Genomic DNA, 72,089 nt, shown 5'->3' with positions numbered 1-72,089 from the left:
TTGGTGGAGGAATGTAGGAAGGTTACTGCTTTTGTGATGCATGAAGGTGTTTTTCAATTTAGGAGAATGCCATTCGGGCTGGCGTCCGCTTCATCAGTATTTCAGAAGATCATGGATCGTTTGTTGAAGGGATTAAAGGGGGTGTTCTGTTTTCAGGATGATGTGTTGGTGAGTGGTGTAACAATGGAAGAACATGACAAGAACCTGCGAAAGGTTTTGAGGATATTTGAGGAAAGAGGTATTACTTTGAGGGGTGAAAAATGTGTGTTTGCTGTGACGAAAGTAGATTACCTAGGACATGAAGTGTCGGGCGATGGGGTTAAACCCAAGGAAGGTATGATTGATACCATTAAGAGTGTTGAGAAACCGAGAAGCAAGAAGGAGCTACGCTCTTTTCTAGGAATGACGGAATTTTATCACAAATTTGTGATAAATTATGCTGACAAAGTACAGGAGATGAGAAAGATTCTCAAGAAGGGCGCCGATTTTGTATGGAATAGCCAGTGTGACAGGGAATTTAACAGGATAAAGGAAGAAATAAATATGGCTGGTCCATTAGGCTGTTTTGACACGAGGAAACTGACCATGATCACAGTTGACGCTAGTGAGAGAGGACTAGGAGCTGTGCTTTCACAGAAGCAGGAAGATGGTTCTGAGGAGGTAATCGCCCATGCCTCGAGGGGTCTCAAGGGAGCAGAGTTAAGGTATTCTGTTCTAGAGAAGGAGGCTTTGGCATGTTTTTGGGCTGTGGAACGTTTCAGGAATTTTGTGTGGGGAGTAGAATTTGTGCTGCGAACAGATCATAAACCCTTAAAGGCCATTTTTGAGAATAAGGGATTGGACAAAGTATCTCGGAGAGTGGCAGGGTGGGTTACCAGGATGCAGACACATTGTTTTAGGATGGAGGTCATACCCGGGAGGGAAAATATTTTGGCCGATAGTCTATCAAGGATAAGGGTGGCAGCACCTGAAAGTACGGAAAGTGAGGAAATGGAATTGGTGTTCGTCAACACCGATGGCATAGTATCCAAGCAGGAGTGGTTGGATGAAATGGAGAGAGATGACATCATAAGGAGGGTGATCACATATGTTGAATCGGCAGTATGGCCAAATAAAGCGGAATTGGCGGAGGAAGTGAAACCGTATTGGGAGGTAAAGGATGAATTATCCGTAAATGATAATATTTTGTTCAGATGGGATAGGGCAGTGGTTCCGATAGGATTAAGGAAGAAAGTGGTAGATTTAGCACATAGTGGTCATATTGGGATCACCAAGACTAAAGGAGTGTTAAGAGAAGATTATTGGTGGCCGGGTTTTGACAAGGAGGTGGAAGATCGTTTGGCAAACTGTCAGTTTTGTGTTAAGAGTGGGAAGGGAATAGCGGCCAGAAAGCAACCTTTAGTGGATGTTGGTCTTCCGTCCAGGGTATGGTGTGATATAGCCATGGACATACTTGGTCCCGTGGAACTTGGTTATGCTCGGGGAAAGTATATAGTTGTGGTGGTGGATTTGTTTTCCAGATGGGTGGATTTTAAGGTTGTGAGGGATATCACAAGTGAATGTATGATAAAGGTTCTACAAGAAATTTTTGCAAGTGAGGGTTTGCCTGAGACCATATTGACCGACAATGGGCCCCAGTTTATTGGAGAAAGATTTTCTAACTATTTGAGGAAATGCGGAGTTGGTCACAAAAGAACCTCATTATACCATCCCGAGTCAAATGGTGTGGTTGAGAGAATGAATAGGTGTGTAATGGAGAGTGTACGTATGGGAGAAGAGTGTGGTTTAGACAAACTAGCTCTAATACAAAACAGAATGTGGGCTCTGAGGATGGCGCCGCATTCTACGACCGGTCTATGCCCATTTGAACTCATGAGGGGAAGGAAGCCATATTCCATGGCTTGTCCGCCATGGTTGGGAAGATGTAGGGAGACTGATCTTGTTGTGGATGAAGTGAGAAGGTCATTAGTGAGGAAGAAGTCAGATTGGGTCAAGCTTGAAAATTTGAGGAGAGGAAAAAAGGAGTTGCCTGTGGAGTGTGGTGACTGGATTAGGATAAGGAAAGCGGTGATAAGGAGGAAGGGGGAGTCCATTTATTCGGATCCTGTCAGAGTTGTGGCGGTTATGAAAGGAGCAGTGCGTGTTGCTGGAGGGCAAGTGTGGAATAAAGATAGAGTTGCCTCAGTGAAGAGAGGAAATGTGTGAAAGTCACATGCGGGAAAATGACCAGGAGGGAAAGCAAGGAAACGGCAACTGAGCCGTTCATGGGGAATTGTTTTAGGTCAGTTTTGAATTGTGACTTAGTTAGGGTAATATTTTGTTTTAGATCAATTAAATGTTAAATGTTATCGTAACATGCTGAAAAGAGAAAGGTGATCAGACGATATATTTTAAAAAAAAAAAAAAAAACGAGGGGAGATGTGTTGTAGTGCATCTCCTTTAATCCCTTCGTGGAGGAGACCTCTCTAGTGAAGGGAGCATGTATTATGATGTCATGGAATGTTGGTGTGTGTTTTGCTTGTTTGGTTCTAAGTTGGGCAGTTGGAGGAGAGAACTGAAGGGAAGGGAGCCCATGATAAGTGGGGTCTTCTTTTCTTGTTTATTAACCTAAATAAACCCAATTATATGACTTACCTGCTTCCGCATCATCTTCATAACAGGGCACTATTCGCAGTCACTACTCTCTTACCGGGAATATTCTGCTCTCCAGCTTCAGTGCTCTCCGCGCACTTCAATATGCTTCAAGTGCCCACACCAAAGGGTCGCTTTCACGTGCCTGATGGCCCTCTGCTAAGCCGAAGGATGCCAAACAGTGTGGGTGGATCCGGGCAATACGGGATAAATGCGGGGAAATGCAACGGCAGCCCACTCAGGTCCCCCTCCGAGTTCCAACAAAAGAGATTTACCTCTCACTGACATGTGTGGTCCTACTAAATTCAGTAGAGGGAACATAGGGGCCTGTATGCACTTTATATACAATAGTCCCTTTCGCTGTAGTAAGACATTTATATGATGTATTTGGGGTAGTTCGCTCATGAATTGAATAGAATAAAATCAGAATCTTTTTGGATTACTTGGAAGTTAGCAGGAAATAAATAGTCATAGGAATATGGCCCTTTTTAAAATGTGGTGTAAATTAAATGTATTATTCTAAGTCAATTAAAGTATAGGAAAAAGGGACGTTAGAGTCGAAATGCTTAATTATAGAATGACTTATTGGAGTATGGTAAAGATTCTTTGGCACGCATGTTCCTTCTTTGTTTCTTTTATGGTTATATTTTATTTTGATGAAGGAAAAGGAATGTATGAATTTGTTTTATGAATCCGTTTTATATTTAGAAATACGTGAAAGGAAGAACAGATAATGTAATATATTCATTTGTTTTGTATATTGAAATATGGTAAATGTTCATGGAACTGTGAGACATAATAAAAAAAAAGGTAGTGAATATTTTAGTGTGTTACTTACCTGTGGTTTGACATTGCTAAGAGTTTGTCAAAGGCCTACATAAATAATTGTTGTTTTACACATTCTTCTTGTATTTTTAGGAGTGTTCTGTGTGTGCTTTACTGTGTGCTTTCATCACTCACACACGATGTCTAAGGTGTGCTTCTCAGTCACACTAGAGTTCGGATAGACATTACCAGTTTACCAGAATAGGGTGGCGTCTTAGAATCTGTCCACAGGGTGGATTCTGAAAATCCATCTTAACACCTACATTTAAAGAGAGAGGTACTTTTCTCTAGTGGAGGATGGTAAGCAGGCTGTGTGGCAGCTCCTATAATTAAGCCTGGATACAGCTGAATTGTCAGATCCGTTGGCACAGTTACTGTGGTTTGCAGTTACTCGTGGTTGAGGACGACAGAGTTTGCCCCTGATATGCAGGCCAAATTACTTGACATGCCTTTGATGGTAACAACTTATTTGAATCTTTGGAAAGGTTTGAAACCTCTAAAGCCACAAGGAAATATTTAGGGCTAACCATCCAACAGCCTGTTACCTGTTCCTTTTCCTCACCTTTTAAAGGTTGTTCCTTTTCGTGCTTGTGAGGCAGGGGTCAAGCTCCATGGGAAACACAGACCGGAAAGGCAATTCCCCCACCAAGGCGGCGGCAGAAGGAAGCAGTGAGGACATGTTTCTGCCTCCTCAGAGCGGTACCACTACAAAACCTCTTTAATTGGATATTGGTGCAATCTTCTGCTGTGGGGGTTAACTGTCCCTGCTCAGTGAGTAGTTGGAGTACACTACTTCCAATGGCAGGGCCTTGCAGATTGTGTCACAGGCATATTGTGTTCCCTTCATTCAGTGCCTCCTAGATCATCCCCCCTCAAATCATTCTCCTTTTTCAGATCCACTCCTTTTGGAAGACGTCAAGCAGTTCCCGGCTGATGCTCCCTGTATCTTCTGGTGCAGGAGAAAGGTCGTTCTGTGTATCCCATCTTGGATCTGAGGCTTCTGGATTGGTAGCTGTGTAGGGACAGGTTCAAGATGATCATCCTGTCCCAGATCCTTCAGTTCTTCAAGCTGTAGGACTGTATGGTGTCACTGGTCCTTCTCTATACCTGCATCCTTGTTACAATCCATCTATAGCACAGAAAGTACATTAGGTTTGTGGATTGGAAAAACTATTACCAGTTACTGCTCTTCAACCTCAGCCCACAGTGTTTTCACAATGCTGTTGGCAGTGGTCGCCATGGGAATGGACGAAAAGATCGAATCGAGTGTGCATTCGGCATTGTAGATTAGATCCAAGCCCACAATACTGAACAGGGGAGCAGGGGCGTCCCCCGCTACCCCAGTTCGTTATTATGGGCTGCGTGGTTTGCATGGGTGTCCCCCGCATACATTAAACTCAGTGCACAGGACAAACAGCAAAATCCTGAAAGATCGAATTGCAAAATGCGGGCAACTGGGCTGTGTAATTTTGTAATTCGATATTTTGGGATAGGTTCTTTTATAACGTACATCCGTCGCCATACATTTTCAGATGGGACAAGATTCACATCTTTCCCTTCATGGAAGCTTGCCTCATTCGTGCTCTCGCTTAATATCTGGTCTTGATCTATCTACTCCACAACTGTCATCTTCTACAGAGCTTGGTCTTCTCCCTCAACTTGAAGATGTGAGGACCATGCCACGCAGTCACTCCTGTTCGTGTGGGCAGTCCTGGACACCCAACCAGACAGGGATTTCCATCAGAAAGTCCAGATCTTCCAGAGTGCAGAGTCCAAGCTAAGTCCAGGGTTCAGCCTTTCCTTATGTTATTGCCCGTGTGGCATCATGCATTTCCGTTAGGATCGAGACCGGTTGTGCATCTGGCGACCCAATGGTTGAAACTCTCGCTGTGGAACAATGATAGGTGAGGCAGTAGCAAATCTGCACCCTTGTACTTTAGGATCTAACCATTTCTATCAGTTTATCCCTAAGCATGCTGCTCACATTTCAATGCAAACTTTAATTTAAACAAAACTCATGTGAGTATTTTAATCAACATGCATAAGCGTATTTCTGCCGAATGTTACTTTAGATTGTGATTTTCAACTTAGGGTGAACACACCTTCAGTGTAGAACCTGCCTTTTCATAAAACTCCCCAACAGAGAGAGGTTTTAATTTTTCTTATTTCAAAAGTATAAGGTATGAAGGGGCGTTTTGAAGATTGTGTATAAGAGTATTAGGTGGGATGGGATGATTCAGATATTGGCCCTCATTCCGACCCTAGCGTTAACCAAGGCGCTAGTTGACGCCGTTATCTTTCCGACTCCGCCATGGTGAATGGCGGAATTACCGCCCCATTCCAAGGTTGGCGGGTTCGGTAAATCCCCATTCACCAAGGGCCCTTCCCCATTCCCATTTTTGCCCCATAGGGCTCAATGGGAATGGGGAAGGCGCTAATTACGGCACCGTAAATTACGGTGCCGTAATTAGCTCCTAGGTCCCTTTGCGGATTGGTTTTTTAACGCCTGCAAAAAGCAGGCGTTAAGTACCAACCCGCAAAGGGAACTCGGAATAGGGCGGTAAGGGTTTAACGGCACCGGTCTCGTTAACGGTGACTGTTAACCCTTACCGCCCTACTCGGAATGACCCCCATTGAGTTGTAAGAGTCAGAGAGCAACAGAGAAGTCATGGTGAAGGGGATCCGTGAGTTTCAGTTGATTCTGTGTGTTGAGGTGGGAACATAGAATTCATTATGCACTGGAGTACATACTCTAGAGGTCTGTCTTGTGCTCCTTTCTGAACTTAAGAACGGGGAGGATGAGTTGCGATGACTTGGTATACCTGTGATTAGTGCATTGTAAGTAGGTCTGTGTTGGTTCTGCTCTTTTGCTGCCTCCTTTACCTTTCACTTCTCTTCTCTCTTTCGCTTCATATGCAGTTTTCCTGTGGGTTCAAACACACAGCCGTGGTGACTGCCAGTGGTAAGCTCTTCACCTTCGGAGGAGCGGAATATGGCCGCCTTGGGCTGAGGGGCACTGCCAACAGGTTGCTGCCGGAGAGAGTGACAGCACTGGAAGGACACCACATCGGGCAGGTAAGAATCCCTCCTGCACTGATGTATTCATTGTGTGTTTCCACCCCCCCAACCCCATGTCATTCACCTTCATTGACACAAAGCCAGGTTAAACCATATGCTGAGGCTATCTTCCAGCTTCTGAGAGGTGATCATTTTAGCATTCGTCTGGCCCTTAAGATAGACACTAGAGTGACCCAGCAAGGCTCAGTTCTCTTAAAGATGTTGACACGTGATGCTAATCATTTGCCTCTTGCTGTCAAAGTCTCTGACAGATAAGATTTGCCAGCTGCACAGTAGATAACCCATTGTGAGTGTTATAACTAAATGCAGCTTAAAATAAATAATATCCCTTTGTCTAGACCTGTCAATTAACCCTCAAATAAAATCGTAACCACAACCTGCTTTTTTTACACCTAGGCCCTAAACATGTATGCCATATTCTTCCATGTGCGTTTGTGCAGTACCCTTGCCACCCATGTATTTAAAACCCATATGTTGCACTTATGAGGTCCTCCTATAAACCTCTGCTACACCTTCTTCTCCAGAAAGCCCAGCATGTCGACAAGGGCATCAAACATGAACTGTCGCATTCCACAGCTTTCCTTTGTCCCCCACTACTGTGCCAACACCGTTGCATTAACAGCTCCCCATACACATACAAAATGACTTACAGTTCTGTAAAAGAAAATAAAGAGAATTAAAAAATGAAATGACTTACTTCACCTCATTATATTCTGATACTAAAAGGGCAACACTATGGTAATTCCATACCGGCATTACTCAATAATATTCTAGTACTGGGATCTAGAGCACTCCTGATATACCTCAACCTTCACTCCTTGCAGTTCTAAAACTGGGAACAACAAATCTCCACAAATGCCCATGAATTCTGATGTACAGTACCCTCGGGTATTCATCAACTAGGAGCCCAATGCAGTGCTGTCAATGAACATCCTCTGCTATTCTAGTACAGCCTCCCATCTCCACCTCGACCCTCAGCATCCAATGGTGCTGGTATCTACACAACTGCCTCATCTATATACATACAAGTGAAAAATAAGTGTGTGTGGGTTTGTGGCTTTGCGCATATTCCTTATACAATTGCACACCATTTAACTAATATGCACCAGACTTTGCACGGTCCCCTGTTAGGACCCTCCGGACATTACTGGCTACATGATATCTGGACACCCCACCCCTATCTCTGGATTTCAGCAAAAGTGAAAATGTGGGTGTGGGTGGGAGTTTGTGGCTTTGCGCATATTCCCTTTACAATTCCACACAATTTAACCAATATGCACCAGATTTTGCACAGTCACCTGTTACTACCCTCTGGACATTACTGGCTACCTGATATCTGGAGAACCCCACCCCTATCCCTGGATTTCAGCAAAAGTGAAAATGTGGGTGTTGTTGAGGGTTTTTGGCTTTGCGTATGTTCCATATACAATTCCACACCATTTAAATAATATGCACCAGTCTTCGCACGGTCACCTGTTAGGACCATCTGGACATTACTGGCTACATGACATTTGAACACTCCACCCCTTTCCCTGGATTGCAGCAAAAGTCTCTGGGTTTGTGGCTTTGCGTATGTTCCCTATACAATTCCACACCGTTTCACCAATCTGCACCACATTTTGTACAGACACCTGTTAGGACCCTCCGTACATTACTTCCTACATGACATTTGGAGACCCCACCCCTTTCCCCAGATGTTTGTGGCTTGGCGAAGCGTTGTTCCTTATACAATTCCACACCGTTTCAGGTGTCTGCACCAACTTTGGCACAGTTACCTGTACCTATGAGGGAATGAAAGCCTGGGTAATGCCGGATATCAGCTTGTTAGACATAAAGCTTAAGCCACTGGGTGCCTTGATATTTCTGTAAAGGCTGCTAAACCCATCTGCAGTACCCTTGAACCCCTGTTCTTGTGTGCAGACCACAGAAGTGCCTGTATTTCTGTTCCTGTTAATGTACCTCAGTCCTGACTTGCAGAACCCTGTTATTTTCCCCGAATTCTTATCCTACACAGTCATATCCGTGTGACCCTTCTATCACCTGCAGCACTGTCATTGACATTCTTTACCCAGTAGGTCTGTTTGTGCACTTCCATTCCCAACTGCAAAAGTAAATCCCATTGACCCACAGACTGTGCGAATCCCATAAAGTTCAACTGACCCACCTTTGTTTGACCATGCAAAGTTCATTGACTGCCTTCTGATTGACAATCACTCAGTGCTCTGCTGATGCACGTCCAGCCTTTCCTCTAGTACCTGGCAGAGAAGATGACCAAGCTCCGCTGGTGCACCTCCGTAGTGGCCTTTGAAAGTTCCTCATTGACAGGACTATAGGGTTCTGCTGCCTAGTGTCCATGTTAGGCTTGTTGAAACCCTTGTTGCAATCCCAGCAGTGGGCATTGGACCATCAGTATGCAAATGAAAGGTTGCCCATCTTCTGTGTTCTTCTTTCATATGCCCTAGTAGCACATCCTACAGATCTGGCCAATCCATGTCCTCAAATGCCCACCTCCTTATGATGGGGACATCCTTGTTTTTAGCACAGGGATTTCTGCAATTCCCTTTTGTGGATCTTCATTGGCCAGCCTTGGAATTGACATAACAAAAAATGGAGAGCACACTTGCACTCCTTGATCTAGAATTATGAAGCCCCCATGCTTGTAGATCAGTGTGTGTGTGCTAGAGAGTACATCTGGCAGAGTGATATGCATTTAGTAGTAAACAATACCATGCATAGTCTTATAGTTTCCATATCTTGCACAGGAACATCTGCAAAACAACAATTATCTAACTTTTTGCTGTGTCTTATGTCAGTGTCTTTTTGCAGTGTCTTTTTGCTGTGTCATGTCTCTTTGCTGTCTCATGTCAGTGCTGTTTTGCTGTGTCTTTTGTCAGTGTCTTATTGCTGTGTCATGTCTTTTTGCTGCGTCTCATGTCAGTGTCTTTTTCTGTGTCTTATGGCAGTGTCTTTTTGCTGTGTCATGTCGTTTCAGTGACTTTTTAGACACACTGTGATTCATGAGCTCCTTTTCTCCCTACCCTGTCCTCCACCCACACCTGTGCTGCCTATCCTGCCAGGTTTCCTGTGGAATGAATCACACACTGGTGGTCTCCTCCGATGGCATGACAGTATGGGCTTTTGGGGATGGCGACTATGGAAAACTAGGAGGTGGCAACTGCTTTGGAAAGTCGCAGCCGCAGGTACGTTGATCAGAATTGTCTAATTCTGCTTGGTTTTATTGAAGGGTATATTCATTACTGTACATTCATGAAGACTGCCTTTACTGGAGACAGGTACAAAGCAAAACATATGTCTATGAATGTAATGCACCTCATGTAATGGTTTCATAGATGCTTTTTGTCAGCAATTTGTGCATCAGACCCCACTCCCCTTTCCAACTTCTACCGTCACTTTCATCCACACACGCAAACGCCTAGTCTGCACCGTTCTCCCAAACACAGGTACAGAACCCCATCCTCATCCTTCTCATCATCACTCACACTCCTCCTCCAAACATAAAGCCTGCTGCATGCTCATCAGTGCTCACTCTACAGTACTTGATGCATTAGGCATTGCTGACCTTATCACCACTCTTAAACAAGACCCACTCTCTATCACAAGGACATGGTTTAAACACACCGAAAAAAACATCCTGGATGTCCTTATCCCTGTTGTTTACAGCATCCAACAGAAGGACATCAAAGGGAAGACTGGTGGTGGGCTTGCTCTTAACCACACAACCGTATTGACGTGCACCTTCCAGGAGCACACCACACCTGCTTCCATGGATCGCTTCCCTTGCCACTTCCTGATCAGAGACCTCATCACAGTAGTATCTGTCAGCAACACAAATAGCATCTTCCTTAGAGACGTCACCTTGCCCAGGGCCCTAGCCACCAAGATAACCAAAGAGACAACTCTATCTGCTTGACATCCTGGACATCAAGCATCTTGTCATAAAGCCAATACACAACAAAGGCAACACACGTGGCCTGGTATTCACCATGTCCACAGCCATTGTATGTCTCCCCCACACTTTTGGACTTGACAGACCACGCAGACTCCACCAACCTGCTCCACCACAAACTTCTCCCTCGTTGGGGCCAACGGAATCTAGCCAAGATGCCCCACCGCTCTTTCATGGACTTCTCCAAGGATGCACTGAAAGGAAATAACATCTTCTTGGCCTCCACGTCTGGACACTTGGAGAATGCCAACACCCAGCACAGCTAACTCAACCACACCCTAACTGAGACCAACAACACAGATGCACCTAGGCGTACTTTCTTGTGCGTTTATTTTTCCTTTGAATGGCACTTTGGATTTTTCCTTTCCAGCGTGGGGCACGTTCATTTCAGACGTCGCCTTCGGAACATCGCAGGCTTTTGAGACAAAACATGCCCTCATTCCAGCGCAAACAAACACAGTAAATGTTCCATTATGTGCAGTTTACTTTGGTTTTACAATTACTTTATTTCATTTAACACAGTAATTGTTTTTATTATATTAGTGGTATACATATGTTCTTTCACTATGTGATCGCTGCGTCGCCGTGAATGTAGTCGGCAATTTCAAAGTCGACCTTTTCGGCGGCGCAGTGATCACATAGATCCTCCAAGATCATTATCTCCAAGGTACTTAGTGATCCGGTTGAAGACTGCCCTTTCAAGGACGTTGGAAAAATTGGGAAGGCGGGAAACTTGGTGATGTGATAGTTTATAATAAAGAATTTTGGGTTTGCTTAGGGTTTGTTCAAAAGTGGTAGGACAGCTGCAGATTTGAAGGAGATAGGTAAGAGTCCAGCAGAGAGAGAGAGATTAAAGCGCTCAGAGAGATAAGGGCAGGGGGTTGAGACTGACCATTTGAGGAACAAACAGGTGGATAGGACAACATGAACAACTACAATTTGTTATCTTTTCACACCAGCAAGCTTCTTATCACCTCTCTAATGTTATCTGTGATTGATTACGGTCTGCTCTCCTCCTCGGTCCTCCTGCTTTCCATCTTATTCCTCTTCTTTCTGTCTGTAACTGGGCCATTCATGTCTTATTCTCACGTTCCCCATGCACTTCTATTACTTCCTCTCTACTATCTACTTAGCTTTACCTTTTGATGCACTTATCTTTTTTCACTTTATTTCCATTGTCTACAAATGCATCCATGGCACCCGTCCCACTCTATTTTTCTTCCTGTGTCTCTTTTTATTCTTCCTCTCTCTTTCTCTCTCTCTCTCTTTGTTCCCAAACCCAATTCGTTCTTTACTTACTGTTCCTAGACACCCCATTCATCATCCCTTTTTCTCTCTTCCCTACTTTCTCTAGAACATTGGAATTCCCTTACCCTTTCCTTCGTTCATCATCCTCTCTTGGTATTTTTCAAACCTGGCTCGCACCTTCTCTACCATCTTTTACTGTTTTGTTCAGAGCTTTGGAAAAAGTGCTTATAGAGTTATGTACACATTTTTAGTAATTATGTAATTTGGTAAGAGTAAACGGAAATAAAAGTTGTTAGGCTTTTCTCTTAATAAAGATTAGTACTGTCAATGATGAACAGTTTTGCTTTTTATGTGTTTTATAATTCATTTTATATGTGTAAAGTTTTCTAACTATGAACTGGTCACATTAACAGAAAAACTGAAAAATAAAATAAATAAAAATACAATAATAATAATAATATTTATTGTGTTACAGTTCTAATTAAACTTTACACAAATACAAATAAACATATATCAATAATTAGAAAAATACACAGTCAGCATATCACTCAACAATTAATAATCTCTTAAAATCAGATTTCTGATGAAACATATGAAGTTAGGAGTAAGCAGAGGGGATTTTATATAGGCTTAAATCCCAGTACTTCAATTCACAGTAATCTCTACTTAGCTAAAATCGCTCTTATTTAGTATGCTACAGCTTTATACCCAATCTGGATTCCACACTCAGCCAGATGGTATATAATGCTGTCAATAATCGCATACTATTAGAATTTACACAATGGTGCCAGAATAAATCATCTTTGATGTAATTAATATCATGGGTAAATGGTCCCAATAGGATGGAGATTGTTATAGTCATTTCGGGGCAGCCAGTTAAAAGATGTTTTGCCGTTTCCTGCTGTTCTTTATTTTTACATAATCGACATGTGCGCAGTTCAGCGGCTATCTTATCTTTGCGCCCAGTAATCGAAAACGTTGGTAATTGCTCTAATCTAAGTAATAGAATAAATCGTCTGAGCCTAACAGATGGACAGATGTTCAGATAGCTCTGGGGTTTCTTGAATTCATAAAGTCTATATTGAACACATTTATAGGTTTTTAGATTCCTTAGATGTTCGAAATTTTCAAGCCAATCCCAGAGATCAATACGCTTCTTAAGGGCCCTAAACACTTCTTCTGTATAGGGTCCTTCTCGAATTTGCCAGCCTATTTCGGCATACAATCTGGACATCTCATGTATTGTATCGCAAGACGATTTTTCCTTGATCATTTCTTGGTAGACAGCTGACAGGAGCCCATTCCCTACATCTCGGGTCATCCTTTGATAAATCATGGCCCGCTTCTTTAATACAGTTGCTTTTAGTGAGATCAGGCCAAGTTCCAGTCTAGTAATGGCCATCGGTATACATGGGGGTAGACCTAAAACCGCTCGCCAAAATTTACCTTCAATAACCTGAAGCCAATTTAAATCTATGTTGAGAAGTGCTTCCAGCCCGTAGATTATCGCAGGAGAGAAGGCTTGTAAATATAATTGGCGTGTTCCCCAAAGGGTAAAACCACCCTGCTGGACCGTAAACTTATGAAATAGAGCAGTCAATTGAGCCGCTCTGATGTTACGCGATTGTTTACATAAGGGATAATCTCCAGAGATTTCAAAGTCAATCCCCAGGTATCGATAATGGGGGACATATGAAATATTTTCCAGGCCTACTGTCACAAAGTGGTCAGATAGGAGGTAGTTGAGTTCAAGGCGGGTGGCTGCGGTAAAGTCCCCCAGCATGACAATATGGATGTCGGTAGGAAGTGACTCAATGAGAAGGTTCAGTTAAGGGAAGCAGTTGAGAGTGTATATGGAGCCAACACAGTGGTAGAAATAGAAGGGATGATTTTAATAGTGCCATATTCAAAAGAGGTAGATGCAATGTCAAAAGGGAGAGAGGGGGCAATGGTTGTAGCCTTATTGATAATGCAGGCCAATCCACCACCCTTCCCAAAAAGTCGGTTACAGGAGAGAAGTTAGCAGGGTCTTTGCAGAGAGACGCTAGTTTAGCAGATCCAGGTTTCCGTGATAGCAAAAGTTGAAAGTTGAGGGCGATAATAGTTGAAATGTTCAGTGATGTTAGAGGGCCTTTTGCAGAGGGTTTGTACATTTTAGAGGCTAAGTGAAAGAGTGGAGGGAGGTGTGGGGAAGGAGCAGATGTGTTACGGTAGGTGAGGGTTGAAGATGAGGTTGCACATCCTGGGGGAATGGGATTTTCAGGTTTCAGTGGTGTAGGTGCACAGTGAAATGAAGGCATTGGGGAAGGGGGATTGAGGTAGCAGTTACACCAAGTTGTCACTGAAGGCAAGGGGAGAGGGGGAGAAGAGTGAGTACATGGAGGAATGGAGCAAAGTCAAAGTGAGTGATGACGGGTAGAAATAATCGAGTTCTTGAGCGGAAATGGAATAGGGGAAAGGTAGGCTGGGAGGAGCAAAAACTACGCTATACGTAACCAAAAGATAGTTAAAAGGCCTGAAACAGGGATGTTGCATGGTTCTTAGTGGGAACAGCAACTCTGTAGTGAATGGAGAGTTCTTGTGTTGAAGGATCCCTATGTGTGGATGCAGGAGTCGCTTGAAGGGCGAGTACAGAGAAGTCCTGGCAAAAGAATGGGCTCTGGCTTTAGACCCTAACAGATTAAACAGTGAGTTTCCCTTTGCTGCTTTTGGCCATTTTCTGCAGACACCCTGGCTGGACGCCCAGGGAAGACTCAATAACAAGGGTATCAGGTAATATTATCCACATATATATGGTCGCCGTATATAATATCGCCGGGAAAAGGTTGTGGCGATATTATATGGGTGACCATATATATAGGGATAGGGGCAGCAACAAAACATTTTAAAAAAAAGGGTTTGGGGGTTGCGGGGTGTCCCCCGCATGTTCCATGCAATAATGTCCCCACAAAAAATGGCCATTTTTCGGCGACATTTTTGCATGGCGATATTTTTGAGGGGACATTATTACATGGAACCATAACAAGGGAGGCAGTTTACCACTTCACCTCCTGAGTGCCATTCAGACTGCTCAAGAAGTGCTTCCAGACTTGCGCGTAGGGACCTTGTTGTTGTAGGACCAGGAAGCTTCATTTTTTAACAGGACCCTCAGACGGTGCACAGGATCCTGGACTTTCACTGTTACCAGAACAGAAAGCTAGGAATCTAGCCATGATATCTAACTTGGAGCTATCAATCATGACACAGATGAATGCACTCTCCCATTCGCCACGCTACCAAGTTTGCATCCCAGTAGGCCTCATCCATCTGTTAGAGACATGTCCCACATTGTGGCCTTGCTCAGAGCACTGGTCCTATCACATCTAGATGATTGCAATATCGTCCACATTGTAGAAACAAAAAAAGGCCATTACTGAACTCCATCTGTTGGAAATCAAAGTGGCTTGCATGATACTGGTTCTAAATCTTAGATACCTGGAGACCACAGATCTTCTGGCACTTCATTGGCTCCTGATTGGGCACAGAAAAACAGCTATAGTTTGAAGAATCCCAACTAAAGTCCACAGGAGAATTGAGACTCAGGCCCTAATTACAGGTGTGGCATTCCGTAACCAACGTGCTGGTAATGCCAATTACCAACAGTTATTCTTGACCGCAGCACTAAGAGACGGAATGGCGGTTGTAAAGACCGGTAGGGGGTGTCTGTACTTCTGCTCTCTATATGTTAGAGGAGAGGCACAGAGGACCCCAGCCAAGATTCTCTATTATTGGTAACGTAGTCGAGCAATCAAGGCCTAGCTTCTCAGGAGGTGATGCAGGCTGGTTCTTAAGTACAGTGTAGTCCCCGAAACCCCAAAAAGGAATGTCCACACACTGTATTACTGAAAACACAGTCTTTATATAATTAATATTCAAAGGTATGTACACGATCACAATAACGCACTTTGTACTTGGAAGTCAATAATGATATATATATACACGTCTAGAGTGGTACCACTAATGTTATCAAATCTCATTAAAGTGCATCAAATGTACGGTTAAAATGTCACACAGATCAATAACGAGTAAACCAGCAATAGAGATAGGAAGGAACGCAAGATGGTTGAAACAATAGGCAGAATACTGACCCCTACCGCTAGGCACAGTTCTGTGTGAAGATCCCCCCACCTGGGCAACCTGTAAATAAAGATATATAGCACAAGCCCAGTCCAAATGTTCAATAGTCTTACTTCTTCCTGTTAAGGTTTTACCCCCCCAATGTACCTGGTGGAGTAGAGTTCTCCGACAACGCACCCACCAATCCTTCTTGAGTGCCTCCCTTTCAGGCGGGAGCCACGGATCATCGAGAGGTGTCGGGGAACTTGGCGTTTGGTGTCGGGGAATCGACGGCCCTTTTTGAGTGCCCTCCCTTTCAGGCAGGAGTCACGGGTCGTCAAACGTCCGACGGTGAACAGGGTGAACTATGGCAGGGAAGAGGCAGCTGCGTTCCTAGCGGTGCTCGTCGACGACAGAGCGTTGGCGTCCTGCAAGGAAGAGGCGTGCGGGGCACCTCGGTGACAATAGTTCTGGACCGCAAAGAGATGATGAAGAACGGTGGCCCAGCAAGGGCGTCGAGTCGTCGGCGTATCTGCGGTCTGTAGGTGGCGGGAAACCCACCTGTGGATGTTACTCGGCCCGTCGACGGTCGGGCCTTCTCCAGCGGGAGACAAGCGGTTGACGATGCAGACGAGAGCGTCTGATGATCAATGGAAGTTCTTAGGCAAATGGGAGCATGGCGGCTCCGGTCGGCAATGGCGGTCGTCGACAGTGGCGGACAACAGTCCGAGAGCTTCTCCTTGGAGTTCCACAGCAGTCCCCGTATCGGGTCGGCAGCCTGTCGTAGGTCTGTCTACCATAGAGCGTTGGCAAAGATCAGCTGTGCACGATGGTCCCTCGTAGCTCGGGAAGAGGGCGCCTTACCAGGTCCTCTCTGGGTCAGTCCTTGGAGGCACAACAGCTTTCAGATTGTGAAGGAGAGCAACAGCAATTCTTCTCGTCCAGCAGGGCTTCAAGGTAAAGCGTCAGTTAATCCAGTTACTCGTCGTAGTGGACTTCAGCTTCTGAACACGATTCCTAGCAGTGAGAGGTCCCCAGATATACTGTTCATCTCCCATTCATTCCGCTGGGTCACACTCAAGCATCCAATCACGACTACGGGCATTCATGCAGGCAGGCAGCCAATCAGGCACACAAGGTATTCAGGCCATTCACTTCTCTCCAGACACTCACAACAAGTTATGTGTATTTGGACAAGTACCGAGCCATTCAACACTCCAAGCTGCATTCATACCAGTTTCGGGCAGGGTTGTCTCGGTCATTGTGTCAACCACCAGATACTAGACACCCACAACACAGAATGTATATTCGTCACACACTCTATTCACCCAGGTCCCACCCACAGGAGGTACCCACAACATACATCATCGGGAAGGCTCCAGCTAGTCTGACTGGGCCTTCACAACAACACCATATATGGCACTTCCATCCAACAGCCAGTCAGGGGGAAGGGACAGAGTCAGGGCTTCCCAGGACTTTGGGAAAACAAGGTAATGGGTAATAGAAAGCAAGAGGCCACCGGGGCCATCTTGTTTTCCATCAGGAATCAACTGATCCCAATGGGAGGGCCGGGATAGCCCAAAATGGAGGATACTCCGCGCACCTGTCAAATTCAGCATGGAGCTGCCACCAGCCCATACCATGCTCTGTGGGCCACCCACAGGTGCCCAAAAACATACACTAGGGGCACAGGGTTGTACCCCCACCCATGGGTGCCATAAGGGTATCCCACGGGTCCGTTCACCAAACCAAAAGAAAGAGAGCTGCACCGCCAGGAGTCCCACATGAACTCCTGCGCGGAAAACACGACAGAACACACAATAAAAAGCAGTAAAGGACAAGGATACGGAGGCCCTGTCCCTCCAATGCATTTCCAGCATCACAGCGGTAACAAAGATGCCAGTAACAACGTCCACTGCGCTACCGTTGCTGGTAGCACAGGTAACTGAAATTGCGGGACCCTTGTGAAACAGTGCCACGGAAAGAAGGCAGCATTACAACCGCAGATTTCCCAGAAACACTGGCACAAAAATGCCGGTGCCACTGGGAAAACCGTGCTGGAAACACCGGCACTGCAGAGCAGGCGGGACCCAGGTCCAGGTGTGGAGGAACAGGCCACAGGTTCCCCCCATTGACCCAGTTGCACACAATGAGCAGAGGGATTGCTGAAAAGAACCACACACACCTTCAAACGCAACCATGCAGGCGTGCAGCTCTAGGAGGTGCAACAGTGACAACAGGCCGACAGGCAGTGGAGGATGATGAGTAGGATAATGCAGAGGAACAATGTGCAGCAAGTTGTGCCCCAGAGGCGTACACCGATACCCCGTACAAGGGCCACACCCTGGTCCCTGACTAACTGGCAGATCCACACACTTTACCGCCTGAACAGGGAGACCATCCTTGCAATAGTGGATCTCATGCAGGACGACATCCAGAGCATCATTGGCATTCGGACTGCCATACCCACCCTGTTGAAGGTGGTGTCTGTGCTGCATTTTCTTGCCGCAAGCACATTCCAGCACCCAGTCGGGGAGCTGCATGGCATGTCCCAGCCAGCATTTTCAATTGTGCAGGTCCTAGATGCCCTCCTGAGTAATGTGTCCCAGCACTTCGCCCTATCAACAACACAGCCACAGGCCCGTTTCCATGTTCTTGCAGGCATGCCTAATGTATTGGGAGCAGTGGACTGCACACACATAGGGCCTGATCACAAGTTGGGCGGTATCCCTTATGTGGCGATAACAGTGATACCGCAGCATTTAAGGGCCTGCCCAATCTCAAGCCTGGCGTGTTTACCCCCAGCGCAGAGTTGGGGGTAAACATGCCGGAGAAATGCCCATTTACAGCACAATTACTGCTCAAGAATGGACCCAATGACGAATGGGGACTAACAGCAGTGGTCGAAGTGGGCAGGAGCGGTGCTCCTCTACTTCTTTTGATGAAGTTTTACTGTTCATATACTTTTATTTTAAAAAGAAACCGTGCCAGAATGGTTTTGTTTTAAAATAAAAGTGTAGGAAGCAGTTGAAACTTGCACTTTCAGTTCAGTGCACTGAACAGTCCCTTAAACTGCAGGTGCATGCGCATGCATTTGGGGGTTTATATTGTGCATGGGAGGGGGTGTGGCGATGGGGTTTGCAGGGAGCAGTGCAGACCAGTAGGGAACATACTTCTTTTCATACACTTAGACCATTGACTAACAGTTAGAACCCAACCCATGATCCGTCGGTAATAAACGCTAATAAAGTTGGGCGGTATCCCGGCTGGGATGTTGCTATCTCGTGTAAATGGTTGGACAAATTGATTGCATTTATTTTCGTTATAGATTTTGTGTAGAAAAGGTAAGTACTAGAAGTAACATTATTTTGTTTTGTTGGAAAAGGTCAATGCTTGTAGTAGATTTTAATTAAATTTATTGGGATGATTTGTGCAAAATTCGAATATGCAAAAGTTATAATGTTAAATATATAGGACTAGGGGATGGGTGCCTGGCCACAGAGAAGCCTGCAGGGCTGACTTTTGCAATGCTTTCATCATAAAGTTGTGTGCACGCTGTAGTACTGTCTGATGGCTCGATATAAGAGAGAGTATGCAGTTTACTTACTACGACAAATATGCATTAGTGATGATTAATTGATGGTACTCTGTTTATCTATTCTCCTTCCATCTTTATCTTGCTTTGCCTTCCATTTTGTGGGCACTTGTTCCTTGTCTTTCCTCTTGGTGACCCTTCATGTATGTATCACTTCTGTCCCTTTTCCCTGTTCTATTCCATCTCTACTTTCTTCACCTTTCTTCTTCTTTGTCCTCTTATTTTGGTGATCATCTGTCCCCATATCTCAGCTGAACCCTGTGCACCTCCAACACCGCCATTTTCATCTGCTCTTCGCAGAATATTATTTGCACACGTCCCCCGAGCGCTCCCGCCATGCTCTGCCCTTCATTCTGGCTGTTTGTATAGTGTAAGGGAGGCATGGTATCAAACAGTAAGACAGACACAAGTGATCACTGTTCAATTGGGTTTGAAAAACGCCTTTCTTATCCTAAATCTAAAGATGGGAGCAAGCTACGACCATCAAATAATAATAACGCAGTCAAAGTCGAGTCTGTCAAAATAAAAGGGCCTATCTTTATAAACCTATTTCCAATCCTTACTTCTAAATACAAATAGTGTGGGAAACAATGTTATGCAAAAGAAAAGTGTTCAAGAAATCAGGATATTCAAGTCGTTGGCTGTCCTTCCCCACATTTTCAGCACGGGACAAGGCGGCACACTCGAGCTTAGCACAGTCTCTAGCTTCTCTAGCACGAGAATGCTGTGCAGATCCTAGTATCAGGGCCATCTGGGCCAAAGTCTCTTTATCATTCAAAGTCTCTTACTTCAGAGTGCCTGATGTGACAAATAAACGTTCAACATTTCCTTTCTCCTCACGATTCTCACGTACAACTTCTTGGGTGATTTACTGTTCACCCCGGCTCCCCCTACGTCAGGCTCAGATCCACTTTAACACAAAACCTTCTCGGATGACTCACTGTTCACCCTGGGTCCACCTCTGCTGGGCTCAGACCCACTTTAACACACAGTTTTCAATTGATCTCCACCCGCCGTGCTTGGACTAACTTTCTCTGCTTTTATTTCAGAAATCGAAGACTTTCGATTGGCCGCAGGATTTTGCTCAACCCGTCACAGGACCACTTCGATTCACAATTACTCACCCTCTTCTTGATATGCTTTCTTTCTCACTTTGCCAATTCACAGCTGGATACCTTACAGAGACTTTCGACTGATCACTGACACAGTGCCGGGCCACTCTGTCAAGGGTATTGTATCTTGCTGGAAATGTTCAATCACTCATCAGCAGTTCAACTTTACTGGCGTTCATTTATCACACGCGTCTTAACAATATTCGTTCCAGCACTCGCCATACAATGTTGCTGCTTGCAACCTTGGCTTCAACACAGGCCGGTCTTGTATCGGTCTCCCCAAATCACCTGTGTTGATTTCACTGGTGCTGCTTTGTTGTCGAAGGCAAGGAAAGTACCAAGGCGGCTGGCGATTCTCCCCACCTTCATTATTGATGCGAGAGGGCCCGGGGTACCTCTGACACACAATGCAGGATTCTTCAGCCTGTGTTCCTGGTCTTACGCTTTCCAATCTCGAGAGCTCATGAAACCAACGGTTCTTTGTCAAAAAAGTCGAGGGAAATTCCCTCCTTGCAATCACCTTATGTTTTGCCTATTTCATCTCTTGTTAAACTACCATCTTGGAATTGCTGTTTCCTCTTGTATTTTGCCTCGCTCAGAGTGTGCTGACCTTGCCTGACCATTGTATTGGGACACGTCCCGTATACGGCTCAGGTGTTAGTCCTTTTTCTCTCATAGTGGGCTGTCCGTGAGAAAGTGTTTATGCTATAATGGGGGCTAGGGGGGCGGATTTCCTAAATATCCTACTTGGAAGGATGGGGTGAAGGAGTTATAGGGAAGGGGATACCTCGTCTCACTATCCAGTGTCCCACTCCCACTCCCCGAAGAACCCTCACCCAGGTGCTCCTCCCGCACTGGTCCACCCCCAGGAACTGGATCCAAAAGCGATGGCTTTATCCTGGCCACCTGGATGACAGATCCTTGGGGACTAGTGGGCGAGACACCTTCTGGTTTCTCACAGGAGTCTGTCACTTTTGGTACACAGGTCTCTCCTGACTTCTCTATCTATCTTGTTTGCATTCATTTTTTTCATTCTGATGTGTTCGTCTGCATAACTTCATGTTCCAAATCTTTTGTGCTCTAATTCAAATACCATACTTCATACATCCCCTTGCATCTCTCTGTGTGTGTGCATTCCTTTCTTTGTGACTGTCTATTAGTTTGTCACATCCTCTCTTCTTCCCTCTATCTCTTACATGCTTCTCTATCTCCTTCTATCTTTTTTCTTTCTGCATCCCGTTCCCCTATCTACTACCCACTTCTGTCTCTGCTTCATTCCAGAGGGTGGATCTGCTTTGTGATGTTGGAGTGAAGAAGGTCCTCTGTGGTGCCCAGTTTTCTGTAGCTCTGATGAAGGCCGGGCAAGTGTTCACATTTGGGCAAGGTAAGCATTTCTGGCGTGTAAAGATTGCAGACAAGCCAATGAGGAGCTGGCTGACTCTGGCTTGGCTCTGAGCCCTCTGGAAACAAGTGCCGGGCCAGATATGAAGTGAGCTGTCCTTGCCACAGGTGGGAACTGGGAGGAAGCAAAATGAGAGGCAGACGGGGTGATAATTGAGGGGAAAAACGAGAGTTTTATTTGGTAGGGAAGACTGCGCAAGTTTAGGCAAAGACAAAGTGGGAGAACAGATTGGAAGAGTCAAATAAGGCAAGAGTGCAGAGACTGACTCGAATTAGGACATAGGGGGATATGTATATATTTGTTGAAAAACAAGAAAACAAGATGAGTAGGTGGTGATTGTACAAGGAGTTCCGTTCATGCAGTGTTTGTCAATTTGTCTTGAAATGGCAATAGGGTCACTGGCGCTTTCAGCAGCGATCACCTACTTAGGTAAACAAACAGATGATCACAACAGCCCAAGCACTGTTTGTATTTCTGCAGTGCACAGAAACAAATGTGGGTGACATCCTCCTTTTGTAACATCAGTCCAATACATGTTGTATTGAGTGCAGCCAGCACTGTCCTCTCACAATAATCTAATCTTACTATGAAAAAATCATGTATTTATTTATTTTATTTATTGTGAATTTATTAGGCCCACAGGGCAGCAGGGAGGGAACATGGGACTGAAAAACAACGAATACATGGAAGATAAAGGCGAACCTACTATGCCTTGTGAGTATTCAGAACGTACAAGTGCAGCGAGAAGAGGGGAAGTGGTGCATGGGGGTAAGTGCTGGAATGTCCATGATCGTGGGTGAGCAGCAGATGGAGTGCATAGTAAGAAAAGTGCTATGCGGCGTGGGGCTGCATTGGGTACAAAGTGCAAGCCTACAGGACTGAGGCTGGTGGGTGCCAAGGCAAGTGCTGAGAAGTAGACAGAGGCTGGGACGATTGGATATGGGAGGGCAGGTCCCTGATTGATACATAAGGGCCCTGGCCCTCAATTCAGCGACTGTGAGATTAGCAGAAGAGGAATGAAGGGAAAGAGGAGGTGAAGAGGAAAGTCTTGAGGAGCTTCTGGAATTTGAGGAGGTACTGCTCAAGATGGAGAGGGAGAGGGGCTGTTCCATAAGAAGGAGGCAGCTGAAGAAAGTGATTGGCCTCCGGCCCTCTGTTTAGCGAAACGCATTACACAAAGAGAGTTGGTGCCAGAGGACCGCAGAGGTCTAAAGGTAGAGTATTTAGTAAGATAAAGTTGCAGATAGCGAGGTCCCAGGCCCCAGACAGCCTTGTGGAGGATGCAGAGTGATTTGAATATAATCCGTGCCGCAACCGGGAGCCAGTGAAGAGTTTTTAGGTCTCTGGACTTAAGGCAGAGGGAGGCTCAGGGGTCGCAGGTGCAGAGGTCACTTTTGAACGCAGAATTCAGTTGTGGTCACTCGCAGTGCTTGAATATCGATTGCAGTCAACTTCCAGCTGAACACCCCTTGACAAAAAGATGAAGACCTCTGCGGAGCAAGTGACCTCCAGGGCGTGAAGAAGATTTATTGCAATGGGAGTCACCATGGTCAGGTGGTGATCAGTGATCTTCGGTGGATGAACAAAGGAGCAGGTTCTGCATGACTTCAATTGATGCAAGAAGGCTGTAGATCCAGAAAGTGCAGAACCTCGAGTATGGGTTGTGTTCCCACCAGTCCAGGATCGAAGCACCAACGAGGGTCTTCTTGCTATCAGGCAGAGAAGCAGGACGTCACTGGAGTGAATGCTGGTGAGCTGCAAAGGGTGTCCTCCTGTCTTCAGCGCGCTGCACTCTTCGTAGGGGTCTTGGCTCCAATAATGATCTGTCGAATGACTGCAGAAGTCCTACTCTCATCCAAGATCTGGACTGGAAGTTCGCCAGGTCCACCAATGGAAAGTATCTGTACCATTCAAACTGGTAGTGGCTATCCAATCATGGATAACTACAGGCCACAATATCTGCCCAGCAGCAGACATTTAGGCACCTGGATGTGGACTGGGACCAGACTGTCTCAGCCCCCAAATCCGGGCTCACATACAAACCCCTTCAACTCCCTGTTTACCCTCAAAGCAGCAGATTTCCCTTAGAAAGGCCGTTCCTATAATAGGCAATTCCAAACCCAAGAGGGCAATAATATGGCAAAAGGACACACAATTATTTGGTGGCACAACCCTCTTAGAGTGCTAGCCACTCTTAGTAACTATTTGCAAAGCTACATGAGTATAAAGTTTACAACACGGTAGAAAGATATCCACTGTCACCAGTGCATGCTGGACACTTATAAATGTAACCAAAAAGCCACAAAAGAAAAAGGTATAAAGATACTAAGTATCGTAACTCGACGGCAGAGGGTGTGTGCAGATGTAACCATGTAACAATGATGTAACAATACAAGAAATCCATAATGAGAGACATAGGGCCTCATTACAAGTGTGGTGGTCCGGAAACAAGGGTGCCGTTAAGCTCACCGGAACCCTTGTTTTCAGACCGCCATACTACGCGTCTGCCTGCTGGGGCCTGTGCGCATGACAGGTCTGACCATGGCGGGTGCAGCGGCCCCAATAGGCAGATTCGTCGCGGCAGCACCTGCACCATTAGCAACGGTGCCGATGCTTCCGTTTCCCCAATCCCATGGAGTCATATGGGACTGGGGACTTACAAAATCCGGTGCCTGACTTCGCGCGCCAGTGGCACTGGGAAGTCAGGCGCCAGATTCTGTGTTACGGGGTTACCTCACCCTCGAAATGAGGCCCATAGTCTCTCAGTACCAATAGTCTTATGGACGGATCAGATTCCACATAACAAGGAGAAAAAAACAGTAGTAAAGCATAAGGCTCTACTTACCTTTGATAAGTGAGGGCAGGAGTCAAATCAAATAAAAAAGAAAGGATGTCCAATAGAAATCCATGGGAGGGGAGTAGCAAAAAAACATGTTTTGCTAACATATTTGTTTTAATATCCTTAAATAGTCTTGTTCAGGAATCTAAATCCAAGATGGAGGGGAAGGTCAGGCTTGTGACCTGTTCACCAGGCATCAAGAACTCTTGTAGGTTTTTCTAGAGCTGCCTTTCACTCAAGACAAGACAATTCCGAAGGTGTGTCTTTCGCACTACAGCTCTGAAAATGTGGGCTGTAGATGGGGATTTCAATCTGACTTGTTAATGGCCTCCCATTTATAAGGGTCACTATCCTAATCAGGAGAAATACTTTTTTGGTTATATTCAAGCAGACTGAAGTGCCGGTGTACAGGGACTGTATTACAATTCAGCACTCGGGAGGCCCCGCCTGTGACAAAATGACTCCTCCCCCACAGGAATAACAGGATGTGAAGTGGATAATCCGCTTGCTCAGCCCTCACACTTCTACAAAACAAGAGTGATCCCAATCATAAAAGTAAAACAGCCCCAGCTAAGAGATAGACCTCATTTGCCTTTTCTGCTAACGCGGGCCTCATCTGAACATGAGAGAGACGGGGGCGTGGCTTGACGCCGACGAAGATGGCGGCGTGACCTGGCAGCTCCGTCTCACCGTGTACTGAACATGAGAGAGACTAAGGGCCTCATTCGAAGTCTGGCGGTTCGGAAATAAGAGTGCCGGTAGCAACGTACGGGCACCCTTTCCGGACCGGCAGACTGCAATTTTGCCTGCAAGGGTCGCTGCTCCCGGCAGGTCTGACCTGCCGGGGGCACTGGTCCCTGCAGCCATGGTTTTCACGGACACACTGACACCGTTAGCAACAGTGCCAGCGCTTCTGTGTCTGCCTTCCCGTGGAGTCCTATCGGACTCCAAGGGAATGGGGACTTACACTTTCCGCCGTCTGACATTACAGGCCGTCGGGATATCAGGCGGCGGATTGGTGTTACGAGTTTGATGGTAACCTGCCTGTAGCACCGGTGGGTTAGTGCCAAACCCGTAATGAGGGCCTAAGTCTCTCTTTAAGATCTGGAAAAAGAGGATTGGGCTTCTACAAACACTGGATGGGGGCCTGTCTATGTTTACTATTAAGATTTATAGGTAAAGCTAAGCAAGTATTGACTGTCCGCATGCACAGGTACAGATAATATTGCTCACTACAGATCTACTACTGTCAAATGCTTTCCTTCCTCAGGTATACAGGAACTATTGATTATGGGATTTGGGACAACAGCAAAAGTGTGCTGCATTCACACCACAAAGATCTTGGAGAAAAAGATAATAACAGATATTAACAATAATAATTAAAGATATGAGATAATTAATTTAATACTGAACTTATTGTTTAAGTGAAGTATGCGAAGTTTACCTAGTTTTTATACTGAAAAGAGATATTGTTTTATGAGGCTTTGATATATACAGGCCTGAGTTGAATTAACTTGGATTTATGTCTTCCTTGAGCTGATTTATTCCTTCCTTTTTTATTATTAATCCGAGTATGAAGAGCATCTATTTTTGTGCAAAGGTATTGTTTTTGATGTTTTTGACTCTAACACACTAAAAAGATAATTGTCTTTTCCCGGTTTCTTAATGGACGGATATGAGCTATTGCATGGGCTGCGACTTGGTACACCAATCCCTGGTTGAAGAAGGGATTCAAAAGCAGGCTTTATGCCGGCTTCTGCTTCTTTTGGAATGGCATCTTGTGAGAGGCCAGGAAGCAGTTGGCTGGGTTCTGAGTAATGCCTGCATGTTATGCAATCAGTATGCATCCTACCTCATTTTCACGGGAGGGCCATCATTTTGAAGCAACCAGATCCAAGAGTCCCTGTTGCAATGGGGAGAACTGGTCCATTACTCATCTGTCAGAGCAGAGGGGTCCCGTAACACTGCCACAAATCCATTTCCAAGTGAATGCTGTTTGGAGAACAATAGATATACATCCTATTTAACTCAGCAGAGCTAGATGAGGGAGATTTAGCAGAAAAGCTCATTGTTCACCTATGGGATGCAAAGTAAGAGTCCAAGATTGGGAAACTGGGTGAGCTATGGGCTGAGCTCCAATACCAACAGCATTTATAACTGCGATTGTACATAGAGCATGCTGACACTGGGAAGCCTTTAGTACTGAGCAAGATGGCCCTGCATCCACAAGACAAGACACATGTCTACCAGCGGCAGAGCATTTTACACAAGGAGCAGACAGGGCCGTTCCAATTAGCAGATCAATGTAGTTGCTGGTCCTTTGTCTGTCCTATTGGAAATTAAAGGAAATTGGGGGTGAAGTGGAGTGAAAGCCTGGCCAGTCTGTTGATCTTTTCAGTTCAGGCATTCTGACATCCAGGGACCTAATTAAATCGGGGTTGATTTTTGTTCGGTGCTCCACTTGGTTACGTAGTGACAATCATACTCCTTGCCCTGACTCTCCCCCCGCCGCTTTGTAATGGTGCCGCTATGTCCTGCTATTCCTTGGCTGGGTTGCAGTTGCTGAACCTGTAAATCAATTTTGTTTCAGGAGCTCTTGCTGTCTTCCTTCTTTTTCATGGAAATGTTGGTCAGCTGATAACGCATCTGATTCTTAACTTTCCAACAGATAAATACACTGTAGATCATGTCAGAGTTTTTGAGCTGCAGCCTCATTCCACATGTGGACACAATAGCTTGTTGTGCTTGCTCTGTTACATGATTTATGCAAGAACACTGGCCGAAGCAAAATTACAACATTTACATATAGGCAGCTGGGTTTTCATTTTTATTTTGCTTGCATGAATTAATTTTAGTGCAATCAGTGTTCTTAGGGCAGATCTGGGAGGGACGACAGAATCAGTTCTTCCAGGATCTGGTATTCTGGAAAGAAGGTGCCACTTTTCCAATGTGAAAAAATTACGATTTTTTGAAGAAAGCTCAGTAGCTACAACACGACACAGTTATTATTCTCAACTGCAATTTGGAGTGTCAGTGGCCTTAATAACTCCTTCAAATGGGTTAAGATTCCCCAGCTTTATTATGTAAACACCAAACAGATATCACCCTAAACCAAAAGACCAAGCAATCGCACATTGTCACTAGTGGAAAGGCCAGACATGCTATGCCCCAGCATAAAGGAAATAAGGGGGTGATGATTTAAATGTGTCACAAACTTCACTTTAAAGCTGAAAAAGTATGTTCCTATCCTGAAGACTGATGGGTCCTGATAACAGGCTTATTGGGTGAAGAACCCTTTCTACTAATGTTGGCATATGGCATTTGGCCCATACAAAGATGACCCCTTGTTCTTTGAACTCTATACCTTTGAACAGAAAAGAAAGACCTGTAAGGAGGCCATTGCAGTGTTTATGGAACTGAATAACAATTCGGCTGTGTCAGACCAAGTACTTTGAGACACTGCTAAGGGGCGTGATGGTCAAAAAAGCACCAGGAAGAACAAACAAGAGAGGGAAATGTTGGATACTTTGGAGGCCCCCATCAGAACATTGGGGAGACATTACAGGGCCTCCCCTTCTCAACAGACCCTCGCCACCCTAAATAAGGCACAATACAAATTGAAATCTACACTGCTAGAGCCCTCAACTATCTACGGAACCTGCAAGTGAAATGGCTGTGCGAATCTCAGAGGAGAAGGTGTTAAGAACAATTTCCTCCTTGTCTAATGGGAAGGCCCCTTGCCCTGATGGATGGTTTCTCTCTCAAATGTTATAAGGGCTCCCGGAAGCTCTAGTGATTATTCTGATGAAATGATGCAACCCATTCCTTGAATGGCACTCCTTTTCAGAATCTATGAAATATGCAAATATAGTATTGATCCCTATACTGTAGAAAGACCCCTTGGAAGCTATCACACAGTTGCACTCTTAAACACAGACCTAAAGATCTTGACTACATTCCTGGCACAAATGGTCCGAAAATATATATGAGATAGCATACACTGAGATCAAGTTGGCTTCATTACTCATCGGTCATGCTCAGACCATCTCCATAGAATAGCTCACATAGTTGATATAGCATATGAGATGGGATGAAACGCCAACCTTTCAATCAATACAGGAAAAAGGTTTCAATAGGGTGGAGTGGACCGTTCTGCAACGGACCTTACCGGAATTTGGCATCCCAAAAAACATTTATTTCATGGATACAGACCTTATACATCAGACCAAAAGCCACATTAAACACCGAGCTGAGGTGTGGAATGAGATAAGGTTGGCCATTATCACCTCTACTTTTTGTCATTGCCCCAAAACCTCTGGTGCACCGTATTACCGTCAGCCCTGGGGTCTTGGGTATTCAACTAGAAGATCAGGTGAGCAAACTATTCTATACACAGATGATATCCTATTCTCTTTAGGTGACCGAGATAGAGAACTTGTACGCATTCTTCAAATTACTGAGGAATATGGTAGAATATCGGGGTGGTCAGTCAAAAGGGCGAAAAAAAAATATCGAATGACAAAAATATCGAAAAAAAATCTCGAAAAAAGAAATCGATTTTTGTATTTATTTGTATGTATTTTTGAGGTCAGGTATGTATTTTTTCAGTCTTTTCACTATAAACCGAATATCGGGTTGTAAAATCAATTTGAAGAAGACATAACTCCTCCATCTAGAATTAAGCATAGGTCGAACAAACTGAAAGTCACTCCTAGCTGTACGAGGCAAGTCAACTCTACAATATCTAGCAAATATCTGTATAATTACCTAGCACCATAGGTCCCCCGATTAAATCTAAATTTGGGGAACTTTGGGACAATATTTTAAATTACTTTCATATGTGGAGTAGCCCTCCCTCTGTCATTAAATGGCAGACTCTCACTCTGCAAAATGGTAACCCTACCCCAAGTTCTATATCTTTTTTCTATGCTTCCAATGTCACTTTGGACTAAATATTTTAGGAGACTGACTAGATCCCCCATTAACATCATCTGGCAGGAGAGAAAAGTTCAAATTAAGCTCACCGCACTATATCTGAGAAAGAATAATGGAGGCATGAGCATTCCTGACATGAATTTTACTATTGGGCCTTTAGAATGGCAGGACCAGCATACAAGAACATGCGGGGGGAGGGGCATTATGGGCCTGATTTAAGGACTCGTTACTTTGGCCATTTAACACTGTAGACTTTCTACATCAACATCACACAGACATTAAATTCAATACACTTCTTTCACATTGTAGGGCAGGTTGAGCAGCCATACACAGAAGGGAAAACACTCTAATAGAAATTTCTGCCAAGGTGCCATTATGTTACAATGCGTCTATTGTAAAAAAAGGTATTCTGGCAAAGCTGGGACTCCAAAGGGATTAGATACCTACATACAAGATTTGATGGAAGAACATTGGCCTCCTTAACAGACATCTGAGAGAATTGTAGGTTACCCAGCGAGGCTTTCCGGAGATACCTTCAGCTACGGCATTGTCTTTACCCGTTTATGAAATTGATACAAATTGATGAAGGACCGAAAGCTACACCATACTCGGTATTCACATACAATCTTGCCGCCTCAAGTAAAGTAATCTCAGCGGTTTATTCAGTGCTGCAGAAAGGTCTTGTGGACAAGTTTAGCTCATTAAAGACGGCATGGTAAAAAGACGTGGATGTGATTATCTCAGAGGAGGACTCTGCAGAAGCCCTGGCTTTGTGGAATGTTGGCCTTAGTGAGGCTAACCCCCGTCTGATATAAGATATTGCCCATCATAGGGCTTACTGGTGCCCTACTCACACAAAAGAAATTCCCCGATTGGCGTCAGACTGATATCGCAGAGAGCGTTGTTAGACTGGAGCACTATTTCACATGCTATGGTCATGCACCTTTGTCAAGAAGTTGTGGGCAAAAGTTACGAGGACGATCATGGCAACCTTGAACTACCCCATGCATACCAACTCCCTTAGTTATGTTGGATATCTCAGATTTACAAGGTGACTAATCAGGCCAACAAGAAAAATGGAAACTAATGGTGTTGGCCAACAGCAGTAGAAGCATATTGAGAAATTGGAAAGGTGTAAGAAACTAACTTAATGTAGAACAGGTAGCCTTCATGTCGCAGGTAGCAGCATACTTATTTATTTTTATTTTTTATTTTATTTCTATTTGTATAATAATGTTATCTTATTAAAGAGTCACAAGCAGAGGAAAGAGAACCCCAGATCGGGGAGAATTTCTTGCAGCTTATTTGAAACAGATTTGTTGCATCTACTGTTGATCTTTATTTTTTCTATTTATCAAATGTAACATGTTGTTGTTGGCCCGGTTGGGTTTCGAGGGGAGAGGGGTCTATCATGTATCTATGTAAAAATATGAGGTGCCTAAAAATATATCAATAAATAATTATTCTTAACAACAAAAACTAATAGAAATAGTCCCATCAGAGGCTGGAATCCCAAAACACTTTGGGATTCCCTAAGGGTGACCGGGTTGCAAGGCTGTATGGGGGTTATATCGGAGTAGATGGACTATATGCTGCAGGGTCATTAAAGGTAGAACCAGAACTGTGTAACTTGATCTGTGGTTGATTTAAGAAGGCTGGATAAAAGGCGTCCAGGATATCTTCAGGAGTTTCTATAGATGGGGTTAGGCCTTGTATTGATGGATAAAGTCAGCCTAATCCTTTTATAGTTATCATGACACAAACATTACTCTGAAGTCTTTTAATTCCTTCAGTTGATCTTGTAATGTGTCTTATGCATCCTTCAGTGCTCTTGTTTGCGACTCTGCACATTGGTTAGTGATTTCAGTGTACCAATCATATAAGGTAACCCATTGATTCTGGTGGATCTTAGCTACTTAGGACTCCAATGTCCGTAATTGAACAATTTTATCCCAATCAAAAGTGTCTAGCACAGAGACTTGCTTAGTGGCACGATCCCTTGTAAAGGAGTGCCATTTATGATATGATTTGGTATTTATAAGGCCCCTTTCCACAAGTGTTTCTAGGCGCCACAAGAGAAAGAAGGGGAGACAGAGGGGTGAGAAGGCAAACGATCTTACTAGGCCTTGTGACAGCTAGATCGTACAAGTGCCACAAGAAGTGCAGGCTAGAGAATGAGGGGAGAAGTGCAAGGAATGGGTACGAGGGGAAGTGCAGTTAAGGCAGCAGGGCTCTGTGTCAGTGTGAGGACGGCACAGGACTACACGAGTGTAGTCCCAGACCGGAGTGCTGGGTAGGCCAGAAGGAAGTGCAATGTGACTGGTCATGGGGGGTTGGCGTGGTACCCTGTGTGACTCTGAGGTCAACCAAGCCACCAGTCAGGACGAGCACACAGGTAGATTAGCAGGGAAGAGGGAGAGAGCAGAAAGAAGCGAAGAGGCAGCATCCAGAACTTAATTTGATCCGGCTCAAGTCCGAGAGGGGCAGGGAGGCTGTTCCAGAGGGAGGCAACTGCAGAGGAGCGAGATCTACCCCCACTCTCTGTTTGGAGAAGCGTCTGACCCGCAGAAAGTTTGAGGTAGCTGAGCGGAGGGCTCTAGAAGGAAGGTATTTAGGAAGAGAGTGTTGGATATAGTGAAAGCCTTTTGGATGATGCAGAGGGTCTTGAACTTGATCTTCTGTGGCCACAGGGAGCCAGTAGAGAGCTTTCAGAGCTGGAGAGATGCAGTCCCTGGGCTTGAGGCCAAGGATCCGTTTTGCAGTCCTGTTCTGGATTAGTAGAAGAGGGCGAAAAGTAGAGTTAGAAAGATTGAGAAATAAGCTGTTGCAGTTGTCCAGCTTGGAGACAACCAGAGCTCTGGAGACAGTGAGCTTCTGGGGGAAGGTGAGAAAATGTAGGATACATCTGCGGAAGTGCAGCTGGAAGTGGGCCTTCTTGGCATGGTCTAAGATGAGGCCAAGGTTTTATTGGCTCACAGGAGGGTGATGTGAGGGGGCCCAAGGAGGGCGGCCAGAGGGAGAGGGCGAAAAGCAGGAGCAGGGGTCCTAATGAGAAGAATCTCTGTCTTGCTGGCATTAAGGCAGAGGTTGTTAGAGGCGCACCATCCCTGAATAGCAGATAGACAGGAATGAGCGAGGAGGGAGAGGGTTCTCAGGGTAGCCTGAAAGAGAGCTGAGTGTCATCCACGTACAGTGATAGGATAGAGTCCTGGGGAACATCACATGTGGAAAGAGAGGTGGTGGAGAGAAAGGACCCAAGTTGGACCTGGGAGGGTCGGTCCAAGAGGAAGGAGGTCAGCCACGCCAGAGCCTGACCAGTGATGCCAAAGTTCACACAGAGACAGTTGATCAGGGTGGCGTGATTGACTGTGTCAAAGGCAGAGGAGAGGTCAAGGAAGATGAGGACATCTGGGAGAGCTGGAGTTAAGAATTGCAGAACAGATCTTCACGGGAGTTCAGCAGAGCAGTTTCCGTGCCTCTGGCCGATCTGAAGCCATACTGATGGTCATGGAGATAACCAGTTACGCGAATGAAGCTGGCAGTGCTGGGGTAGGTTTTGCCAGTGGGACAGACAGTTTCAAGTGAGAAGAAAGCAGAAAGTGTTCAGTCCAAGGGAGTGGCGTAAAAGTGACAGAAAAGCTCAGAGTGGTTAGAGGAGTCCAAGTGGATGTTGAAATCCCTGAGATAGAGAAGTGTAGAGGTAGATGCGAGGAGAGGTGATGAGAGAGGAGGAGATATCAACCCATTGAAAGAGGAAGAGGACAACCTGGCCAGGTGGCCTGTAGATGGTGGCCAGAGTCAGAGAGAGGCCAGGAGAGATAGAGAGCATGTAGACAAGGCATTCAAAGGTGGAGTAAACCTGGGTGGGGATGACAGAGGCAGGGACCCATTCAGGAAAGAGCAGGGCTACTCCACCTCTGGGGCGATTGGTCCTGGGTTCGGAGAGGATCCTGTAGCCCTTGGGAAGGAGAGTGTCAAAACCTGTGACAGAGCTGGTCATGAACCAATTCTCAGTGAGAACAAGAACATCCAGATCAAGGTCTTCGAGGAGGTGGCAGAGGAGTGTTTGACAGCAGAGCGACGGTTGAGAGTAGCTACGTGGACCAGGTTGCCACTTTTGAAAGACTTCTGGGGTGGGGTACAGGAGAGAGGTACGCCCCCAGTGGAAGAAGCAGAGGGGCCCAAGAGAGGGCAGAGGTAGAAGGAGGGCACAGATGGCCCAAAGAGGAGGAAGAAGAGGGTGCCAGAGAGGAGGCAGCGGAGGAGGAGGTGAATGGCAGCAGAGCCGGAGCAGTAGAAGAGGAAGGTTGCATGGGAGCCAGAGAGGTGGTAGAGGTAGCGCTAGTTGGCAAAGGGCCCAGAGAGGAGGCAGAGGGGAGAGCCACAGAGGAGGCAGCAGAGGTGCAAGGGAGTGGCAGAGAAGCTGGAGAGGTAGTAGAGGAAGGTGGCTGCGGGGTCAGTGAGGTGGTAGATAGGAGTAGCAGGAGAAGGGAGAACGTTTATAACACGTGGGAGATGCCTATCCAGGAGGAGGGGGTTGGGCTGAGTGCCCTGGACATGACGGTCCCTTTTAGATAGACATTAATGATGGTTTTGGAGGACAGGAAGGAGGCCAAGACGACCTCCAATCTTGTGCCACCATTAAGGGAGATGAAGAGAAAAGAGAGAGAACAGCAACCATATGTAGGCTCCATAGGTCAGGATAGGGAACGACAAAGAAGATGTCGGTCAGAGTCTGTCTGTAGGAGGCACTGACGTGGGTTTCAGCGATGGGAAGGCCTGGATTGGAGACCAGGATGTCCTTCTTGAACTTCTTCCATCCAGACTTTGTGAGAGGGATAGGATAGGTCATAGAAAAGTAGTTAGAGAAGATGGGTGAGACCGGGAGCACCATAGAGGGGTGTAGGTAGAAAGGAGAGGGAAAAGCGAGTGGGAGAAGTTAGAGGAGAGGAAGCACAGCACAGATCTACGCCACTCAGGGTGCACCAGGTGGGGAGATCGACACAGAGGAAGGCACAGCAATCAATGCAACAGAGACACACAAGCACGTAGACTCAACAGTGGGAACGGACAAGCAGGAAAGAGAAGAGGAGGCAGACAACTTGGAGCAACAGGACTAGAGGGGGGGGGGGTAAGTGAACAACAAACAATAGTAGCCCAAGTGGATGCAGAGAAGATCAGTCACCTACAAGGGGGAGGCCTAGTGGGCACCAACAATAACCAACAGTAAACACAAAGGTGATCCCTAGGGAGGGAAAGGGCCTGGGGACACAAACAGTAGCAGATTGTAAGGTGCAGCCAACAATAAGACACAGGTACAACCAACAATCAACAGCAGTAAACATGTAGGTGGACAAACCTAGAGAGGGGAAAAGGCCTAGAGGGCACAACAGAAGCCGTGTGGAAGTATCACCACAGGAACAACACATCTAGAGGGATAAAAACACAAAAGAAACAGCAGTGAGCACAAAGTGAGGCAACCATGAGAGAGGAAGCCTAATGGGTGCGCGGAGACAGTGTATGCTGAGACAATCCTTTAAGTGGAAGTACACGCAATGGCAGAGCAGTTTAATAGAGAGCAGTAATGGCTCATCAATATACAGAGCTTCACAGCCATCATAACAGTCTTCTTTTGGACTCAGAGGGGCACATAGTCCAGTTTGGTCGCATACAATAACTTTCAGTGGAGCTTTGTAAAGGAGTCTCATATGTTGCTCTTGTCATTTTCAGAGCAGGTTATCGGTGTGCCCGAGTCAATGAGCCCGTTCCACTGCATTCCTCAACAGGTCCCGGCACTCAGCTCTCTGTTTATCCAGGATGTGACAGTGGGAACGGAGCACACACTGGCTTTGACAAAAGGAGGAAACGTGTATGCCTGGGGGTGCAACACAGAAGGACAGGTGAGAATTTTTTCTGAGGGACTATATGGAGATTATGAGAAATATATTTGTGCTCATGGTTTATTTGTTTTTCATATGATCATGTTTTTTTTAAAAGTGGTTTGAAGACTGTGTTAACCAGATGATAAGTACAGTTTGCTCTTTAAAAATAAAAAAAACAGGATCTTTCAGAAAAGTGCGCTGTCATCCTATTTTTGTTGCTAGTCTTTGACACCACATAGTCTATAACTGCACAAGGACGAGACCCTGGTGATCTTCAAAGCTAGTAGCCCAAAATAGGAGTTAACCTAATCTTAGAGTGGCTGTATGGTCTATATTAATTTTGTTTTTCAAACAGTAAGGTGTACAGTACTGTATTTTATGGAATCATTTTCAAGGCAAGCTTTTATAGTAACGACGTGAGGGCCAAGCGTCACCAATGGTACTCAGGGGTGCATCACTGATGCTGTCACGATGACACATTAGTTGGATCTGTTGCTTGCATCTGGCTGTTGTCTTACTCCTTTCCCTTCACACTATGTAGGTTCCTTCCACATATCTTCAGAATGTGTATGCCTTTAAGAGGTACCATGTTCACCTCCTGGGCATTATCAGACACCAATCTCCCAATATGGCTTCATGAGGTAGTTGGAAAAGAAATAATAGCTCCCAATAAAGGGTCATTTCTGTCTGTACAGCCCAAGGTTACCAGAAAATACATTTCCTCTTAGATGACTTCTTTTTTCCAAGCACTGCACACTCTGGTGCCTGCAGACAGTGAACTTGGTGGTCCCTCCAAATGGATGTTCACCTCAAAAACCACAAACTCAAAGCTTTGTCTCCAATCAAAGACAGAGTGATTCCACTTGGTCCATCCTTCTTGTCCAATAGGACGAAGCACTGGATAGGAGCTAGAGGCCAGGATGAATCTAGGAGTCCTATTATTAATCTCTCAGGATTGGCACTGGCCAAAATATTGGCTCCTGGCATCCTAGCCTTGCCCCATTGGTGAAAGATTTGAGGGAAATGTTTTCCAGATGCCAAAGGCTCTGCGTCTTTAGTTATAAAGGCTGTCTTTCTTTTTAAAATTCTCGTCAAAAATGACTTGCATGTAAGACAAAAATGATAAACTGAGCAGGGATTGTTGGTAGATCTTGGAGCGCTTAAGTATAGCATAGTGCTTTTAATAGGATTCCCATCTTCCAGTTCTCCTTCCAGGCTCCGGTGATATTTAGATGTAACCCCTTTACTTCCCTGGGATGTGAGTGGGAATCTAATGAAGTATTATACCTTATGTTGACAGGAGCAGTTTTTCAGTATCCACTAAGGTTGTACCACCTGAGGCTTTGAAAGAGGGAACCTAGGATGGAAATAAATGGCGTAGCTCTGCCCACCTTTATGAGGGCACAAAGCTGGGAAAGCCCATTTACAAAACACACACCGCACTGCATATTACAGAATAAATCAGAATGCTGATTCCAAACATAAAGTCATTGGGAGTGGCCATTAACAGCGAAGAAAAGTTAATTGTTACTATGTGCGAAAGAGAAGATGCAAAATTACATAAACAGTGGCGGCTGTAGACTGCAGTATGTATGTCAGAAAAAAAATTAATGTAAGATAAAAGAGGCAATGAACCAACACACTCATACTGTATGCAGTTGTCTTGATATGCTCCCTGTTCCTCCAGGAGTTGGCAAGCTCTATATGGGGACGATTATTGGCACTCAAAGCAGACTCTAGGTTCACCAGTCAGCAGACTTACAACAATCTGCAGGATAACAGGGATCATGCAGACACTGCTGCTTGTCGGGCGGTGAGGAAATTAGGGAGGAGAGAGAATGTGAATAGCCCACGTCAGTCAGCTTGACTGAGGTTTAGTTCAGCGTGAAATGTTTTGAGTGTAAATTCCTGCTTTCAAATCAAGCTTCTGCCTACCAGGAACAGACAGGTGCTCTGTGGCTGCCAGGGCTACCAACCACTGAGGCAGTTCAATGGGAGGAAGACTTCATGCAATGCCCTGATTAAATTTGTGTGGCACCATTTTTCAGTGTTTTATAAATTCCCGGGGTGTCTATGAGCCAAAGGGATCACCTACCTTTTTTACTGTTGGCTGATTAAATTCCCAGAATGTTAGGCATATTGATAGCCCTTCAAATTCTATCACAGCGATTCCATATTTAGCCCCTGTCTCAGTTAGGGCTAGTAATGCATTTGAGTGTTATCTCTTGTTTTCATTTGAGGCTACCAGCATTCAGAAATTTCATATTGTCCTTATTCTGACTGGCATGGACATCACTTCACTGGTCTTTTTCATTGGGCAGCTGAGGTATCTGTGGTTTAACTGACTCTGTACCGCCACCAGAGGTTACTGGTGTGGTTGGAGCAGGCTGCTGTGGCCTCTGATTGGCTTGACCATGTAGTTTTGCCTCTACCAGCTATATGAGTCAGTACTGTAGGTCTTCTCTTTATACAGTCATGGAGTACCTTAGAAGTTTGACAGCTGATGGAACCAATGGGGTGTGAGAATTTTCACAGTTGATAATGACAAAATATTTCACCTGGTTGGCTTTTTGAAAGTGGGCCGAAGAAGTAGGAGTTTACAAAACTAGGACTGGGAGAGTTACATTCTCGTGCTCCCTCCTTTTAGACATAGGGGGAACTCTCACAACATACAAAGGCAGCTAGATCTGAATTTGGATGGCCCACTGATGATGAGGATAGTCCTTCGAGAGGGAGAATGAGGCCCTTGGCTGTTGAGTGTTGGTGGGTATAATAGAGGTGTTGTTGTCTCCAAACAGACTGTTTGGAATATTATGTATAATGCAATGTGCGGGTGGAAGTGAGGGTAGAGAATTTCTTTTCATTCCTAAGCCAATATAGGGTGAGGTTCTAGTCAACGGTCATCTACCAGAATGTTCTCACGGACTTCTATAGCGTAGTATTGCTCATCTTTAGAGTCACTAGGGCTGGGTTTCAGCAACATTCCCATGTTTTAACACCTGGGTGAATTACTTCATTAAACTACAAGCCCCAGTTTAGGCTTTTGTGTAAATATTATGTCGGTCTAAACCTGCTAAGTTTGCTCGATAAGGCATCTCCTGACGAGTGCCACAAAAATAGTTTGATTTTGAGGGTGACGGTGACTCAAGAGTGACAGATTGCCATTTTGCCAGCATTGGATCTTTCATGGATTCACATGCTCGTGTGTATTCCCCGTCAGGCTGGGCTCCTCAGTAACATTAAAGCAGTTTACCTTTAAACTGTTAAACTGGTTGTCACTTTAGTGCACTATCAGAGTGATTTTGGGTCATACTGACCACAGCCAATTAGACAGGCCCCCCCCTTAGTTCCACCCATGGTGGCCATCTTCCGATATTTTACTGCACATTAAGGGTTGGGAGTCTAGAGATTGTGTCTGCTACAACTGTCTGTTTTTGTAAGTTATTTCCATCTAAATATTTGTGGTTGGTTCCGCTTTACTCCTCACGTACGGCAGTGAGTTTCCGGCCATCCAATTGCCTCCGAAATCCCATCTTCCGTCTGAAGCCTGAAGATGACAGACACCAGAAGGAAGAGCCTGTTGAAGGCCTGCTCGACATGTAACCTCAAGAACCTTTACATCGAGGATCTTCACCAACAGTGCCTGTACTGTCTTTACTCAGACCATGACTTGGTCAACTGTACCACCTGACAGTCATTTTATTTATTGAACATTTTTATGGTGCCTATACATCGAAAAGTGTTTCCAGGCACCACAATGCAAGGGGGATGCAGGGAAGAAAATAACAATAACAGTCCTGCTAGGCCTCGTGACATTCGGAACGTGCAAGTGCAATAACAGGAAGTACAGGGAGAGGGGAGGAGGGAGAAGGGCAGGGGGCAGGGGACAAAGGGGCTGGGAAAGTGCTAAGGGAGGCCCATGAGGGCAAGTGCTCAGGCAAGGGGATAGGTGTCAGCTAGTGCAAGGATGGACTGCCACCGGAGGTTGGTGGTGTTGTTGGAAGGGTGCCGCGACCTCTGATTGGCTGCAGTCTGTAGTTTTGCCTCTACTAGGAACTGTAGACCCCTAGAGCAAACTCCCTCTTCAAAGAGGTTGAGGTCCCTCGAGGAATTTTGCGAGGAAAAGAAAGCTAAAAGGGGACATGGATCACACACTTGGGCTACACCCTCTTTTGACGGCTTCATCGTCCAAACAATCTTTGGGGAAAACAACACTCGTCCACAACTACAGTCCATCCATCCACGCCTTCATCGTCGGCGACCAATAGTTGACACAGATCCTCGACGATGACACCGTTAACGATCCCGTCAACCACCTCATCGACAACAAAGACAACTTTGCCGACTACCAATTCAACTCCTGGCCCATTCACCACTTCGGCAATGACCAAGGGCCTCATTACAAGAATTGCAGTAATTCCGTTACCACCAACTTTACCACTTTGCCAAATTATGACCACCCCATAACATGGCAGTAATTCCACCAGTAGTAATTCCTCCAGCAATAGGAGCAATCTGTGCTAGGGCTAATTACACCGACAAAATTACTGCCAAAAAAAGAATATCCAATGCTGCCTAATTACTAGACCAAAAACAACGGAAATTCCTCCAAAAATTGAAGTCCTCCAAAAATTGAAGGAAATTCCACTAAAAACACAGCGCAGTAACCTCCACCAAAAAGGTGGAGGTAAATGCATACAAGTGTCACAAATGAAGCCACAGGTGCACTAGAACCACTCAGGAGGAGCGTGAAAGGGCCACACCAACCCCAAACCCACATCCAAGCAACATGCAGTCACAAGTCGATGTCAAACATGGGCTCCACAACTTGCCAACCTACATCCAGCTACAGCAGCATGCTGGACCACAGCAGAGAAGGAGACAGGCCCCACAAATGGGCAGGAGACGTATGCTGCGGAAGGCATCCATACTACGCGTCCGCCCATCTCCATGGACACTGAAGGACAGCCAATCAATGACCCAATACCGATTGGACCATTCCACTATCACCGAACTGCACACCCTGACACAGGGAGAACTGCAGAGTGCTATTGCCATCAGAATGCCATCCCCCTCGGCAGAAGCTTGTGGCAATCCCACACTTCAGTAGCAGTGTTGGACACAAGCACACAGTTGGGACACTGCATGGGAAGTCAGAGCCCTCTTTCCCCAAGGTGTAGGACCAAGTCCTGGATGCACCCATGAGGCATGCCCACCTGCACATCTCCATGCACACCACCCAGGTGCAGGTACATGCAGCAAAGGCACATCTCAACATCATTGCCCATTACCCCAATAACGTACAGGAATTGGATTGCAGCACATGTGGCAATGGTGCCCCCTGGCAACAGAACAGGCATACCGGAACAGGAAACAGTACCATACAATAAATGTGCAAATGACCTGTGATGCCGACCTCACAAACAGCCACTTGCATGCCCAATACTCTGGGGCCACACATGGCTCGATGCACTGCAGTACACCACCATACCTGCATACATGGAGGGGCATAGAGGACAGCGCACCTGGCATGCGGTTAAGTAGCACTCAGACCTGACCCCAAAAATGGCCGCGACGGGTACGGACGACGAGGTTTACGACGTGGATCTGCCGTCGTCACCTCCCACCCGGGCTTCCCCGCCCGACGAGATTGGATCGTTTCACTCCATGATCGCCAGGGCATCCGAGCTTTTCCAACTCTGCCCGGAAGAGAAGAAGAAGGAAGGTTTCCTTTATCAACGGCGCGAGGCCAAGAGGAAGACGGTCCTCTCTGTACCTCTATTGGACGATATTTGGGATGAGGGCCTCGCCCTCCTCAAGAACCCATCCACGACGCCGGCTAGAAGGGATCGGTACGAGAAGAAGTACCGGGTCCCGGACGTGGCCCCCTTGTGCCTTCAGGCACAGCCGACCCCGGACTCGGTCGTCTCCGCGGCGGCCCGGAAGAAAGCGGGGGGCGCGGCCTCTACGTCGACCTCCCCGCTGGACGGCGAGGGAAAGAAATTAGATACGATGGGACGCAGAGTCATCTCGTCTGCAGCGAGAACGATTAAGGCGGCCAACGCCTTGGCTATCGTAGCCCGCTACGACAGGGAGTTGTGGTACAAACTGGCCCCCCTGCTGGACTTCCTACCGGACGACAAGAGGGCGGAAGCCCTAGAGATCTTGCAGGAAGGAGAGTTGGCGTCGGACCACGCCATTACGATTGCGACGGACATCGCTGACACTGGATTTCGCCAGTTGGGCAACGGCGTGTGCCTTAGGCGGCGTGGATGGCTCAAGGCTACTGACTTCCGTCAGGACGTGCAGACCAGAGTCTTGGACATGCCGTTCGACGGAAAGAACCTGTTTGGGAAAACAGTGGACGATTCCCTTCAAGCCATCAAGGCAGACACGGAGACGGCCCGGGCTCTTGGGGTTCTCCAGCAGCGGCGGCCGCCCTTTCGGAGCGGCGGAGGCAAACAGGGTGCCTCCAAAGGTTCCGGCGGCAGATTTTCCACCTACCGACAAGCGGCCCGTTCGTCGTCGCAGGAAGCTTACAGGGGACGAGGCAAGTCAGGTGGACCCCGCCGTCGTCGCCAAGGAGGACAAGGCGGCAAAGCCTCGTCGAAGCAGGACTGAACCGGCCGTGGGGTCGGGCCCCCACCGAAGCACCCCGGTGGGAGGCCGGCTGGCGAGCTTCGTCAGCGTGTGGGAGTCCATCTCCACCGACCGTTGGGTGCTGGACGCCCTAGCCCAGGGTCACGCGCTTGAGTTTCTAAAGAGGTGCCCGCGCGTCCCCCCTGTGGCCAGGAAAGAACATCACGTCCCTCAACTTCTCTTGGAGGTAAAGGCGATGCTCAAGAAGGGCGCCATCGAGCTCGTCCCAAAGAGGCTTTGGGGCTCCGGAGTTTACTCAAGATACTTCCTTGTGAAGAAGAAGACGGGAGGATGGCGTCCCATCCTGGACCTACGACGACTGAACAAATTCATCAAGGCACAGAAGTTCCGGATGGTCACCCTCCAACACGTTCTGGGTCAGCTGGAGGAGGGCGATTTCCTGTCGTCGTTGGATTTGGAGGATGCCTACTTCCATATTCCCATCCTAAAGGGACACCGAAAGTTTCTCAGGTTCGTGGTCCAAGGGCGTCACTACCAGTTCAGAGCCCTTCCCTTCGGACTGAGGTCGGCACCCAGGGTGTTCAAGTGCCTCGCACCGGTGGCGGCGCAGCTGCGCCGAGAGGGGATCCACGTCTACCCCTACCTGGACGACTGGCTCATCCGAGCGAAGACGAAGGAGCTCGCCGTGGAGCACACGGCAAGGACCGTCCAACTTCTCACGGACCTGGGATTCTCCATAAACTACGCCAAGTCCCACCTGGTGCCCACGCAAGACGCACTGTTTCTGGGAGCGAAGCTCGACACAGTGTCGCTTCTGGCCTCTCCGTCGGAGGAAAGGATGAGGGCCATCTTGGGCAAGGTGCAGCGGATGCTGGTTGCGGACGCGGCCAGAGTGAGGTCCATCAAGTCCCTCCTCGGAATGATGTCTTCTTGCATTTACCTCATCCGCCTGTGCAGGCTCCGGATGCGCCCGTTGCAGGAGTTCCTGGACGCGCGCTGGATCCAGACGACGGGCAGCTTCGAGGAGAGGATGACACTCGACAAGAGTTTCCGACGAGCGATCCGGTGGTGGGGCACCCGCGCGCATCTGACGGCGGGCATGGACTTCCAGACCCCCGGCCACCAGGATACAGTGACCACAGATGCCTCCCTGGAAGGGTGGGGAGCGCACACCGAAAATCTGCACGCGAGAGGCCTGTGGCTCCCGACGGAGAAGTCCCTCCATATCAACGTCCTGGAGCTCCGTGCAGTGTTTTGGGCCCTCAGGTCCTTTCTTCCGTCCCTCAAGGGCAAGGTGGTGAGGATCTTCACCGACAACACAACCACCATGTTCTACATCAGTAAACAGGGCGGAACCAGGTCCCCAGCCCTGTGTAACGCTCACCTGGTTCCCACGGGGGCGCTGGTCTAGTCTGGATTGCTGTGGCCTCTTCTAGCGTGATGCGCAGGACCCGGAACACCGATTGGACAGGACCTCCAAATCGTGCTTGCCTGGCCCGTAGGAATATCCTTCTGCAGATGAGAAAGGGGATTAACAGTCTGCAGAATAGTGTGCTAGCTCCTCCTTTTCCCCCTTCCCCCTTCGTTCCTCTCTAACTTCCTCCAAACCCCGGTTTAAGCTCACCTTATGGTTTGGAAGGATGAACTCTCCACCCTGCTTCTGGTGCAGGGGCGCGTGTTCGTCCAGTTACTTCACTGGTTTTCAGAATGGCACTGGCAAAATCCACTTGACTTTCCTGAGCGATGCGCCGTAAGTATGAAAGTTCAAGTGAGGCCCCCTTTATGTTGTCTTTCTAACCTGTGATCTGTCCTTTATTTCAGGTGTAGAATGAAGGCGATGCGTCGAGGGGTTAAACTGCCGAGGTGAGTAGTGATGAGGGCGATCCCTCTAAATGTCCTTATCATTCCCCAGAAATGTCTCTTGTCCTTTCCCCATAGGGGCCAGGGTACGGTACCTGCCAAGGGGGCGGCGCCGACCCGAAATGTGGAAGAAAAGCCGGTAAGTATTATGGCTGTTAATCAGGCTTTCCTTCTGTGTTCCTTCTGCTCACCTTTTGTTTCTTCCTCTCTCCCCTAGGTGCAGAGATGTGGCGTCCGATGCTGACAGCCGCGATGGAGCCGGGAGATGTCTCGAGGACAGGTGAGTGAAGCGTGGCGCTGCAGCGAGCAACGCAATGCTTTTAAATGGAAGTCTTTCTTCAGGGATGCTGGCAAGAAGATTCCGGATGCAGGTAAGAAGTTTGAAATAGTCCTTGGTTTTCAACTTTCTCTTCTCTTCCTTCCTTGCAGGTCTTCCAGGTTCGAGGCGGGCGTGGCTGGAGTCCAGGAGCAGGAGCAGACACGGTGAGCGTTAAGCTGCAGGAAGCAGAACAACGCGAAGCATGAGCTGCTGTCTGGGCGTGGCTTAAATAGCCTCCAAAGAAGTCGTAGGTATGTATCCTTCCCCAACTAGGTATGTATCCTTCCCTGGCCACGCCCGAGTGAAAAAATAGTTCCTATGAAAAAATAGTCCCTTTCAGGTCTCAGGGAGGCCTGAAGCGTGCAGCATGGTCTGCATCAGGTAAGTGCACAAAACACCTCCCTTTATGAGCCTGGCGCCTATGGCGCCAGGCCTGATGTCCAACATGAGCCTGGCACCAAAGGCGCCAGGACTGAGTCCAAAGAGCCCCTATAAGGGGCAGCTGGGCTTTTACCCGAGGGCATGATGCCAGCTTCCGGGGGTGCTGGGCCTGGCCTGGTGCTCCGGCGGTAGGCATCATGACACCCTGTCCATGGAGACGCAGGATATGTGGCATTGGGCCGTCCCCCAAGGGATGTTTTTGGTGCCGTTTCATCTGGCAGGGATAAAAAACACCATCGCCGACTCACTCAGCAGGGAGCTGCGCTCGTGCCACGAGTGGGAACAACGACAGGATCTAGTGTACCGCCTCTTCCGACGGTGGGGCACACCCCAGATCGATCTGTTCGCGACGGCGACGAACTCCAAGTGCCGGAGGTTCGCCAGCAGGTTTCCCCAGCCGAGGAGCATGGGCGATGCTATCTCGTTCCCCTGGGAGGGCCTGTTTCTATACGCGTTCCTTCCATTGCCATTGCTGATCCGGCTCATCAACCAGCTCAAGAGGTCACGGTGCAGGATGATCCTCGTCGCACCTGCGTGGCTGAGGCAGATATGGTTCCCGGACCTTCTGGACTTGTCAGAGTCCCCGTCAATCAAGCTGTCAGTGGACGCGGATCTTCTCTCCAGGGAAGGAGGCGCCATCCTCCATCACAACCCAAAGTCGCTGAACTTGCAGGCCTGGCTCCTGCAGCGTTAGAGTTTGGAGGATACGACATACCGGCCGACTGCAGAGAGGTTCTTGCAAAGGCCAGGGCGTCCTCAACTCTTAAATGCTACAGACACAAATGGAAGAGGTTCTCTGTCTGGTGCCACGCACAGAAGATTAACCCTCTACAGATTACGGCTCCCCAAGTACTGCCGTACCTACTGACGCTGGCCAAAGCTGGACTGGCGCACGCGTCCATCAAGATTCATCTTGATGCAATCTCCCGATACACCAGAACCACGGGGCGGACGTCTTTGTGGTCTCATCGTCTGGTGAAAGAGTTCATGAAGGGACTGTTCAGATCGTTCCCGCCGGTGAAGGCTCCGGCCCCAGCGTGGGAGCTCAACGTGGTGCTGACCAAGCTCATGGGACCTCCGTTCGAGCCTCTGCACTCGGCTCCGTTGAAGTTCTTGTCGTGGAAAACAGCGTTTCTTGTGACCATCACCTCCGCACGACGGGTGGGAGAGATCCAGGCCCTTTCCTGCAAAGCCCCGTACTTGACTTTTCACGACACGAGGGTAGTGCTCAGGACGCACCCCTCCTTCATGCCCAAGGTGCCGTCGGACTTCCACCTCAACGAACCTTTGGTGTTGCCTGCTTTCTTCCCGTCGCCTTCGTCACCGGCTGAAAGGACTTTGCACTCGCTGGATGTGGCTAGAGCGCTGAAGTTCTACGTGGACCGCACAAAGTGTTTTCGGAAGACGTCACAACTCTTTGTGAACTTTGGACCTGTCAATCAGGGGAAGGCTCTCTCGAAGGCTTCCATTTCCAGATGGCTCTCCGGCTGTATCATGTACTGTCATCAGTTGGCAAACCGACCGCTTCCTGGCCGTCCGAGAGCTCATTCCACCAGAGCGATCGCAGCTACCACGGCGTTCCTATCTGGTGTGCCCTTGCTGGACATCTGCAGGGCTGCTACGTGGAGGTAGACACACACCTTCACGAAATTCTACTGCGTCGATCGGGATTCCAGGGAGGAGTCCAGGGTCGGCCAAACAGTGCTGCGCAACTTGTTCGCCTAAGGTGAGCCTGGTGAGGAGGTAAGAATTGCTTAATGTTGAGTTTGATGTAATGCTTAATGTTGAGCCTTTGCCACCTCCCGTGGTTTTGCATGTGTGTACTGCTATGTATTCTTTATTCATGAGCATGTGAATCCATGCCAGACCCCATGCTGGAGAAGGAACAAGTTACTTACCTGTAACTGTTGTTCTCCAGCATGGGTCTGGCATGGATTCACATGCGAACCCTCCCGCCTACCCCTCTGCGGCTCTTCACTTGGTCATACTGCCACTTCACGTGCTACCAAATCTGAAGATGGCTGCCAGAGGCGGGGCTTAGGTAGAGGGCAGTCATTGGCTGTGGTCAGTATGACACAGAGATCAGTGATTGGTTACTACTACGAAAGACAGATCAGAAACGAAACTGATACTGATTTTTTCTTTACCAAGGATTCCCAGCCTGATGACTGGGAATATTCATGGGCATGTGAATCCATGCCAGACCCATGCTGGAGAACAACAGTTACAGGTAAGTAACTTGTTCCTTGTTACACAAGTGCACGTGGGATGAGCGTGGTGACTGAGTGGTGTGAAGTGGCGGAAGGCTGCGCAGGGGTGTGGACACAGGCACAAGACAGGTGAATGAGCCTGGACTGATGGACTGTGTGTGGCCTCTGTCTGTGCCTCTGATGCAGCAGCCATGGCCTGGTGGTCCTGCAGGCTGTCGTCAACATCCATGGCCATGCCTGCGTCTGCAGTCTCCACAAAGTTGCTGGTGTGTCTGCCTGCACACCCTGTTGAGGTGTTGTACCTGTGTCCTTTGCTGGAGCAGACAAGGCTGTTGGCGGCACAGTAGCAGGGTGTTTTTTTTTTGTTTTTTGGGTGGCATGCTGCAGTTCCCTGCCCCGTCCCTTCTGGGTTTGGCAGGGCCAACTGATGGTGCTGCTGTGGTCGACGGTCCGGCTGATCGGATGCCTCCTGGGTGTCTTGAGTGTCTTTTGGGAGACATGGAAATGTGCATGAGTACATTGGATAGGTCATGAATGGCAAGTGAACATTCAGACTGTCACTTGTACTTTGCCCACACAGTGAATAGTGCCGGCAGGGGGTGTGGAGTCATTTGACTCGTGGTATTGGGGTAACAGCCATTGTATCAGGTCGTCACCATGGTTGGCGAGGGTGATTTGCATGTGCACTCACGCCAGAGCAGGGCCTTATTGTCACAATGGGTACCTGTGCACATGGCCATGGGGTACTGCTGATGCATTGTATGCATGTGGTGCTATCAGCCAGTTGGTTGATATCGGGTACTGTGTGGCTTGTGTTGACTTGATATCAGCCGCTGTGTCGATGTGTGGTACGGTGAAGTTGCTGACATCGTGGAACTGACACACGTGTCCATTGGTGTTGAAGGTCAGTCATGGAAGCTGTCAATGCAGTGTTGACTGTGCATGGGGAGCCAGTGTGTGGGCAAGGGGTAGTTGTGTGTTGCATTGTACTCCTTCCATCTTCCATGTCCATCTCCTTCCATCTTGTTATGGCATCATGGTGCTTGCCTGTCTCATCCCCTCCCCATCCTGCCTCGTTGACATGTGTGGGGTGTCATGGCATCAGTGACTCATGTAGTTGTGGCCTGCTGTCTTACGTGGATGCTTCATGCATAGTGGTGGTTGATGTTGTATGCATGCATGGCAGTTGGAGCATATCTGTATGCCTACGTGGTTAGACACTTATGAGGCCTTCATGCACTCATCCACTCAGGTGTGCAACTTGGCTGCTGGCTCCAATTCCAGCAGTGCCCAATCCATCTATGCCAGCCATGTGCAATATGATGCTCACAATCTCCTCCCAGGGTGCAAGGTGGGGGGGGGGGTACCATGCTGCCGCCACCAGTGGCTGCCGTCTCCCTTCAATGGATGGAGATCAGACTCCTCACCCTGGCCTTCAGGTCGTTCCACTGTTTCTTCATGTCTTCAGCCTCCCGTTGCACGTGCCCCACGGCCATCACCTTGTCTCTGATTTCAGACCATTCAGCATTCTTCCTCTGCTGGCTGGTTTTACGGTGTTGCACCCCATATAGCTTCTTCAAGTGGGCCACCACCAGCTCTGCCAGAAAGAACAGTCAGTTCATTCTCCATGTTCTTTGGGCTTTCTCAGCCTCATATCGGGTACCCTCCTCTTCCCCTTTTCTCCAGACTATATTTTTAGTTTTTGGTGTTTGGATGGCACTCCTGTGTCCTAATATCGAACGGATTCTGATTTCCAAAATAGCCACCAGGGAGCTTCCTTTTATAGCTGTGACGTTTTTCCGCTGGCGGAATTTCCGCTGGTTGATTTTGCGCTACCCTATGCAGCGGTAACTGTAATTCCGCTAATTAGCGGAAGTAATTCTGCCACATTCATTGGTATTGAAGTTAATTCTGCTGGGAGGAATTACTGTTACCACCAGTTCTGTGTGCACAGGGCCGATGTCAGAATACAGCAGAGGTTCCACTGAGGGGCATGGAGGTAACGGTCCTGGGCCAACTCATAATGAGCCCCTAAGTCTATTACCATTACCATGCCGTCACCTAGCACATCTGCAGCGTGAACAACGCCTATCCAATGGCCATTGGTCTCCACTTTCCAGAAGGGAATAACTGCAGACAGGAAGGTTCCCTCCATACTGGCCTGCCTTTCCAGGACCACGCATGCCCAGCCACTATTTTCTCTGGTTCCTTGTGTACCACCTGTAGTCCCCTGTCCATCCATTGCTCCTCCAGAGCAATTATTGCAACAGGGTGCGAACTCAGACATGGAATTGGACATACAAGAGGTTGAACCCACTGCAGTCAATAGAGAGAAGACTGTGCCTCCTTTGGTGAACATGCCATAGCCAGCCCCACCAACACAAGGCCTTCCCATACCAAGAGAACCTCAGGGGACCCCTGCTCCAAGGGACCACCCCACTGTTCCTACGCAGGCTCCTCCGCTGTCTGGCTACAGGGATGTGTCAATGGACATACTCTCCACACTGCAGACATTCATTTCTGTACTCCAACAACAACTTCCTGCAACACCATTGCCTTCTCCAGCGCAACCGGGCAAGCTCCCATCAAGGGACGGTTTAATGCCACCACCACCTTCCAGACCTTCTGTGTCTCTACCGCATGCCATAGCCAGCCCCACCAACACAAGGCCTTCCCATACCAAGAGAACCTCAGGGGACCCCTGCTCCAAGGGACCACCCCACTGTTCCTACGCAGGCTCCTCCGCTGTCTGGCTATAGGGATGTGTCAATGGACATACTCTCCACACTGCAGACATTCATTTCTGTACTCCAACAACAACTTCCTGCAACACCATTACCTTCTCCAGCGCAACCGGGCAGGCTCCCATCAAGGGAAGGTTTAATGCCACCACCACCTTCCAGACCTTCTGTGTCTGTACCGCTGTTACCACCTGTAACTCTTATGGATACAGACACAGAAACTGACAATTTACCATCCAATGGTTCTCCAGGCACGCACTCTACAGAGGAGATTGAAGAAGAAACCCTACAGGCCATCAAGGCTGACACAGAGACGGCACATTCTCTGGGCAATCTACAACACCACCACCAATATTTTCGTTCAGGTAAACAGATATTCTCAAGGACTTTGAGGGACTACAGATCCTCCAACTGCCCACAAACATCCCGGACCATCGCTGCCCAAAAGGGGTATGAGAGAAGATCTCAGCCCTACAGAGGAAACAAGCGATGGCGCAGAACCTCCTCCAGAAGTCAGGTACCAAAGCAAACCTGACCCGGCGACGGTCCCGATCCCCCGCTTCTGCACCCCTGTGTGGTAGCGGCTAGCTGACTTTGTCAACCAGTGGAAGAACATCACCACCGAAAAATGGGTGCTATCCATACTCTTACGTCCAGTCCCCTTTCCTCCATACTGCATGGGCGTCCCATCCAAGGGACGGGAGACAGAACCTTTTTCACCAGAAAAAACCTTCTTCCCCTTTAAATTTAGAAGCACGCAGGGGTGCGTACGGCCCTGGGAGCATGGCCTGCCCTGACTCCGCCTTCCGGCGCCACATCTCAATCCCCTTTTCCGTGTCGACGGGAATGGGCCGAAATCACCAGTGCTCCTGGGTTTGGCTTCGGCCATGTCATTTCATGGATACTTCTTCTTCTGTCTTTTTTGTCTTTTTATCATACCTCCCCGGCGCATGTCGACTTCCACAGGGTTCAGCAGGTGTCCATCTTGCGACAGGCTCTTCCCAACTTCCAGCCCTCTGCCTATGTTCCCTAGCCCAAACCAAGGTTGGCAAGCTTGTACAGCGTGCAACACCCTGACATCGGTTCCATGTGTTAATATCCCTGAAAAAATATTGCCATATTTTTGTGGCGATATTGACCCATGGACCCTGCGGGGGACACCACAGTAACACCTGCATTATTTTAAAATGTGCGGGGGACACCCCGGCAACCCCCGTTCCCACAAATTATCCCCCCAAAAATATTGCCTATGGCAAGACAAACGGCCATATGTACGGCCATATGTATGCAATATTTTTGGTGGGGATATTTTGTAGGGATACCCTGTCATCTAGGTCTCTAAAGAACAGGCTAGCCAGGTGGAGGGAGTTCAAGGACTTCGTCAAACATCGATCCAGGCTCAAGGTAAGGCCTTGTCAGGTTTCCTATAATTATTCTATTATTCCCCTTTATTTCTGTGTGGGTTAGAAGTTTTCTACTGCAGTTGGTTTGGCCTTGACTTTTCCATACAGATTGCTGGCTCTGGCCCAAGGCAAGATGGAGTTTTACAATAGAAGCTTTGATTGGCTAGAGAGAACTGCAGGACAACAATGAACGTTCTAAACTGTCACTCTCTGCCTTTCATCATCGTAACCCCAGCTGAGATGACATGTTTGTAGCTGCTCCTGCTGAAGTCTTGGGCCTAGTGGATTTGAACTTTCAAATCTTGGCAGTCGAGCGGCTACTTATTCGGGGTTGTTCAGGAGAAGTATTCAGGTTCACAGGAGAGTTTTCGGAAGTTCTTTTGGAAAAGAAACATTAAGCTAAGTGACTTTATTTGGATATGTAAATCTGTTGCTCAGATTCATTCGTGACTTTTAGAGAAAGTGAATGTAAATTCAATAGTAGAACTGTGATGTTACACTGTTAATAGTTCCACATTTAATTCGTAAAAGCACGTATGTGTTCAGCGCGTGTATTCATAGCGTGTGTATGCGAGCGCGTGAAAAGATTTCTGCAGTGCGTGAGTTTATAGCACATGAGTTCATAACGTGTGTACGCGAGCGTGAGAAAAGACTTCCACGTGATTTCTACAGCGTGTGTTTATAGCGCGGGTGTTTATAGCGCGTGTACGCGAGCGTGAGAAAAGACTTCCACGTGATTTCTACAGCGTGTGTGTTCATAGCTCGGGTGTTTATAGCGCGTTTACGTGAGCGTGAGAAAAGACTTCTACGTGATTTCTACAGTGCGTGTGTTCATAGCGCGGGTGTTTATAGCGCGTGTACGCAAGCGTGAGAAAATACTTCTAGCTGATTTCTACAGCGTGTGTGTTCATAGCGCAGGTGTTTTTTTGCACGTTTACGCGAGCGCAAGAAAAGACTGCTACGTGATTTCCGCAGCGCGTTTTTTCATAGCGTGTGTGTTCCTCAGCGCGTGTTTTTCTCCGACGCGTATTTTCTTCAGCGCGAGTTCTTTGCGCGTGTGAACAAGTTTGCAAGTTCTTAAAGAGACTATGTACTTTATTAAGAAAGAAGAACTGGATTCCTTTTAAGCCCATCATAACTGGAACATTATACAGTTTTAAGGGCATGAGTCAAGGTTCTTAATGCTACATTACTCGAAAGGAGTTGCTGTTATTTTCAAGATTTTGCAAAATAAAAGAAGGTAGAAAGATTTTATCAGCAATTATTCCTATCTTCTCTAAGATCCTCAAAGAGAAGAACCAGGTATGATTCTTTACATTTTAGTTAAGGATATAGAGTTTTCAAAATCAAAAGGTAGTTAAGTAATTTGATGATTTTGTGTGTTCTTATGTATTCACTGCAGGTTCCGCATCAGCTAGTCTAGACGTCGCCAGCCTGGTGTTTCTTATGTTATCCACTTCCCCCTTTCCCTTTGGGGGGTAGTTAACAGAGCCGAGTATAAACTGGTTCTGAGGATTACATTTCAGGGGGATTGTCGGGGGTGCAGCAGCTTCCGCGGACACAGGATATCTCTCAGCCTGACAGGCCTCTTTTCTCCATCGTGCCACACAAGGGAAACTCCTTCCCAAGGACACGCCCGTGCGGAAGGGACCGCCCAGGTTCTACTACCAGCACGTGCACTAGAGTTCATTGGGAAACGCCACTCCATTCCTCCTGCCCCAAAATCGGAAAAACACCAATCCTTGCTGCTCAAAGAAGTTCAGTCCTTCCTGGAAAAAGCGGCAATCGAACATGTGCAACCACACCTCCGAGTCACTGGAGTATACGCCAGATACTTTCTGCTAAGGAAGAACTCAGGGAGATGGAGAGCAATAGTATGCCTCCGGAAACTCGACAAGTGCCTCAAGTCCCAAATGTTCTGCATGGTGACACTGCAACAAATCCTGAACCAACTGGAATAAGGAGATTTCCTGTCCTCTCTAGACCTAGAGGGTGCTTACTTTCACACTCCCATCCACCCGTGCCACAGGTGCTTCCTTCGGTTTCAAGTCGAAGAAGAAACGACCAGTTCAAAGCTTTGCTATTCGGGGCAAAGTCAGCATCAGGAGTATTCACAAAATGCCTAGCTCCGGTTACGGCCCACCTCTGTCATTCAGACGTCCACGTTTACCCATATCTGGGCGACTGGGTGGTGCGTGCCCCATCTCTGCCACTACCATCGCAACTAAGTGCAGAGAGCATTCAGCGTCTTAGATCTCTAGGGTTCACAGTTGGGAAGTCATCTTGCATCCTACTTGTAACTCTCTATTCCTAGGCTCATGCCTCAACAGTATTACGTGTGTCGCCACACTTTCAGAGGAGAGAGTGAAAACAATGCTGAACAGGTCTCAGGGTCCGCGGAAGACATCAAATGATAGTTCCGCTGTAATCTCAAACTCACTCAGGGAGCACCCTTTCGTCTTCCTGTACATCAAATCACTGTGACCACGATGCATCCCTAGAGGGGTGGGGAACCCATACGGGAGAGTTTCACGGCAAGGGTCTATGGTTATCCAAGCAAAAACATCTCCACGTCAATGTTCTTGAGTTGAGAGCGGTGTTCTGCTCCTTGAAGTCTTTCAACCCCCAACTGCATAACAAGGTGGTTTGCATCTTCACAGACAACACCACCACCATTTTCTATATCCGTAACGGGGGAGTGGGGGCCTCTGGCCAGTTTTCTCTGCTGAAGCACAATCACTGTGGAAATGGACGCTAATACCATTTCTCTTGCAAAACATTCACAATACGATAGCAGACTCACTCAGTCGAGAACTCAGGTCCTGCAGTCGAATGGGAGCTTCGCCTGAGCCAAGTTCCCTATCTCTTCTCTGAGTGGGGACGTCCAGAGATCAATCTGTTTTCTACAGCAACCAACATGAACTGAACCAAGTTTGCAAGCCGGTTTCACCAACAAGGGATTCCAATGAGACAGCCTGTTCCTTTATGTCTTTCACTCAATCCCACTACTTCCAGAGTGTCAGTAAACTCAACAGACCAGCTGCCGGATGACTCTAGTGGCCCCAGTGTCATGATCTCTGCTTCCAAAAGGTCAGGGTTTTCCCAACTCCCTTGGAAGCAGATCCATAACCCAGGTTCCGAGTGCCAACCAGTCCCAATTGGGACCTTTTGGACCCAGTCCTGGCGCCAGTGGCACCAGGCTCATAAATATGCCCAGTCCCAGCGCTGGAAGCGCCGGGCTCATAATGCTTGGGTGGACTTACCTGCAGCAGACCATGCTGCTTACTTGCCTGCCAGTTGAGCCTCTGATCCTCTTCTGTTTGGAACTACTTTTCCTGTTGGGTGGGGCAGGAGCCACTCCCTAGATTCAGAACACTGGAACTCTTCTGGAAAGCAGGAACTCTTTTCTTTCCTAGGCGTGGCTGTGGAAGGAGACACCTAAGCACTACAGGAGGCTATTTAAACCACACCCGATGGATGAATCTTGCTTTGCGTTATTCTGCATCCTCTGCAGCAGAACGCTCATCGTGTCTTCTGCATCTGATCCTGGGCCTAAGGAAAAAGGCTTACCATCCTGAATCCAGTCTTCAGCAACACATATAAAGACAAGAAAGAACAGGTTAGCATTACGGGCTTCAGTGACAGCTCTTCACTTACCTGGTCCATCGGCTGTCACCAACGCCTCGCGCTGCATTCCGGCATCTGAAAGACAAAGGCTTACCTACTCTTCGTGCGCTCCGGAGGTCTTCACACTGCATTCCGGCATCTGAAAGACAAAAGCTTACCAACTCTTCGCACGCTCCGGAGGCCTTCGGCGCTGCATCCCGCATCTGAAAGACAAAACAAGGTGTGTTTAAAGACATTGGGGAACTTTAATACTCACGTGCCATTACTCCTTTCCACATCTAACCCAGTGGGTATTCCGGCACCCTGCAGCCGCTCCGAACTTGTACCTGCAAAATAAAAAGACAGTTAGAGCGCATCGTGAAGCAGGCAACAAGCGCTTACTTACGTGCTTCCAGGCGCTTCTATTCATCACACGGGCTCCATCTTCAACTCACTTCAGCCCGTCATCCGCCATCGCCGGAACGCTGCAAAACAAGAAACATCATTACTAAAGACTTTAAAGACATTAGAATTACTCGAAACTTACCGTTCGTGCAGTAAACGACGGACAGCAGTCCTCTGAAGTCAAGAGGCCTGCTCCCCTTATCCAGTGAAGAAACTGGTTACAGCACCCTGCCCCGAGGCAGATGGAGAGCATGGCGTTCACTTACCTAAGGTGAGAGCGTTAACCTTTGGGGTTCTACAGGAGAAGAGAAAGGGAAGAAGAGAGAGACATTCAATAACCCAGTTCCTTAATCCCATATTTTCTATCTGCAGACATCTTACCCTTCGAGTCAGACATACAGTGCACAGAGGTCCAGCCCAAAGAGCCAGCCGTGTGTTACACATCACCTTTGAAGATACGGTATACGCCCAGTCAAGACCGGCGCCTCTACCGGAATCAGGTGAGCGTTACACCCAGCCTGGCTGCAACAAATTTGGAACTTCGAGCTACTACACCTCTCGGTGATGCCCCATATCAGGTTGCCTCCTATACTGTACCTGTACTCCAGGGACGGCGGGTCAGTGCAGCATCATGAATCTGCATCACTCAAGTTGGCGCCAGCAGGCCTAGAATTCAATGGTATTCTGCTACCCACAGAATGCAAGAGAGTTCTAGCCAGGGCAAGAGCAGCATCTACACCTTTCCGCTACAAGTGGAAACGCTTTATCATCTGGTGTGCAATTCAGCACCTACATCCGTTGCACATTCAAGCAGCTCAAGTCTTGTCATACCTCCTGTCTTTAGCAGAATCCAGCCTTTTGCACTCGTCCATCAAGGTGCTTTTGTGGCAGCCATTTCACACTATACACGCACAACAGTCTAGCCGTCTGTATGGCCTCAGTGATTGGTAGAAGAGTTCCTTATGGCCTGTTTCCTACTTTTCACCAATTTGGGCCCCAACCTCTACGTTGGAACTGAATATTGTCCTCTCAAAACTTATGGGTCCTTCTTTTGAGCCTCTACACAGAGCATCTCGGAAATTCCTCTCGTGGAAAACAGCGTTTCTGGTTGCCATCAATTCAACCAGACGGGTCAGCGAACTGCAAGCTCTCTCAATGCAAGCTCTCTCATGCATACCTAGGTTTTCCTCAGTCTAAGGTGGTATTACGGACAAATTATTTTTTCATGCCGAAGATCACTTCTTTATCTCTCTAAATCTTAATTCTTTCACTCTCTTTCCTCACCGACGGAGCAATTCTTACACTCACTTGATGTCTCCAGAGCCTTCAAATTCTACGTGGCTCACACTAAAGAGATCCGGAAATCATTGCAACTATTTGCTGCCTTAGAACCTGTCGCCAAGGGCAAGATGACTGTCTGTGTGCATTTCCCTCTGCCATCGTCGGGGCAACAGGCCCCTTCCAGGAAGATCTAGAGCACACTCAACAACATCCGTGGCATCTACTACAGCTTTCTTGCCTGGTGTTCCCCTGCTTGAAATCTGGGCAGCCACGTGGAGGTCAGTCCACAACTTCACAAGGTTTTACTGCGTCGCTGGGGATTCCATGGAGGAGTCCCGAGTCAGCCAGGCAGTGCTTCGCAACCTATTTGCATGTGTTGAGTGTTCCAGAGGTGAGTTCTTAATTCTGTTGAGCTTGCCTCTGCCTGTTCTTTCTAGTTGTGTATATGTACTGCTGTATAATCTTATTCAAGAGCATGAGAATCCATTAAAGATCCAATGCTGCAGAAGGAATAAGTTACTGTAACTCCTGTTCTCCAGCATTGGTATCTTTCATGGATTCACATGCGTCCCTCCCGCCTACCCCTCTCTGACTCTTCTTGGCTCATACGCCACACCACGTGCGCTGCCAAAGCTGAAGATGGCCACCAAGGGTGGAGCTAAGGGGGTCCTGTCTAATTGGCTGTGCTCGTAAAACCCAAGATGACTCTGACAGAGCACTAAAGTGATACGCAGTTTAAAGGTTTAAAGGTAAACTGCTTTCATGTTACTGAGGACTCCCAGTCTGACGACAGGGGAATATTCAAGCTCATATGATTCCTTGATAGATGCCAATGTTGGAGAACAGGAGTTACAGGCAAGTAACTTATTCCATAGGTGGAATGTATTACTTAGTGTGACTTCATGCATCACCAAAGGTGCTCTAATGCAAGAGATTTACATTGATGTTATCCAAATGATCATACTCCCTGAACATCTAACCTAACCAAGGCAACTGGTGGCTCTCCAGATGTTTTGGACTACAACACCTATTAGCACACGCCAGCAAGGTCAATGGTGAGAGATAATGGGTGTAATAGTCCAAAACATCTGGAGCGCCACAGATCGCAGACCACTTTTCTGTGGTATCACAAGGTGCTACCTTTAAACTCTGTGGAATGTGGCTTGCCTGCAATTGGGGCTTGCTGGGCCTACAGTTCCTGCTTGGTGTGTCCTCGCACGGACAAGGATTTCTGATTATTTTGCGGTTTTAGTTTATAACGTGTACCCGCCCTAGGTGATCATAGGTGCTTTATGGCACCCTAGTTCAGGGTGTCCCTTGATTTCAGTGTGTGTCCAAGTTTAGAAGTTCTTTTGTGTCCAGCAGTCCTTTCTTATTAGCACTAACACCTCTAATGTAACCTTTAACATGAAGAGGTAATGGGAACTATTAATAAGGATCCATGAATTAATGCACTTTTAAATTCTTGCTCCCTGAACTTCCAGTTCTTTATTAAATAAAGCAGGTTGGTCTTCATATTTGTCCTGTCTCTGAAATGTTGCTTGAAATTTGGGCCAATGTACATAGTGCTGGAAATATTGTTATGGAGGCGTGCTAAAACAACAGTGGTGGAGGCATGTTCCTGTATAGGAAACAATTGAAAAGATCTGCATGTCACTTCTCCTTTTGAACTCATTATGTGTCTGAAAGTAAGACCCTAACCTTGTAAAAACATGTGTGCCCCACTCCTGTTACCACAGGTTAGCGCCTTGCTGCATTCCCAAGCCCTAAAGGAGCATCTCTTTATACGTATTTTGGGAGTTTACACATATGCATTTCCAGAAGTACCAGTACACAAACAATGGTAATCATGGAACCAGATTCCTTTATACATTTCATGGCCCTTTACATGTCATGTGTGTTTCCCATAGACAGCTGCGCAGAAATGTCCCACCCGCTCCAGTTACTATTTTCCACACACTGAGTTTGATTTGCTCACTTCTATAATGCACATGCTCACCTCCTCCCTCACCAATTCCCTTTGATGTGTTTGTCCTGTTCCAGGTATCTGTAACGTTCCCCCGCCATCGTCCACCAGGCCACCATCTCATCAGATTCTGGATTGCACGCTGGCTAATGACTGCTTGTGTGTGTGTTTCTGGTAGAAAAAACTGTATACTCAATAAATACAAATAGACCTGCACAATTGCAGATGCAGATATTATGCATGCTACTTTCCTCAAAATAGCTGGGATAAACTGTGCTAGGTGGTATAAAATGGGCAAATGTGGGGGGTTTCCCCCTTCCTTTAGGAAATATTTCTTCGGGTCAAGAATTTCTTTCAGACTGTCTTTCCACCAATAACAGTGAGCTGGAGCAGTCATATCGCCCTCGATTCTCATCATACTCCATAGTCTTTACAGTACTCCTCGTGGGTTGGAAGGGTCGGTGGATTCTTTTAAAAATGTATTGCCAAACAAAAATGAGAAAATATGATTTTTTTAATAACAAACCAAAGACCATTCAGTGGTAGAGGCAGGTCTCCTACAAAGCCCAGCATGAGCAACAGTTTCCCTAGTCCTCATGTTTGGATTGTTGTATTGGATGCCATGAGCAAAGCGTTATTCAAAGTAGTCAAGCCTTGTACCAAGGACACACCTGTCCTAGATGTACAGGCTTACAAATAGAAATGCAACAGAATCAATACCTTCTTCATGAACAGAATTGATAAGATCAGAGGTCTCATTGATGCGTCAAAAGCAGACAGAGGCCCACTATCAGTCCCTCCGCCGGGCACTGCCCTCCTGGAACGACTTCACCCTTCTCCCCTAAGCATTTCTCAGACACACTTGCTCCCCTTACACTCTATAAAACTCACTGGACTAGAGTTCAATGCACTCCTCCATAATATGCATGCCTCCCTCAGTGACATAGAGGACCCATCACAAGCCTCCTCATCATCAAGAAGCTCATAGAGAAAGTAGTTATTACCCAACAACCTGCCAAAATCGACCAGTTTGGCCTCCTCCAAGCCATGATCACCCCCAATGCAGAGACTGCATCCATACAAGCGGTTGATGATGAGATGTGAATCACTGACACTGGAGACTCATGTCTCCTAGTTATCTTAGACCTCTCGGCTTCCTTAAACACAGTTCACCAACGAATACTCCTTTGCGTACAGTTCATACAGATGGGCTCATTCAGATCAAGTTAACCTCCAGTCAGGTGTGCGGTCCCCCAAGATTCCATCTTATCCCCAATCATCTTCAATCTATATATGGACCCCATGGGAACTCTCCCAAATGACCATAACATACCCATCCATTAGTACACTGACAAAACTCAGTTGAACCTTAAGGTCAAAGGCCACCAGGATAATACTTGCCTGTGCAAATGCTTGGCTCCCATCCAAACATGAATGTCAGGCGCCTAGTACAAACTGAACCCTACCAAGACTGCATGTGTCCTAATCGGTCCCCCTATCAAACAACAACTTGTGGAACAATGCTGGACAGCGTACACCTGGAAGGATTCACCACTGAGCTCTCAAAATCAGCCATATCCGTGGGCTTCATTGTTGACTTTCTTTGCAAAAGCACATAGCCAAAAAAGGAGTAAATGGTTTGGCTACCGATCTCCACACTCTGCAAAATCTAACCCCTCATCTATCCAGATGACTTCCGGATGGTGGTCCAAGCTCTCAAGATCTCGCACATCACCTGGGAAAACACCCTCCTTTCTGGGCTTCTAGCCATGCACCTGGCTCCCCTCAAGACAGCTCACCACGCCACATCCGGCATCATTACTTGGGCCCACAAATTCAACCATATCCAACACTGTGCCATCTTCACAGGGTCCCACTCCCACCAGGACCATATTCAAAACTGCATGATTGTAATACCAGGGTCGGATTGGCCCCTCAGCCTTTCGGCCTGTGGCTGGGCAGAAATCGTCCCTGGGGAGTGGGGGCCGGTTTCTGGCCATGCCTGGGCCAGTTTGGAAGAAAAAAGAATTGAAAAAAGAAATATATATTTTTTCAAATTTGTTTTTCTTTCAAAAAGCCTTTCATCCTTCTTAGGTGGGTACATGAGTACCAACACAGGTTGCGTGATATTGTATGCATATTTGTTCTATAAAAAACAGCTTAAGCGTAAGGGCTATAAAATAACATGTTATCATTTGGCCTTGGACGTGTGCTTGGAGTCACAGTAATTTAGTGCACTTAGGCACAATGCTATTTGATGCCACTTCCTGTTTTGTCAAGGGGTGAAAGGTCATGTTTCACTGCTTCGCGGGATGTCACTTTGGGGTGGGGTCAAATGACATCACTTCCGGTGATGCCATATAGGACTATGAGAAAGGTACCTAGAAGATTTACAACAAATCTGGGCTTATATGAACCACTATGGAGACCTTCTCATGCCTCCATGCCCAGAATATCCCTACAGAGGGATGAGGTATGAGAGAACAGGCTCAGACTTTTACCCACATATGTAGGGAAGACTATATCTTTATCCTCGGGCTGCTGGTTTATTAGACACCACTTGAGGGATCACGAGGGTGGTCTCCAAGTGCCATGGTTTGGTGTTGGGTATCTCTGGTGTTACCGGAATTGCTCATGTTCCAGAGCACCCCAGATCCCACCATGGAACAAACCTCTGCAACGGGTCACCACTGTTGCCTGGATTATGGACTATTCTTTGACATTGGCGCTCATTGAGGACGAGGCTTGTTCTCCATGCCGCGGTCCCTATCTAGAATTAAAGTCTACCTCCTGGAAGTGCCTTATCAAGTCTCCTGGCTCATGGTCCTCTTCCATTTATGTATCATTGATCAATGGGATTCGCCACAGTGAATATAAATGGGAAACATAGGCTTCTGCCTACCTATGGGCAATGCATCTTCAAAAAGTTCAAAGCAAATATATGCATCTTTCAGGTGTTCCGTGCCGCTGCATCTTAGAAATAGACATTTATCTCAGGATCAATCTGGGAAGGCTATCACATCTCCTACATGTGTACAGAACAGTACCCAGTAGGGACTACTTTTCAACACCTTCTTTCAGGACACTTTATTAATTTGTTCTCTCCCTTTCATTAGTCTTTTCAAAAAAATGTAAGCAAAGCCGACTATGCTTCCTCCAGCATAACCACATCATAGTAATATCCAGTCACTGTACACAGCCCGCAAGCCCATCACACGCGGTCCAGTGAAAGTCGTGCCTGCACACCCGAAGGACAAGTCGAGAACATCACAATAAAAGCAGAAGATAGATTGATATATATCCTGGGGTTTGTTGAAAGGCACAGCTCTCACAGCCTCACCAACCTGGACCTACTTTCCCAATCCACAGTTCTGATCGCTCTATTATATATGTTTGAAATATGGGGCCTGACAGTAGGGGCGGGCCCTTTAATAAAGCCAAAGAATTGGCCATCTAAAGGCAGCTTAAAACAGGCACTTTTTTAGATGCCCAACTCTGTGAAATGTGCAGATCACCTTATGTATAACGGTGACCTGTGCATGACTATACCCTCGTGAACACTGTTGTATGCGCAGTTGTGCACATGGCAGGAAAAAGGGATCCTAAACGTGAGCACCTGTGATGTGCAGCTTCGGGTACAGCTTTTTCCAGCACAAAGGGAGAGCATGTGGTAGAGAATCTCTGTTATGTCAGGAACTAGGACTCATTATTTCCAATGAGAGCTAGTAAGGAACCATGTAATCAATAAACTCGTGGGACAGGCGAGTAATGCATACAGGTCTGTATAACTAATCATAAACATAGCAATAATGCATTTCTGTTTTCTTTACCCCCATTAGCTGGGCCTGGGCCACACAAATCCGGTAAAGGAGCCAATGCTGGTGACAGCTCTGCAAGGAGAGAACATTCAGCAAATATCGGCTGGTCGGAGCCACAGTGCAGCCTGGACGACTCCCCCGCCTCCTCGTCTGAGCAGAACGCAAGGTAAGTGCTCCTCAGTATTCCAGGGCACTCAAGTTAGTTTTGTTTTTGATCAAATCTTACCCTGCAGAGCCTTTGTTCTCTCAATATTTTGGCAGTATGGGCACCAAGCATACCTAGCGATGCCCCAGTGCTATGGCTGTCAGCAGATGTTATGAATCTGTTCCAAATGTGCATCCTTTTCCTTCCTTCCCGCTTCCTCCCACTAGCCAGTTCCTTGCTGTTCATAAAACCAAGGTTATGAGTGTTATGATGTAATCACAAAGTCAATGATTTATCTCATTCTAAGCTCAATGGCTTTACAAAACCGCAGGATGTCCTGTGGGATATGCCTGCCATATACAGTGGCTTATAATCACAGTGAAAACCGACAGGCTGCTGCCAAACCTGTGAATTATTCTGGCACCCGCAAATGGGCAATTACCGGGTCCATTGCGCATTCGCAGGCACCGGAATGTAATGTTCCCCATCCCATTTGAGCCCCATAGCGCTCAATGGGAATGGCGAGGTCGGATGCACCGGGAGCATTCGTGAATGGTGCCGGTGCATCCGACATTCTCTGCTCGCGGGTGCCGTTCCGCCTACCAGGTCAGACCTGGCGGGAGAAAAGGCACCCATGAGCAGAACTACTAATTTGCCTGTCTGGTAACTACGGTACCGGCAAGCTTACCGGTACCGTAGATACCGGACCGGCAAACTTGTAATGAGGCCCAATGGACCGAGGTGATGAGGTTGGATAGATGTTACTAACAAAATATTATCATACAAAAAATACATTTATTTTCAGAATTCACAAATTTATCACCAGTGTTTGTTCATAAAACACATTAATTTACATACGTTTGACATCCTCAGATTCATTCCACCAAACATACTCATGCTTACTAGCACACATCCAATGTCAACTTAACAAAACATAGGTTTACCCTTAAACTGTGACCCTTCTTAAAAATCACATACATGTATCATTTCTTCACAGCCATATAAACTACCAGTGTGTATTTCTATGCAATAGCAACACAGGCTTATTAACATAATCTACACGTGTTTCATCGATACAAAAGGGCTTTCCAAAATTAGTCTTGAGTTTTTCGACCTTCTTCCGGATACAGGCAGGGCATCGAAGTCGCCTTACCCTAGTGACGAAATCCAGCGGAAGATGTCTTCCAACAAATAGTCTAGAAACAAACAATAGACAACTAATTACTAACCAACCTCTTAGCATTTTTAAATGGCACAGATCAGTTGTGTTTATAAATCTTATATCCGTTAACACTCACCTCCAATCTCAATTTATGGGGGTAGTGTGAACTGTGGAACTAATCCTCAGTGCTCGAAAGGCTCAAGTTCAGAGAAGCCTGAAAAAATGGGGAGACAAAAGCACAAAGTGATCAAGAACCTCTCTTTTTCTAATCAAATTCACATCATGCAATGTGAAGTCTATTCAAATATCTAGACTCCCAACACTTACTCATAGTCATTCACAGTGAATTGCTGACATAGTCTCTCGATCATCAATATCCGAGTTCACCAATTCGCTGATTTCACAGTCGTGCATAAGATGCTGGCCCAGGAATCAAAGATTCTCCGGTTACCTACAACTAAATTGGAATAGGGGGAAATTTTAAGACACATTCCCTCTAGCGACCTTTGCTTCACAGCGTTATTTTTGTGAGTTTGACCACCTCCAGTACAATCAAGTTGGATGACAATAAACTTTGTACTTACAATGTTGTAACCTTTATCCCGGCTGACAGTGTATCTTGCTCACTCAACCCTATGTGCTCTTGTCTGCTGCAATCAAATCAGAGTAATCACCTACTGAGTCATAAATCCTGGGAATAGTTTCTCAAACTTATACAGATCTCCCCCGCACTGCACCCGAGTCATACTACTGCATGTACCCGTTAAAGAGCACAGATTAATTTATTTTATTTTATTTAGAACACCATCCTCCTTAGCAAGGCAGTCACAACAATGCCCTACCAGGACATGTATCTTAGGAATGAAAGAAAAGTGCCCAATATCAGCACTGTATGGGGGGCAAAGATGGGGAGAGAATACGCCGGAAAAGACTTGCATAGTCTGCAGGGCAAGCAGGGAATTTTGGGTGCCCTCCAGGCCCCGCTTCTATGTCTGTCAACAGAGCAGGACTCACGAGCACACCTTATCGGAACAAAACCCAGCATGGAGTGGAGCCAGATGATAATGGAGTTTTTTCCACTGTGACAGAGACCGTAAAGGATCATACATGAACCATTCGTAAATGCCTTCCCTGGAGAGAAAGGCAGACCGATCGCGATCATCGATATGCCTGACCCCGGGATGGAGGATAGACATGCCTGACCCCAGGTTGGAGGATAGAATATTTAATTCCTCTCACCCAGTGGCCGGTGAACAGTACAAAACCATTTATTGAAACATGCACAAAGCTTCAGTGCGCATGCGAGTAAGAGACTTACACATAGGGAAAAGATACATGAACTATTCGTAAGTGCCTTCCCTGGAGAGAAAGGCAGACCAATCGCGATCATCGATATGCCTGACCCCAGGATGGAGGATAGAATATTTAATTCCTCTGACCCAGTGGCTGGTGAACAGTACAAAACCATTTATTGACACATGCACAACGCTTCAGTGCGCATGCGAGTAAGAGACTTACACATAGGGAAAAGATAGAACCTATTAGGCCCAATCAATCACAAAAGAGTGAGGAAACAAATCAACCAAACAGCACCACAACTAGTGGGATTAGTGCAGAAACCTTAAAAGGTGCAGAAGCCTACAGGCTTTGACAGATTTAGGACAGCAGTTCCAGAGAGATGTTTTATTGCAGTGTGAGGAGGAAAGGAAGTTGAAGGAGCAAACAAGCGGCAGTGGCCAAGCCAATTATGACATGTTATGTGAGAGTTGGGAAAAAGGAGTAGTGAAGACAAGTGGGTCACACTGTGCAGGAGTTCAGGACGGAAGGTGAAACCAGGTACAACTGATGGCCTTCACTCTGAAGCTGGCTGAAAGAAGCTGCAACTTTGAGGAGTTGACAGAACCTGTGGGGGCATAAACCAACAGGGGTTGCCCAAATTACTGCAGCCTGACAAAAATGCAGGTGGGTTAGAAACCTCTCCCCAGAAGAGGCCCTATGGCAAGAAGGGAATGCAAAAATGTATGGCCCCAGTAGGGATGCTTTGCAGGATCACAGGACCCCAGGAAGTTGCTCATCGTGCAGACTTGTGTACAAGATGTTGTTTTTGGGAACATACTATCAAAGAAAGCTGATTGTTTGTCATTAGTCGCATACACTGAGAGGAGAGTGTGCACCTGTTCGGCCATCATTCCCATTACCCCTCCCAGTTGTCTCCCATCATCTCATAAGACGTTCTCCATGTTGAATGAGAGTAATACAGTAAAGGAAAGAGCCACTCCTCTTAAGTTCATTGAGAACAATGTAACACCTTCTTGAAGTGGTATTAATGAGTGCAGTAAAACGTAAATGGTTTTGGTGGACTGAGCAGGTTTGGTGTAGAAATTAGAGTCAGTTTAAATGTGCAATGTATACATGATTCCTTTGTTCCATGGAACTTCCTGTTTTGAAGCTCCTAAAGTGGATACAATTTGCCAATAACAGCTGGACAAAACTAAACATGCTGGTCCTGCAAAGCGTAGAGGTGTGATGTGACCCCTGGTTGTGTCTCCCTATCAGAAGGGACAGCAGCTATTGACAGGAGAGTGTGCGAGGCAGGAAGAAATGCATCAAGCATGTTCAAGTAGGTGGCAGTGCACAATCTTTGAAAACCATCAACGTTCACTTTGGGCAAACCATGAGCCCCCTCTTCACTAAGTGGAGAGGGGAACCCACGCTATGTTTCTCATCTGACATGAAAGAGCATAGGCCTGCCTGCTCTGGAGGGCCGTCCGAAAGAGTGAAATCTGGGACCTAGCTCTGACATTAGCCATTGGACTTGACTTTGTGCCCAGATGGGGCAAGTGACAGAGTTACTGGAGTGACGTGAGAGGGGAAAGAGACGTTATCCCACTAGCCCCCCAGATTGTGATTCTGTAAACCCCAAGGAGACAGAGGATATAGCGAGCAATGGAATAGAGAGAGAATCGATATGTTCCAATGTGTATTCCTCTGGCTAGGCAGTTGTGTATCACTCACTTTGATCCAGATGTGGAACAGCATGTCCCAATGGTGTATGTGCTGGTATCCTTAGGGTTCCCACAGAGATCTGTGTGCTCATGATTTCCCTATCTGCCCTGAGAGTATATCTCACATAGGATTCTTAGGATTTTTCACACTCAATATACGTGTTACTTACTACACCTAAACCCGAGGCCCGATCACTGTTTCCTGCAAAGAGGAAAAGTGCAAGGGAAGAAGTGGAAACTCAGCTACCCAGAAAATCAGTGATTTAAGTGGAAACCTCATCTGGTACAATACATTTTCTGTGATGTAGTTGTGAGTCAGAATTCTTCATGAACCAAAGTGTGAGGATTTGTATATAGTGTGATCGAGTGAGAGTTTTCTTCATTCTAGATGGGTCCCTGTCCACCCAAATAAGAGAGCAGAAGGCACTGTAGCTGACTGATTCATTGATTGAATGATCAAACGCATTAATTTGTTGAACTCCGACGGACAAGCCATCTTGAGAGACTGAAGAAATCTATGGACAGAAAAACTCCTCTGGAGGCACACAAGAAACTAAGGAACACCCCATTATGAGGGGCTTGGCTCAGGAGGGCAATACACTGCAACCTGTCTCCTGTTTAAGTATCTATGTAGTGCCATGAAACAATGAAACCAGGGTTGCAATGAGTAAAAGAGCGGTAGAGAATAACAACTGCCTCGTAGTTTGCATTTGTTGGGTTTTAGGAAGTGTGTTTCCTAGACAAATGCAATATCAGCTTTCAACGGTTTCAATCTGTTCAAGATGAGTTTGCCCCTCTTTGGGGTAATTAGGCATTCAACATCAAGGGCAATGTGCTCAAACTCTGGCATATCCGAAAGGAGTCAAGAAAAGTGAACAGGGCCCATGAAGTGTCAGCAGGGTGTACCCATGTATGGCTGTGTGATGTATGCCTGTGAGGCCTGCAGGGAGCATAGGCCCAATCTGATCTTTGGTATCCTTAGACTGCCCAGTTCCACGCCCTTAATATATGCCATCTTCCAAGCCAGTACCCAATGCAGACCAGTTCTAAGTGGACAACAAATATCGCCCTTTCCCCCATCAGGCCTGCACCTCTTCCCATAATATGTCCCTCAATTGTGACCTGTAAGTAAACCTGTTTCAAGTGATTGTCTCTTCCCCTGTTGCTTGCATCACACACCTTATACAAGCCTCCATCTCAGCTCTGTCATGCAGTCTCTTATTTCGGCAATGTAAGCAATGTTCTGCTGGTGTGCGGGGATACAAGTCTATTTGTCCAGTGAAGAAGAGTTGCCAGTGGAGTTCTTGTCAGAATGGTCGGCTGATGACACATTCTTACAAACGCATGTTACTTCTTCTCTAGGGGAGCCGGCTAGCAGCTTGCCCTCAAAGTGAAATAAAAGCATAAATCAAAATCCCCAGCGACACATGATTTACCTCTTGGGAATCTCATGGAGCTCAAGTTTCATGGCTCTGGGGTATGCTAGAGTCATTGCTGATGGATCTTGGAAGAGCTGAAAGGGGGGTCCCTGAAGGACATGTTTCATTGCTTCCTTGATTCTTGTATGATGATACCCTGTTTTAAAATAGTTTACTTGTCATCAGCATCAGATTCGCTGTTGGAAGGGAAAAAAATGTGGTGCGTGCAATCAACCCATTGGATCAGGAACATATTTCTCAAAATATGACTTTGGAGCAGATTGGGGAACATTGCATACTAAATGTTATTTCATCATTAGCAAAATAGCAAATATCATTTGGACATTGGAAAGTGAAAAATTAGTATTTATGCATATAATTTCAAGAAAAAATTAGCATGTGACCATTAGAGGCTGACCGCTGCCCAAAATGCTCAAAGAGGGCATATGTGGTTGGATTTGTTGCAACATGTTCAGTGAATGTCCTGTGTCAAGACTATCGCAAGAAGAGGTTCCTTGATCAGTTATAACTTGTTGGTGGTGTATCTCAGACGACTCAGACATTCTCACCCTAAATTCAGGGCTCATGCATTGTGGGTTGTCCATAAAATAATGTTGTGCTGTTGAGAGCATTACTGCTACTCCAAGGGCAGGGGATAGAAGATACGGTATGCGGTGCCTTTTCTCTTTTGTAGAACATTGCAGTAATGGTATTGGTGTAAACCAGGACTCCATGATTCCTGACATGAGGCCAGAAGGTGTGAAGGCGTGAAGTGCTAGAAACATGACCTTCACTTGCCACACATGAATGGCAATGAGCAATCTTTGGCAGTACACGTTCTGTCTGTTTCTTCTTAGCCACAATACATGCTGACCATGAAGGACTGGGGCTGATGATGCTGGTCCTGGAGGTTTGTTAAGGGCAGCTGAGGTCTAATCACCCTAGGCAGGGACCATGTGAGTGCCAGTATACAGGAGCACTCCCACTCACCCTTTGTTGGAACGCATGGGCAGGCAACTGGCTGTTATATTGGAACCAGTGAGCCAAGATCCTGAGGGCAAGAATCCCTATGGTGGTAGGAACTACCCTCCCAGAATCTGTGGTTCAAATGCAGCCAATGAATCAAAGACACAGACTTGTGGTCCGTAGCCCTTCCAATCGATTAAATAAAAAAGTTTTGATTTAACCATCTTGGAGTCCAGGATATTGTTTACCTCAAATTCAGGTTCTCTATCTATCAAGAAGGGGTCGGGTGGTTTGGTTAATCTTGCTCCTGGTTGAACTGGTTTTAAAAGTGAAACATGAAAGACAGGATGAATGCGCATATTAGAGGGTAATTCCAATTTGACGGCTACCGGGTTGATAATGCCCTTAATAGTGTAAGGTTCCAAATATCTAGGGTTAAAAGTCCGAGTTCCTTCAGAGGTATGTGTTTTGTAGCCAGTCAAACTTGCTCCCCAATCTGGTATTGTGGAGTTTCACTTCTATGTTGATCAGCATTTTTCTTATATTTCTCTTTTGCTTGATTCAAATGTTCTGTTGCCTCTTTAAAGGCTTGTGTAATAGTAGAATGCAAATGACTAACTGCAGGCATTTCTAAATGCTGAGGCGAATGTAGTTCTGAGGTTCAAGGGTGATGTCCATATATGGTATAAAAGGGGCTTTGTCCGGTTCCTGAATGTACAGCGTTATTGTATGCATACTCGGAAATCCATAAAATATCTTTCCAATTACTTTCGGTCTGGTGTAGCATGCAACATAGGTACTGTTCAAGGGTCTGGTTGGTCCTCTCCGTCTGACCATCGGCCTGGGGATGGTGACTGGTTGATAACCTCACGTCGATTTGCGCCAGTTGACAACATTTCTTCCAAAAATGTGAAATGAATTGACTACTCGGTCAGAGACCAATACGGAAGGAAATCAGTGTATTCAAACAATGTTTTCGAGGAACTCCTTGGCCACAATTGGAGCAGAAGGTAATCCCTTTAGAGGAATAAAGTGGGCCATCCTGGAAAAAAGATCCACAATAACTAGAATGGTGTTAAATCCATTACATGGAGGTAGATCTGTAATAAAGTCTAACGATAAGGTGTGCCATGGTGTAGGTGGAATATCCAAAGGTTGTAAGCGGCCAGCTGGTCTTTTGTTTTAGACACAAATGCCACAAGACATTACAAATGACTTTACATCTTTTTGCCATGTGGGCCACCAGAATTGTCTCTTAATTTTAGCTTCAGTTTTTGCGGTACCTGGGTGTCCTTCCATCAGGGTGTCATGATAATTGGAGATGACTAGTTCTTGTAGTTCCTTGTGTAGATAATAAGGTTGTCATTGATGACTGAGTAGTCCGGGCCTTTCTTCACCCAGTCCTGCAGGGCTGTTGGATCGAAGAGTTGTTGGATCTTTACTTGAATATCCTCTAGTGTCTGTAGAGTGGTTATGCCAAGAATTCTTTGTTCTGAAATTATAGGCACCGGTTCCGGGTTCGCACATGCTTCTCCCATCCCTATTTGGGATAAGGCATCTGCCTTGCCATTTTTACAACCTAGTCGATAAGTGATCACGAAATCGAACTCGGCAAAGAACAATGCCCATCGATTGGGCCTTGGCTGTTTTTAAATACTGCAAGTTCCGGTGATCAGTGATTACCATAATGGTATGCCTGGCACCGAGAAGATAATGCCGCCAAGCCTTGAATGCGGATTTGATGGCTAATAATTCTTTATCGGTAACCGCATAGTTTAACTCGGGTGCCGAGAACTTTCTGGACCAAAATGCTACTGGGTGAAGTTGACCTGTTTCAGGATCCTTCTGAGACAGGACAGCTCCCATGGCTAAACTGGATGCCTCAGTTTCAACTATGTATGGAAGTTCAGGGCGTGGATGCTTTAAGACAGGTGCAGACGTGAATTTCGCTTTCAGCTCTTGGAAGGCCTTTTTAGCTTCTTCGGTCCACAAGAAGCGTTTGTTTTTTCGCAAAAGTGCTGTGATAGGGTGTACAACATGTGGGAAATCCGGAATGAATCTGCGGTAGAAATTAGCAAATCCGAGCATGCTTTGTACCCCTTTAACTGAACTGGGTGATGGCCACTTGAGGATTGCGTCCACCTTTCGAGAGTCCATTCGGACTGCTTTTGGAATCAGGACAAATCCAAAGAATTCAACTTCCGTAGCATGAAAAACGCATTTTTCCAATTTTGCATAAAACTTGTGCTGGCGTAGTTTCTCAAGGACAGCACGAACATGCTTCACATGGTCTGATTCTGAAGAGTACACTAGAATATCGTCTATGTATACAACAACACAGACGTCAATGAGTTCACGAAGGACATCGTTTATTAAATACTGGAAGGCTGCTGGTGCATTGCACAACCCGAAGGGCATCACCTGGTATTCGAATAACCCGTACTTAGTGTGAAAAGCAGTCTTCCATTCGTCGTCTTTCTTTACACGTAACAGATGATATGCCCCTCGGAGATCTAATTTAGTGTAGATGCAAGCGTCCTTTACTTGGTCTAGTAATTCGGGGATCAGAGGCGATAGGTATCGGTTCTTAACCGTGAACTGATTTAATGCGCGGTAGTCTATGCACGTTCTGAGGTCACCATCCTTTTTAGGCACGAAGAACAAAGCTGAAGATGCAGGGACTTGGATGGACGAATGAAGCCATTAGCAAGATATTGGTCCAAATATTGTCGTAGGTGAAGGTTTCCGGGTTCCGTAAGGGCGTAGATCCTACTACATGGAGGTTGTGCACCGGGTATGAGATCGATTTGACAATCATATGATCTGTGAGGTGGTAGGGTGTTTGCCTGTTCCTTTTGAAAAACATCCTGGAATTCTTGATATTCCTGAGGTAACTGCACGACTGGAGTAGCGACTGTGGCCAGACCTGGGTTCAAGGGTTTTCTTGGGTAACAAGTATGTGTACAATCCGGGAAGGTTATTCTCTTCTCTCACCAATCAATACAAGGAATATGTGTTTCCAACCAACGTATCCCCAGTATTATTTGGAACTGCGGGGCTTTGATTAAATCACACACAATAGTCTCTCGATGCCCATCCTGACCCAATAGTGTCATCTCTGCGGTGGAATGAGT

Source organism: Ambystoma mexicanum, chromosome 6p (assembly GCF_040938575.1).
Source record: "Ambystoma mexicanum isolate Mex_15411 chromosome 6p, UKY_AmexF1_1, whole genome shotgun sequence".
Lineage (NCBI taxonomy): Eukaryota > Metazoa > Chordata > Amphibia > Caudata > Ambystomatidae > Ambystoma > Ambystoma mexicanum.
The sequence above is the reverse complement of the archived record's forward strand: the minus strand, read 5'-3'. Positions refer to the sequence as shown.